The sequence below is a fragment of the Hyperolius riggenbachi genome, chromosome 5 (genome assembly GCF_040937935.1).
Source record: "Hyperolius riggenbachi isolate aHypRig1 chromosome 5, aHypRig1.pri, whole genome shotgun sequence".
Taxonomy (NCBI): domain Eukaryota; kingdom Metazoa; phylum Chordata; class Amphibia; order Anura; family Hyperoliidae; genus Hyperolius; species Hyperolius riggenbachi.
The window spans coordinates 25,557,198-25,629,093 of NC_090650.1; the positions used below are offsets into that span (position 1 = coordinate 25,557,198).

The window sequence follows — 71,896 nt, forward strand, 5'->3', positions numbered from 1 at the left end:
CCAAATAACTATTTTGTAACATAATGCAGATAAAAATTACCTTTCCATTCCAGACTGCAGACAGTTATTTTCTAGACACCATCATACCTCCCAACTTCTTGAGATAAGGAGGGACACTTAAGCCACACCCCTGCCACACCCCTAGTCATGCATACCATAAAGATTTAATAGGAAAAATATGTTGTTTCATAATTCAAACCACACTGGTCTTCTCTATCCTGTTTCCTTTTCCTCCATATTAAGATTTGAAAATAAGAAATACAGTTTAGAGTCAATTAAACACATTTTTCAGTAGAAAAATACATATGTCTACATAGATCTTTACATCAGTCCTGAAGGAGGGACAAATGAGGAAGAAAGAGTGACAGAGGTGTTGGGCTCCCAAAGAAGGACTGTCCCTCCAAAAGAGGGACAGTTGGGAGCTATGGACACTGTGAATGACTCAAGTTATGCAACCAAGACAACAACTCACTGTTTGGTGTACAGAAAGCTACCTTGATCTCATTTCTCTGCTGAAAAACCGTAATAGCTTGAAAGAGTTTCTAACACTTTCCTCCCGGTGTATCTACAAACCATGAGGCTGATAAAACTTTGATGAAAACCCCCAACTTTCTCACCCTTGTCCCTGTCTTCCCCTAGTGACCCCTAGGGATGGTCAATATTGCAGAATTCCAATTCCAAAGGAATTCAGAGTTTCAGGAAGGATTCCCATTGGTCTGTGAAAGGATCAATAGGAAGCCTCAGCCCACATTTAAAGATGCTTTGCCGGCCTAGTTATACTTCAGGATAGCAAGTGGCTGGGTCTTGGAGTGACATGTGTGGGTGTTGTTCGTCAGGGATCTTCAATCAAATTTAGAGAGGATATTGGCATAGGAACAGTAATGTTAGCAGAACAGCATGCAAATAGTTAAACACAGCTTCAGTGGGAAGCTTTGTGCCGCATCCAGAAGAGGTGATAACATTATCTTTTGTTTACATTCCTTTCTACAATTAGGCCTGGTTCACACTGGCAATTAAGTGGCAAACAGATCCGTGAAAACGGCTCTGATTACCGTTCAGTCGGATCAGTTTTTTAATCTGTTGCCATTCAGCTGCTTCCATTCCGTTTCCCCACACATATTTCTCCCAGACCCCCATCATCAAAATGGATTTCGCTGGCTAGAATGGTTTGTTTCTTCACGAGTGTGCAGAAACTTTCAGTTTTCTCATTGCCTCCAATGTAGTGTTACAGCTTCCATTTCCATTCCGCTGGGCTCAATGGTCCGAAAAAATTGCTGCAGAACCAAATTTGCAGTCCGTTCAGTGGATTGTGCGGAACTGACCCATTCTAACAGATCAATGTGAACAGATCCATAGGTTAACACTGGATCCGTTTGCGTTTTATCTGCTGGGGTGAACCGGGCTGCATGCATGCATTCCCTGAAAACTGAGAACTGAGCTGCACACATAGTGGATGCCGAGAGACCTGAGAAGTAATCACTGGATACATCTATATATATAAAATCGGATGTGTGTGTGTGTGTGTGTGTATGTATGTGCCGCGATCACGTGAAAACGGCTTGACCGATTTGAACGAAACTTGGTACACAGATCCCTTACTACCTGGGATGATGTCTCGCGGCCCCCCTGTACACCTGGGCGGAGCTACAAACAGCAAATCAGATTTCACCCATTCAAGTCAATGGAAAAAATGTAAAAGGCTGCCATTCTCACAGTAATCGAGCCACAGTCCCCACACTTTGCACAGTTGGTCACTTGGTGACCGAGGTTACAAATCCAGGAAAAGTGGGCGGAGCATAAAACAGCCAATCAAATTTTAGCTGTTCATTTTAAATGGGAAAATGTAAACTGCAGCCATTCTTAGACTGTTAATCGCAGGGTTCTCAAACTTGCCACAGTTGGTCACTGGGTGTATGCGATTAAGATTCAAGAAAATGGGTGGAGCCTACAACAGCCAATCAAAATTCACCTATTGATTTTCAAGGGGAATATTTAAACTGCTGCCATTCTTACACTGTTAATGGCAGAGGCTTCAAACTTGCTACAGTCGTCATTGGGTGACGGGGTCCAAATTCACTAAAGGGGTGGGGCCACATACAGCCAATCAGATTTCCTTGGTGGATAAACTGCTTCCATTCACACATTTTTGATGCCAGGAACCTGAAAGCTCACAAATGTGGTCATTGAGTGACTGTGTGTCCAGGTCACAAAAAGTGGGCGGAGCCAAAAACAGCTTTTACTGGGAAATATAAACTGCAGCCATTCTTACATCGTTAATGGCAGGGTTCTCAAACTTTGCACAGTTGGTCATTGGGTAACTGAGATTAAGATTTTGGAAGGTGGGTGGAGCCTACAACAGCCAATAAAAATTCACCTTTCGATTTTCAAAGGGAATGTTTAAGCTGCTACCATTCTCTTAGGGCCTGTACACACTGCTGCGCTTGCGCTGCGCTTTTCAAATCGCATGCGCTTTTTAATCGCAAGGTCTTTTGAAAAATAATGAAAATCGTGGAGACCTGTACACACTGGTGCGATGCGCTTTTCCTATTCTCATGAAGGCTTGCGATTTAAAAATCGCATGCGATTTAAAAAGCGCAGCAGTGTGTACAGGCCCTTATACTGTTAAAAGCAGATGCATCAAATCTGGTACAGTAAGTCACTGGGTGACTAGGGCCCAAACTCAGAAAGGGGCGGAGGCACAAACAGCCAATAAGATTTGTTTATTTTTCAATGGGAATATACAAAGTATTGATACCAAGGACCCCAAAGCTGATAAACTTGATAACTGAGTGACTGTATGTCAAGGTTAGAAAAAGTGGCCGGTGCCAACAACTAAATTTTTAACATGGCAGGGTTCCCAAACTTGACACAATTGGCCACTGGGAGACTGGGATGAATATTCAGAAATGTGGGTGGAGCCCACAACAGCCAATCAAAATGTACCTATTGATTTTCAAGGGGACTATTCACATTGCTACCATTCTTACACTGTTGATGGCAGAGGACTCAAACCTGATACAGTCAGTCATTGGGTGACTGGGGTCCAAATTCACTAAAGGGGTGGAGCCACAAACAGCCAATCAGATTTGTTAGATTGATTTCAGCCATTCTGTTATTGGCAGGGTTCTCAAACGTGACACAGTTGGCCACTGGGTGACTGGGACTAATATTCAGGAAAGTGGGTGGAGTCTACAGCAGCCAATCAAAATTCACCTTTTGATTTTCAAGGGGAATATTGCAACTGCAGCCATTCTTACACTGTTAATGACAGAGGCCTCAAACCTGCTACAGTCGGTCGTTAAGTGTCTGGGATTCAAATTCCGTAAAGGGGCAGAGCCAAAAACAGCCAGATTTATTTGCTGGATAAACTGCTTCCATTACCACAATTTTGATGCCAGGAACCCAAAAGCTCACAAACTTGGTCATTGTGTAGTGACAGGTTACAAAAAGTGGGTGGAGTTAAAACCGATTTTTCTGGGAAATTGTAAACTGCAGCCCTTCTTTACTGTTAATGGCAGGGTTCTCAAACTTAGCATAGCTGCTTACTGGGTGACTGGGATTAATGTTCAGAAAAGTGGGTGGAACCTAAAAATGCCAATCAAAAATCACATGTCGCTTTTCAAGGAGAATATTACAATTGCTGCTATTCTTGCACTGTTAATGGCACAAGCCTCAGACCTGGTACAATTGGTCATTGGGTCACTAGGGATCAAATTCAGAAAAGGGGACAGAGCCACAAACAGTGAATCAGATTTGTTTCATTTCATGGGAAAATACAAAATATTGATGCCAAGGACCCCAAAGCTCACAAACTTGGTCATGGAGTGACTGTGTGTCCAGGTTACAAAAAGTGGGCGGAGCCAAAAACAAATTTCACTGGGAAAGTGTAAACTGCAGCCCTTCTTACACTGTTTATGGCAGGGTTCCCAAACTTTGCCCAGATGGTCACTGAGTTACTGAGATTAATATTCAGGGAAGTGGGTGGAGCCTATAATAGCCAATCAAAATTCACCTGTTGATTTTCAAGTGGATAATTTCAATTGCTGCCATTTTCCCACTGTTAATAGCAGATGCCTCAAACCTGCTAGAGTTGGTCATTGGGTGACTGGGGTTCAAATGCTGGAGAGGGGGTGAAGCCACAAACAGCCAATCTGATTTGTTTAATTTCTATTGGAATATACAGATTATTAATGCCAAGGACCCCAAAGCTCACAAACTTGGTCATTAAGTGTTTGTCCGTTAGGGTTAGAAAGTGGGCGGAGCTAACACCAGCCAAATACATACACGGGCAATGCCGGGTCATTAATGGGTGGATACAAATAGAAATTTCACTGGGAAAATGTAAACTGCAGCCATTCTTACACTGTTAATGGCAGGGTTTTTAAACTTTGCACAGTTGGTCACTGAGTGACTGAGATTAATATTCAGAAAAGTGGGTGGAGGCTACAAAAGTGTATCAAACTTCACCTATTGCTTTTCAATGGGAATATTTAATTGCTACCATTCTTGCACTGTTAATGGCACAGGCCTCAAACCTGGTACAGTTGGTTATTGGGTGACTGGGGTTCTAATTCAGAAAAGGGGGTGGAGCCACAAACAGCCAATCAGATTTTTTCATTTCAATGCAAATTATTGATACCAAAGACCGCAAAGCTCACAAACTTGGTCAGTGAGTAATTGTGTGTTAGGGCTTGGAAAATTATGCAGAGTCAACACCAGCCAAATACATACCTGGGCAACGCCGGGCAATCAGCTATTATAATATATAAATACAGCAGCTATGCCATAAAATGCAATGGCAGCTTTCAGAGCAGATAAACTTGTACATTGTGAACTTTTAATTTGTAAATGGACAATAATAATAAAGTAGGAAAACACATTTTATTGAATATTATGTCAGCGTTCAATCCTGCTTTAAGGGTTTGTTCACACTGCAGGCGCTTTTGTTATTTTTTAAGCGCGGGACGATTTTTCAAAATCGCCCTGAAAGCGCTTACACAATGATTCTGTATGAGATAGCTCACATATGAGCTGCTCGTTTGCGTTCCGCTTAGTAAAGCTGTGATTGAGCCATTTTTGAGGCATTTTCGCCTCAGTGGAAGGTATGCAAATTGCTCACAAAACCGATTTGTGGAACGATTGCGTTCGCGTTTTTAAGAATAAATACATTGTATTTATTATTTTCCGGATCAAAGAGTTCACTTCCTGACTTGTCAGGGAGTGAATTACCAAAACGCTCGGGAAAAACGCATCGGAAACCGCTAACCACAAAAACGAATCGCCCACCAAACGCAGGTAAATGGAAAAAAAAAAGCCTCAAAAAAGCCCATGTGAACAAGGCCTAAGAAAACAAAAATACTTTTTTTTGTATTTTTCTTTCACTTTAAGGCTCCCTGCACACTGCAAATCCGTTTTCCGATTCCGATTCCGTTTCCGATTCCGATTCCGATTTTGTTTCCGATTTTCCTTGAATACATTCAACAGAAAAACGGATCAAAAAACGCAGCATGCAGTTAAGATTAAAAATCTGAATCGGAATCGGATGTAAAAACAGATTAAAAATCTGAATCTGAATCTGATTTGCTTGCAGTGTGCAAGAGGCCTTAAAGAGGACCTGTAACTTTAAAAACGTCTCCTGGGGGTTACTTACCTCGGGAGGGGGAAACTTCGATAGGATAGGACTCCTCCTCCATCCCACGGTGGCAGCACTAGTGATACCCGAATGGCAGCCATGTAAATATTTACCTTCCCGGCTCCAGCGCAGGTGCAGTAGCGGCTCTCCGCTCGGGGTCAGGCAGAAATAGTCGATCCTGATCGGATCCGCTCTACTGTGCAGGCACAATTCGCAATTCTGCAATTACATTCCTTGTCAGCTGTGGTTTCGGGGGCCCAGCGAGACCACTGTGGGATGGAGGATGACGAGGGAAGCCTTGATAGGATCCAGAGGCTTTCCCCTCCTGATGTAAGTACACCCTAGGGGACGTTTTCAAAGTTACGGGGCAATATGCAATTCACTTTTTCTCCTGACTTTTCACCTAGGTGATATTTTTAAACTTGTCAATAAAATGCCCTTTAAGCCACCAGAAATCAAGAAAATACTCAAAATAATTTTGATAGTACCTTTTCACTTACTTTTTGGTACTCTTTTTAGCTGAAAAAAGCTGGAAAATTATATTAAATTGAAGATAAAAAATTATCTCCTAGGAGAAAACTTAGGTGAAAAAGTGATTTGCATATGGGCCGCAGTCTCTTTAAAGGGACTCCGCGTACGTACAAAAAGGGCGCCTGGACAAAAAGGGCGCTGGGTGTAAACGCTAATTAACAATTAATTTTTAATAGCGTTTATAAAAATAGTGTGCTATATTTCGTTTACAAATAATGTTTAACAAATTTATAAATCATTAAATAATGTTTATGAAATCGGAAATTGTGAAAACGTTAATCTTCCCTGTTTCAAAAGTTAAACTTATAATTACGTTTATTAAAAAAACAATAATATATGTTTAATTGTTATAATTGTATATTATTGTGAATAACCTTCATTTATGGTTTGTTCTTATAATAAAATCTGAAAATATTCTTTATAACGATGATATAAATATAACTACGTTCATAATAAGTGTTGTAAAACATTAGTAATTATTACTAAAATTTTACTAAAACTATACCTAAGCCTACTCTTACACAGAACCCTCCCTGTACCTACCCCTAACCCCTAGACCCCCCTGTTGGTGCCTAAACCTAAGACTCCCCTGTTGCTGCCTAAACCTAAGACCCCCCTGGTGGTGCCTAAACCTAAGACCCCCCTGTTGGTGCCTAAACCTAAGACCCCCCCTGTTGGTGCCTAAGTAACCCTCCCTGTACCTACCCCTAACCCCTAGACCCCCCTGTTGGTGCCTAAACCTAAGACCCCCCTGTTGGTGCCTAAACCTAAGACCCCCCTGGTGGTGCCTAAACCTAAGACCCCCCTGTTGGTGCCTAAACCTAAGACCCCCCTGTTGGTGCCTAAACCTAAGACCCCCTGTTGGTGCCTAAACCTAAGACCCCCCTGTTGGTGCCTAAACCTAAGACCCCCCTTTATTATGTGGATAATAATGTTTTACTAATTGTGGATGCAAAAAATATTTAGCAATTTACGTTAGGTACTGATCGCTTTATTTTGTGAATAATAATGTTTTCGAAACAGTAAGGGATAAAACTTTAAATAATGTTTTAATTAGTTAAATAAGATAAATATGTTTAGTATTTTTATAAACGTTATTCGGCACGGGTGCATTTTATAAACGTAAATCACCACAAGCACACTTATAAATCATTAAAAATCTCCTGGCGCCGTTTGTAAACGTTATTTATGTCCTGCGCCCTTTTTTCCTGCTCGGCGCCCATTAAACGTTATTTATTATGAGAGTGAATGGCGGCACCCTTTTTGTCCACTAGCGGCCTGCGCCCTTTTTTCCCGCTTCCACTCCAAACACCTCTCATGGGTATGCCTTTAAGACTCCGACTAGTACTGCAAAGTACCTTACTGTAGCTTGTGCTCTCCTCTTTCATTTGATGCCTGAATCCCCGTTCTACACCAAATAGTTTTCATTCGATTTCAATTTAAAAATCACAGCTGCCATCTTGGCTATGTTATAAGTTAACTTTAAACAAGGCCGGTATTCGTACAGGAAAAATGAATCATGCAACACGAGAGTCAAGATCGGACTCAAGGTTCCTAAAAATGTACTCGAGTGGTGTCGTAGTTCACACCATCTTGTCACAGGTCTACTAAAAGACTACTACAGCCTTTATTTGCAATACTCATAGGTTTTAAAATATATGTTGGAGCATAGATTGCAGACCAACGCGAGTGTCTTTGCCTATCCCCCCCACAGTTCACTGTCAGACTGTGCGAACAGTTAGCTGGTCTGAGCGCACAAACTGTGGGGTGTGGCTAGCCCTGAAGACTTTGGTTGCACAGCACTATTTCTTTTATAAAATAAAAACAGTATTGTGTGGGGTGTACAATTGAACCACCCTGCAGCGGCTTATGCAAGTGCAATAGATATGCAATAAAGCTGTCCAGAATCAGGGCCGCCATCAGAAATTTTGGGGCCCCTCACAAATCATCAGTCCGGGCCCCCCCCCTTTAGGGAGCCCCTTTAGGCAGTGAGTGAGTGACAGGGAGCCCCTTTAGGGAGTGAGTGAGTGACAGGGAGCCCCTTTAGGCAGTGAGTGAGTGACAGGGAGCCCCTTTAGGGAGTCAGTGAGTGAGTGACAGGGAGCCCCTTTAGGGAGTCAGTGAGTGACAGGGAGCCCATTTAGGGAGTGAGTGAGTGACAGGGAGCCCATTTAGGGAGTGAGTGAGTGACAGGGAGCCCCTTTAGCTAGTGAGTGAGTGACAGGGAGCCCCTTTAGCTAGTGAGTGAGTGACAGGGAGCCCCTTTAGCTAGTGAGTGAGTGACAGGGAGCCCCTTTAGCTAGTGAGTAAGTGACAGGGAGCCCCTTTAGCTAGTGAGTGAGTGACAGGGAGCCCCTTTAGCTAGTGAGTGAGTGACAGGGAGGCCCTTTAGGGAGTGAGTGAGTGACAGGGAGGCCCTTTAGGGAGTGAGTGAGTGACAGGGAGGCCCTTTAGGGAGTGAGTGAGTGACAGGCAGGCCCTTTAAGTAGTGAGTGAGTGACAGGGAGCCCCTTTAGCTAGTGAGTAAGTGACAGGGAGGCCCTTTAGGGAGTGAGTGAGTGACAGGGAGCCCCTTTAGCTAGTGAGTGAGTGACAGGGAGGCCCTTTAGCTAGTGAGTGAGTGACAGGGAGGCCCTTTAGCTAGTGAGTGAGTGACAGGGAGCCCCTTTAGCTAGTGAGTGAGTGACAGGGAGCCCCTTTGGCTAGTGAGTGAGTGACAGGGAGCCCCTTTAGCTAGTGAGTGAGTGACAGGGAGCCCCTTTAGGCAGTGAGTGAGTGACAGGGAGCCCCTTTAGCTAGTGAGTGAGTGACAGGGAGCCCCTTTAGCTAGTGAGTGAGTGACAGGGAGCCCCTTTAGCGAGTGAGTGAATGACAGGGAGCCCCTTTAGGCAGTGAGTGAGTGCCAGGGAGCCCCTTTAACTAGTGAGTGAGTGACAGGGAGCCCCTTTAGCGAGTGAGTGACAGGGAGCCCCTTTAGCTAGTGAGTGAGTGACAGGGAGCCCCTTTAGCTAGTGAGTGAGTGACAGGGAGGCCCTTTAAGTAGTGAGCGAGTGACAGGGAGCCCCCCCCCCAGCCGCCGCCGCTGCTTTCCCTACCTTGCCAGCAGCGCAGCGTCAGACCTCAAGATCAGCGGCGACCCGACCAGTAAGAGCGGGCGCTGGACGCACCCGCTCTATATGCGGAAGTGACGTCACTTCCGCATATCAGTGCGGGCGCTGGGTCCTAGCGCCCGCACTATTGTCGCCGCCTGATCGGGGTCTGACGCGGCGGAGGAGGCGGCTAGAGGGATGGAGGGAGGGAGCAGCGGCGGCCAGGGGGGGTTGAGCGGCGGCCGGGCGGCACCCGCCAGGGCCACGGCGGGGATGGGGCCCCCCTGCAGGCCCGGGGCCCGTAACGGGAGTCACGGATGTCCCCCCCTGATGGCGGGCCTGTCCAGAATGCTCAAATATGGCAGCTCTTTGCATCTACAGAGTCGCTGCAGGTCTCCCTCACACAATTACTGAAAACAAGCCAGGGGAATAGAACAAGGATTAGGGAGTGCAATACATATATACAGTACTAACAGCGCTAGACATGTTTCATCTTAAACAGATTTCGTCAGGAGCAAGATAAAGTGCAAAAATAATAAATAGAGAACCCCCAACCACATCCAAAGTATCCTCCAGCATCACACGGCTCAAGTCAGAGTTATGTTATAACTTCCAGGTCACCCCCATATTCTCTGTTAGAGAAGTGCATCACTGAATGAAGCAGGAAGAGGAAGTGACACGCATGGCCATTGCAAGAGGCTCCTTCAGAGGGGTCATAGCACGACTTTGTTGGAAGTCGTCTGGTTTAAAGGCATGCCCATGGGAGGTGCTCGGAGTCCCTTTAGCTCTTTGTGAAAATGGGTAAGGGGTAATTCAGTTTGGGGTTGCCCTGGAATCTGATCTAATGTTGATCACACGCCTTTTTTTACTGGAAAAACTAGCTTTTGGAAGGACAACTCACCTACATCAGTCCCAGAAACACTTTATTTATCTTAGAATGTTTCTCAAGAAGTAGGAAATAGAAATAGGAATGAGCTGTAGACGTTTCTGGATCTGATGGAGGGAAGTTGCTGCCTCTGAAAGGTAATCCTTCACAAATTAGAACAAAATGAATAAAGCTATGCAAACAGACAAAATCTTCATCAATCTTTCCTACCGAGTGAAAAATGAATGTCAGTGTCTCCCAGAGTTGTTTGCTTCCTCTTCAGCTTTTTGCCGAGCTGGATGATACAATTCTTCAGAGGATGCTACAAATACTCTCAGGCCGGACCAGAAGTCATGTAAGTCTATGGCAACGCATATATTTAAAAAAATGTGTGCAGTAGCGTAACAGCGCGCATTCGAGAAAGAATATTTTATCAATTCACTTCCACGCAATATGTTTCATCTGTCGCAGGAAGTGAGCGCCAGAGAGCCTGAGCCTGGCCTGCTGCTAATTACTGTTTATCAACGTGGAAATCCCCAAAGGCTGTTTTTGGTAGTGTGGTGCAGTGCGTGTGGTGCGATGGGTGTGGCCAACAAAACAGCAACTTTGCTGTTTTGTTGGCCACACCCTCTTTAGCACCTCCCTTATAACTTAATTTAAATGTCCTAACTTGAAGCGCCTCTCACACTGCATACTGGCGGTACGGTAGCTGCAGGAAACAGGCACTCAGGGAATACCGCGTTACTATGCGGTATTCCCCATCTGGCATCCGGCAAAGCAGGAAGTGATATTCACTTCCTGTTTTACAATCGATGACGTGTGCGGAAGCGTATTTCTAAAATGCGCTTACACTCATGCACTGCGCAGATAATTGCAGCAGGTTTCCTAAAAGTGCGCGTGTTACCATAGACTTGCATGACATCCGGCCTGACGCAGATCTCCATAAAAAGCTTTATGGAGATGAAGATTTCATTTTTCAGCACGACCTGGCACCTGCTCACAGTGCCAAAACCACTGGTAAATGGTTTACTGACCATGGTATGACTGTGCTCAATTGGCCTGCCAACTCTCCTGACCTGAATCCCATAGAGAGTCTGTGGGATATTGTGAAGAGAAAGTTGAGAGACGCAAGACCCAACACTCTGGATGAGCTTAAGGCCACTATCGAAGCATCCTGGGCCTCCACAACACCTGAGCAGTGCCACAGGCTGATTGCATCCATGCCACGCCGCATTGAAGCAGTCATTTCTGCAAAAGGATTCCCGACCAAGTATTGAGTGCATAACTGAACATAATTATTTGAAGGTTGACTTTTTTGTTTTAAAAACACTTTTCTTTTATTGGTCAGATGAAATATGCTAATTTTTTGCCATAGGAATTTTGGGTTTTCATGAGCTGTATGCCAAAATCATCAATATTAAAACAAATAAAAGGCTTGAACTACTTCAGTTGTGTGTAATGAATCTAAAATATATGAAAGTCTAATGTTTATCAGTACATTACAGAAAATAATGAACTTTACCACAATATGCTAATTTTTTTTAGAAGATCCTGTACACATGCTCCTATTCGGAGAAAAGACAAAATCATGTAGAGAATAGACAAAAATCAGGACACTATATTGAGCTGCATAACAACAGAACTGCAAATATTATGTAAATAGCTAAGTAGAAACCCCAGATCAGATATCTATGTCTATTGTTTTCTTAAAGGATACCCGAACTGAAATGTGACATAATGAGATAGACATGTGTATGTACAGTGCCAAGCACACAAATAACTATGCTGTGTTCCTTTTTTTCTTTCTCTGCCTGAAAGAGTTAAATATCATATATGCAAGTGGCTGACTCAGTCCTGACTCAGACAGGAAGTGACTATAGTGTGACCCTCACTGATAAGAAATTCCCCTTTTTTATCTCTTTCTTGCTCTCAGAAGCCATTTTCTGCTAGGAAAGTGTTTTATAGTTGGAATTTCTTATCAGTGAGGGTCACACTGCAGTCACTTCCTGTCTGAGTCAGGACTGAGTCAGCCACTTACATACCTGATATTTAACTCTTTCAGACAGAGAAAGAAAAAAAGGAACACAGCACAGTTATTTGTGTGCTAGGCACTGTACATACACATGTCTATCTCATTATGTCACATTTTAGTTCTGGTATCCTTTAAAGGCTCGATCCACACTTGATTATCAGTTTTCTGCGTCAGTTTTTCTGCATGAGAGACCAGGGTCACACTTAGCAGAATCGCATGAGTTCTCCTGTATGTTCTATGGGGAAAACTCATGCGATTCTGATAAGTGTGACCCTGGTCTCAGTTGCTGCATCGCTGTAAATTGTTTTTCTGCATGTGAAAAAAACGCCTTCAGGTGCGAAATAGCCTATCATTGGTTCTCAGTTTTCCTGTGCAGAAAATGCACAGAAAAACTGATGGGTGTGGACAGGCCCTGACTCACTTTGCCCATTCAATGCCACTTCATCGTGCGTCTCAGCATCAGCCCACCTGCCCTCTCCATAACAACCGAATACTTCGCTAGCCCATAGGCTAACGAGGCATCTGTACAGAACTTAACCCTGATAACTTGGGTAACAGTAATTGTGTGTTTGTATGTCCTTAACATAAGTACATCAGATTACCAATGTTGGTGGAATGATGAAAGTTATAACTTGTACTTTTGCCCTGTTATCTTCTAATTGGTAGGTGTGTGCACAGAAGTGACATATCACCCTTGATTACAATGTTCTGCTTAATCCTTTTATATCACGGTTGACTCAGATTAATGCTGAACTGCTGTGTTATCTGGTAACAGGCGTGCAGCTTGACCAAAACGTTGGGCATTGCCAGACGATGATGTCACACTAAATAGAGGAATTATGTCACATTGCCATCAATCATCTGGCCGTAATGTACAGTTTCGATAAACAGCTTGAATTTTCAATTCACAAAACCTGGGAAGATAGTTAAACAAAGCGCCTATTTACTGTATCCCCAAAGAGAAAAGAGAGAGTGGGCATTAAAAAAAAAAGGTACAAAGCACGTTTCCCTGTCCAAGACAGGTCTCACCTGGATTCAGATGGCTGTCGGTGAGATACAGCCTGTGTACGCTTCTGTCCCTTTGAAAAGCCAGGGACCAGGCTCTCAGGATGGCAGCGCGGTGGACTCCTCCAGCGGACGCAGTCAGTCTTAGGATCCACCATGTGTCACCAGCACTCTAGCGGTTATGTCCTTCTGCCTGCGACCCACTCCTACTTGTCAGTATGCTGGTCGCCCTGCCCGCACTGCCCAAGAAACGGCCCTGGCTCAGACCATACCCAACACAATGCATCATATTGGTCTGCATGGCTGTCATCCCAGAAAGATGCTTCCTCTAAAGATTAGATTATACACAATAAAGCTCTCAGTTTCCTGAAGACAAGCAGGGCTGGTTCTAGAGTTTTTGCTGTCTGAGGCAAACTTGTGAGAATGCAGCCCCCAACACTCCTCACCCTCCCCCCACTCCCACACACATACGCCTGAATTGGAATGATTGCACAGAACCTGACAATTTAATGTTCTCACATGACATGCTGCAGCTCAACACAATAGCACACTGACTGGCTGTGAGTCTGTGACAAACAAACTGCTCACCCTCAAGCACTCCATTCCTCCTCAGTCAGGACAGCAGTGCCACCTCCTCCCTTCTGTTGTGCAAGTCAAATGAAACACTGCTTCTCTCCTTCCTCCCCCCTCCTCACTCACTGTCAGACTCCTCACACAGCACAACAAGCTGCTTTTCCCCAATGCTGCTCTCCTGCCTCCCCCCTCCTCACTCACTGTCAGACTCCTCACACAGCACAACAAGCTACTTTTCCCCAATGCTGCTCTCCTGCCTCCCCCTCCTCACTCACTGTCAGACTCCTCACACAGCACAACAAGCTGCTTTTCCCCAATGCTGCTCTCCTACCTCTCCCCTCCTCACTCACTGTCAGACTCCTCACACAGCACAACAAGCTGCTTTTCCCCACTGCTGCTCTCCTGCCTCCCCCCTCCTCACTCACTGTCAGACTCCTCACACAGTACAACAAGCTGCTTTTCCCCAATGCTGCTTTCCTGCCTCCCCCTCCTCACTCACTGTCAGACTCCTCACACAGCACAACAAGCTACTTTTCCCCAATGCTGCTCTCCTGCCTCCCCCCTCCTCACTCACTGTCAGACTCCTCACACAGCACAACAAGCTGCTTTTCCCCAATGCTGCTCTCCTGCTTCCCCTCCTCACTCACTGTCAGACTCCTCACACAGCACAACAAGCTGCTTTTCCCCAATGCTGCTCTCCTGCTTCCCCTCCTCACTCACTGTCAGACTCCTCACACAGCACAACAAGCTGCTTTTCCCCAATGCTGCTCTCCTGCCTCCCCCCTCCTCACTCACTGTCAGACTCCTCACACAGCACAACAAGCTGCTTTTCCCCAATGCTGCTCTCCTACCTCTCCCCTCCTCACTCACTGTCAGACTCCTCACACGGCACAACAAGCTGCATTTCCCCAATGCTGCTCTCCTGCTTCCCCTCCTCACTCACTGTCAGACTCCTCACACAGCACAACAAGCTGCTTTACCCCAATGCTGCTCTCCTCTCTCCCCCCTCCTCACTCACTGTCAGACTCCTCGTACAGCACAACAAGCTGCTTTTCCCCAATGCTGCTCTCCTGCCTCTCCTCTCCTCACTCACTGTCAGACTCCTCACACAGCACAACAAGCTACTTTTCCCCAATGCTGCTCTCCTGCCTCCCCCCTCCTCACTCACTGTCAGACTCCTCACACAGCACAACAAGCTGCTTTTCCCCAATGCTGCTCTCCTGCCTCCCCCCTCCTCACTCACTGTCAGACTCCTCACACAGCACAACAAGCTGCTTTTCCCCAATGCTGCTCTCCTGCCTCCCCCCTCCTCACTCACTGTCAGACTCCTCACACAGCACAACAAGTTGCTTTTCCCCAATGCTGCTCTCCTGCCTCCCCCCTCCTCACTCATTGTCAGACTCCTCACACAGCACAACAAGCTGCTTGTCCCCAATGCTGCTCTCCTTCCTCCCCCCTCCTTACTCACTGTCAGACTCCTCACACAGCACAACAAGCTGCTTTTCCCCAATGCTGCTCTCCTGCCTCCCCCATCCTCACTCACTGTCAGACTCCTCACACAGCACAACAAGCTGCTTTCCCCCAATGATGACCTCTAAACATTGATCTCCTCTGCTTTTCCTCATACTCTGAGTGTATGCTATTAGTAGTAGTACAAAGTTCTTCAGAGCATAAATATAAAAGATCATTCTATTTTGACAGATAGTAGACACACAATGTGCTTTGTTTGATGAAACAGTATATTTCAGGCGATGACACTAGTCTGTTTCAGGTTGGTAACCGTTCATCAGGCCTTTACAAAGCAAAAAGTATAAACTTTATATATATATAACTTTTTACTGACAAATTCAAAAGTCTTTACCTTTTGAAAAAATTTTGATACAATAAAGTGTAACCTTGAATTTTGGACTAAAAAAAAATTTCCTTGTGGTTTCATCACTCTCGAACAGATCCTCCTATATATACAGTGCTGCCCATAATTACTCATATCCCTGCTAAATTTTGACTTAAAGTTACTTTTATTCAACCAGCAAGTACCGTATTTTTCGGAATATGAAACGCTCCGACATATAAGGCACACCCAGGTTTAGAGGGCAAAAATCAGGGGAAAAAATATACTAAACCTGGTGCGTCCATGTTCTAGGAGTGTCTTGTACATGTCCTCCCCCATTGTCCTCCTATGTTCACTATGTGTCCACTCCTGCCCCCCTGTGTGGTCCTCCACTCCCCCTGTGTCCACTCCTGCCCCCCTGTGTGGTCCTCCACTCCCCCTGTGTCCACTCCTGCCCCCCCTGTGTGGTCCTCCACTCCCCCTGTGTCCACTCCTGCCCCCCTGTGTGGTCCTCCACTCCCCCTGTGTCCACTCCTGCCCCCCTGTGTGGTCCTCCACTCCCCCTGTGTCCACGCCTGCCCCCCTGTGTGGTCCTCCAGTCCCCCTGTGTCCACTCCTGCCCCCCTGTGTGGTCCTCCTGGCTCTATGTGTCCCCTCCTGTCCCATGTGTGTGTCCTCCAGTCCCCCTGAGTGGCTCCCTGCATGGTCCTCCAGTCCCCTGTGTCCACTCCTGTCCTACTGTTTGTGTGTCTGTGTCCCCTCCTGACCCCCAAATCCCCCCCTTCCCCCGTGTGTGTGCCTGTGCCCCCTTCAGCCCGTCTATATGGTCCTCCAGTCCCGGTATCCTCTCCTGTGTGTGTCTGTGTCCCCTCCTGACCCCCAAATCCCCCCCTTCCCCCGTGTGTGTGTCTGTCCCCCCTTCAGCCCATCTGTGTGGTCCTCCAGTCCCGGTATCCCCTCCTGTGTGTGTCTGTGTCTCCTCCTGCTCCCTGTGTATGTATCTGTGTCCCCTTCAGCCCTCAGTGTGGTTCTCCAGTCCCCTGTCCATTTCTGTCCCCCACTCTGTGTCCCCTCCAGTCCCCTGCCCACCACTTTTGTCTTATAATCCGAAAAATACGGTAATTTTTTGATGGGAAATGACATAGGTGTCTCCCAAAAGATAATAAGACGATGTACAAGAGGAATTACTGTGGAAAAAAAACATTTCATACCCTTCTCAATAATCAATAGAAAAGCCTATATTGGCTCTGTCTGGGCTCACTCCAAAATGTTAATGTTGTTGTCTACTAGCCATTTCCTCACCACTTTTGCTGTGTGTTTTGGGTCATAGTCATGCTGAAATGTCCACTGGTGCCCAAGGCCAAGTTTCTCTGCAGACTACTTGATGTTGTCACTGAGAATCCTCATGTATTGCTCTTTTTTCATGGTGCCGTTTACTGTGATTAGGTTCCCTGGTCCATTGGCTGAAAAAAAAACCTAAAGCATTTGGTGCCCACCACCATGTTTCACGGTGGGGATGGTGTTCTCCTTTTTTACGCCAAATGCAGGAAACATCATTGTGACCAAAAATTGCATTTTTTTTTTCACAGATTTTCAATTGGATTCACTTAGGGCCCTTTCACACCAGAGGACTTTTTCGGCGTTTTAACGCCACAGCCGAAGTTGGCGTTTTCTAAGGTAAAATGAAAGTCCATAGACTTTCATTTTACCTTTCACATCTAACTCTGCGTTTTGGAGCGTTGCGTTTCAACGCTCCCAGGAGCTTTTTCAGGGCTGTTTACAGCCGAAGTTGGCTGTTGGCGTTTCAATGATAGTCAATGGAAAACGCCAACTTCAGCGTTTTCAAAGCGTTTTCAAAGCGTTTTACAGCTGACTTGTTCACTTATTTTTATAGAAAAAAAAAAAAGGACGTTTTCATATGAGCTGTAAAACGCTTTGAAAACGCTATGTATTGGCGTTAAGCAAAAGGCTGACTTTCAGCCTTTTCTACCGCAGCCTCTAGTGTGAAAGAGCCCTTAGGGGTGTACTCAGTTTTGTTGTCAGAAGTTTAGACAAAAATGGCTGTGTGTTGAGTTATTTTCATGGGATTACAAATTTACACTGCTATCCAAGCTGTACGCAGACTGCTTTACATTGTATCGAAGTGTGATATCTTCAGTGCTGTTCCATGAAAAGATATAATAAAAATGTGAGTGATAGCTGTATATAACTGTTACATATTTATTTCTACAGCACAGGTGTCAAACTCAAGGCCCACGAGCCGAAGGTGGCCCTCCCTTCCGTTTTTTGTGGCTTTTGAGAGCAGGGCCGCCATCAGAAGTTTTTGGGCCCCATTGTGGGAAAACCTACTGGGCCCCCCTCACTCCTCTCTGCCCCCCCACATGCCAAATAATTTTTGAAGGCCTGAACACACTAACCTCCATGTGACTGCTTTTCACGCACTCCCGTGGCTGGGAGTGTTCTGTGTATGCTCAGTTTTAATTAAGACTGTAGCTGTGCCCGCACAGAACGCTCCCAGCTATGATGCCTTGTTCACATTGCGTTCGGCTTGCGTGTCCATCCGTGGTTGACTTTTTCTTCCGCGTCTTTTAAAGCGTTTTCCGGCGATTTTCTGCGCATTCGCTCGTTTTTGTGCGCGTTTTTGCAAACGCTTTTGCAGAGCACTTCCGTCTTTTGATCGGGAAAAAAAATCCGTAAAAATAATTTCAATATATATATATATATTTTTTTTTAAAAAACGCTCACGCAATCACTTGCCAAACCGATTTTGTGAACGTTTAGCTTTTTCACTATACCTTCCATTGAGGCAAATCGCCTCAAAAATGGCCCAAGCAGAGCTTTTCAAAGCAGATCGCACACAAACCGCTCTAATATAAACTATCTCATAGAGAATCATTGCACAAGCGCTTTCAGGGCGATTTTGAAAATCTCCCGTGCTTAAAATTTTACAAAAATGCCTATAATGTGAACAAGGCCTGAAAGCACAATGGAGGAGGCATGCAGCCTGGAACAGTGCATGTGTGGACTTCCCAGGAGCACAACGGATTGGACCGGAAGGGTGGGTTGAGGGCGCGGCTGGACTACAGGGGGCTGGAAGGAGCCCCAGATAAGTAAAAATCCTTTTCTCCCATTCATCTCACGTTTACTTTAATCACTACTAACTAGCTACTAACTGACTAAGGTAACTCTTGGATGAGCCTCCCTCTTCCTCTCATCACATTAATGGGCAGCCAGAAAGACAGTGCTGCTCGGAAACCCCTTTTCAAAATCCGAATTGAATTCGGATCCGGATACCCAGATATCCGGATCCAAATCGGATATCCGAATCCGAACCTTTTGGTATCCGAGTAGATTCGAATATCCGAACCCAATATCCTGTATATCCGGTTGGATTCGGATATCTGGGTAGAAAAACAGAAGTGGCCTGAAAACGGCTTTAATTGCTTCCAAAACTCTCTTTCTCTCCCTCTCTTCCTCTCTCTCCCTCCCTCCCTCCCTCCCCCCTCTCTCTCTCCCTTCCCCCCTCTCTCTCTCCCCCCCCCCCCCCTTATCTCTCTCTCTCTCCCTCTCTCTCCCCCTCTCTCTCTCCCATTCTCCCTCTCTCTCTCCCATTCCCTCCCTCTCTCTCTCTCTCTCTCTCTCTCTCTCTCCCTTTCTCCCCCTCTCTCTCTCTCTCTCTCTCTCCCTCTCTCTCTCTCTGGGATTTTGGCCATTTCAAGGGATTTTTGCTTCTGCTCGGATATCTGAACTAACTATCCGCCCGGATTTCGGATTTCAGATGGGAAATCCGAATTTGCTCAGATAGTGCTACTCGGATTTTAAAAGTTTGGAAAGTGGAAAAAGTTCGGATTATGGGTAGTTCGGATACCCGAATATTGGATGAGCAGCACTAGGACAGACACAGACTGTAGCTAGGCAGATTCACTCGGGCCCCATACAGCAGTCCCCCCTGTGATGCCCTGAAGGCGGCCTTGTTCGAGATCTTCAAATGTGCATCATTGTAAGAAGTTACAGAACAACACTACACTGCCTTTCCACCCAGTGTTTCTGGTTGAAACAGGGCCGGGCCGAGGCATAGGCTGGAGAGGCTCCAGCCTCATGGCGCAGTGTAGGAGGGGGCACAGAATTCATTCAGCTGTCATTCCTAATTGTGTTTTGAAGCAGATAGAAATAAGAAAAGGGGATACATGGCAGTGACTGCAACCAGATAACTAGATATTAAGGTGTTGGGGAGGTTGTGGGCCCTGTGGCGCCTTTTAGTCTAATAGCAATGGCTCGGGTGGCAGGGATGGAGGGGCGCACTTTGGTGTCTCAGCCTTGGGTGTTGGAGGACCTTGTCCCGGCTCTGGGTTGAAATATTGTAAGTTTGAGCCGGGATACAGCAACAACCCACAGAACCCCCACCAAAATTAGCACGCGTCCCCCTCTTGACATCAAAACCCCCTTGTGTGGCTCACATACACGCATGCACGCACGCACGCACGCACGCAAGCAAGCACACACACACACACACACATATATATACACACACACACATATATATACACACACACACATATATATACACACACACACACATATATATATATATACACACACACACACACACACACACACACACACACACACACACATATATACACTAGAGTGACCAGATTTTTGTGGGTCCAACCTGGGACGGGGAGGGGGGCGGCCCGAAAAGTGGGGAGGACTGAGGAGCGCGCAGCGACGAAGACTGAGGGGGGGGCTGCGCCGCTGCGAAAAATGGGCGTGGCCATGACATTGTATGGGCGGAGCTAAGGTAATGATGTAACAGCGAGGCATAAGAAAGCAGTGTTTACGCCATGATGTGGACAAACGAGACTTTGCATCATGGGTGTGCAGAAACTGTGTGATGCTAATAGTATACCGTAACCACAAAGCAGCAAACATAGCCATCTATGACCATTAAATAATAAATGCAGTAACGGTTACCCCGGACACCAGAAAATAAACGCAATAGGCAACATGTCAGCACAAAATAAACACAATGCGGGCAACATGTCAGTATAAAATAAACGCAATGCGGGCAAACATGTCAGTACAAAGTAAACGCAATGCGGGCAAACATGTCAGTACAAAATAAACGCAATGCGGGCAAACATGTCAGTACAAAATAAACGCAATGCGGGCAAACATGTCAGTACAAAATAAACGCAATGCGGGCAAACATGTCAGTACAAAATAAACGCAATGCGGGCAACATGTCAGTACAAAAGAAACGCAATGCGGGCAAACATTTCACCAGAAAAGAAACGCAATGCGGGCAAACATTTCACCAGAAAAGAAACGCAATGCGGGCAAACATTTCACCAGAAAAGAAACGCACTGCGGGCAAACATTTCACCAGAAAAGAAACGCACTGCGGGCAAACATTTCACCGGAAAAGAAACAATGCGGGCAAACATTTCACCGGAAAAGAAACAATGCGGGCAAACAATTCACCGGAAAAGAAACAATGCGGGCAAACATTTCACCGGAAAAGAAACAATGCGGGCAAACATTTCACCTGTAAAAGAAACAATGCGGGCAAACATTTCACCTGTAAAAGAAACAATGCGGGCAAACATTTCACCTGTAAAAGAAACAATGCGGGCAAACATTTCACCTGGAAAAGAAAGCATTGATTTACTCACCTGGCAGAAGTCTCCGGCCTCTGGCGCGCTGCTCCTGGGACCGTCTTACTTCTCCTGCAGTCTCCCGCGCTGACAGCCTGGCAGAGCAGGGCTACGGCAAGATGGCGCCCGAAGCCCTGTACTAGAGACACAAATAGGTCTCCAGTACAGGGCTTCGGCAGCCATCTTGCTGTAGCCCTGCTCGCCTGCCAGTGTCGGAAACAGACACCGCAAGAGAAGGCTGGAGCGGGGCTGCAGGCAATGAACTGGCACGGCGTCTATAGACGCCGCTGCCAGTTCATTGAGGAGAGAGTGGCCAGAGTCCCGAGGACCTCATTAAGCCTGGGACAGCGGACCCCGAATCCGGGACGCGTCCCGGGCAATCCGGGACATCTGGTCACTCTATATACACACACACACACACACACACACACACACATATACACACACACACACACACACACACACACACACACTATACATACACACACACACACGCACTATACACGGTACACACACACACACACACACACACACACATATACACACACACATACACACACACACACACACACACACACACACACACACCTACACATGTCCTTTCAAAGCCTCACCCTAACCATATATAGTTTCCCGAGCACTGGATGATCTAAGTATTAGATGTCATGTGCTCGGCACAGCGTTGCACCGAGCGCCACTTCAGGTCATAATGTTAATTACAGCTAAAGCAGCCTGAATTAAATTTGTTTTTTAATTCAGGTATTGTGAATAGCCAAACCCCAAAAAACATGGCCAAAGGAGAAAATTAGTTAATCAGTAGGGTAAAAATACACCCCCCCCCCCCGCTACCGAGTCCATAAACCCCCCCCCCACACACACACACACACACATACACACTACCTACCTAATGCTTAAACCCAGGGGTGTAACCAGAGCAGGATCATCCACCAGGCAACCTAGGCAGGTGCTTGGGGCTCAGCGGGCATCAAGGGGCCCACCTGCCACCTTCTCTGACCTCCCTCCACTGCAGCTTACCAAAAGAACCACAAGGGGGCCCCAAATCTTCTACCTTGCCTAGGGCCCCATTACATCTTAATCCATCTCTGGGAAGTCACTGAGCCCCCCTGCGAAACTTTGGATGGGGCTCCCTCCCCTCCTTGCTTTCTGCACAGGTAAACTGAACACAGCACTTGGGGAAGGGTAGAGAGGCTGGGAGTAGAGCAGCGCTGTACACAAGACCCTGCTGAACACTGGATAGGGACTGTCTACAAATCTTTGTGTGCAAAGTGTGAGAAGATGCAGTCAATAGAGTAATTGTGCAGAGAGCAGAAAGCTTTTTCTCTCCTTGCCCTTAATTATCAGTCTCTCAGGACAGGGAAAATAAACTTCTCCCCCAAGGGCCCCCTGTGGCTTCTGGACCCCCCTGCTACTGCATTTCTTGCGGGGGCTATAGTTACACCCCTACCTAAACCTATACTTCGTACCCCCCCGCACACACTACCTATCAGTGAAACCCGCTTTCCCCCCACTAGCCATGGTGCAATGCGATGATTGGTATCATATCCGTGACAACAAAGCATACATTTAAAGTGATATTCTCCTTTTTAGTAGAATCGGTGTCCCCTTGCCCTCTCGCTTCACTTGGACAACTTTTTATTTTAACTTTATGTCCACTTCAATAGGCTTTGATAGGCTATGTCCACTTAGATTGGATTGGCGCTCAATTCCCGATATTTTGTATTAACGCCTATGGTGCTGCCCCATCAGTCCACTAGCCGCATGCGCCCTATTTTTACTAATCGGCAACACTATACTTTCATCCCTGTTACTCTCTTCCAAAAAGAGGCTGCCAAAATGACAATGTGGTTGACCCACATTTTCATTTCGGCAGTCTCTTTTTGGAAGAGAGTAACAGGGATAAAAGTATAGTGTTGAGAGAAAGACAGAAAATTCATACAGCAAATACATAAAAGAGGAACTAAGAATATAATACCGTAAATGTCTATCTATTATATCTGTTGGGTTTGGCCAGATGGGAAGCAATACTGCAAATTTATAAAAGGTCACCCTTGTCCTTTGTTTTTGGCACATGTTGCTCACCTTATTTATCTGCATCCATAAAGCTGTCAGCGAGTAGTCAGACACGTGGATATTAATGAGGCTCTGTAAATATTTGCTTCCTGTGGACATAGGAAGATGAGGGATACCAATGTCGGGTACACAGCGCACTTCCTGCACTGGTATTATTGTAAGTCTTTGTACATCAGGAAACGTCTCAAAGGGATCCAAGACAGACCTGCATGAACCAATCACAGCCTGAGTCTAGGGAAGTGTGGGCCAATTGTTGTGACGGCCTAAGTGACAAACTGAAATATGGGTGTCATTTAAGGCGAGCCAATTTTTTGTGTTTATTTTTTTTATGCTTAACGCTTTATCCAAAAGACAACAAGAGGATATTTGCAAAAGAAAGGGCAGAGGAAGTAGGTGGGAGAAAAAAGGAACAATATTTAAAGGGGGGAGCACAACTTGCCCAGTGCAGAAACGTTTCTACCAGTTGCGCATTGTCAAATGACTAGTGATAATTGTAATTAGCTTATTACGATTACGCAAAGCTTCACGTACATTTTTGCACTTAGGCCTGTACGTAATTATGATTTGTAAATTAAATTGATTTTGTATAATCATTTGTAATTTAGTGGAAAAGTTTGTGTAATTTTCGCAAAATTTTTGCTATTGTCACCAAAATTGCTACATATGTTAAAGGATACCCCAACTGAAATGTGACATAATGAGATAGACATGTGTATGTACAGTGCCTAGCACACAGATAACTATGCTGTGTTCCTTTTTTTATTTTTCTGCCTGAAAGAGTTAAATATCAGGTATGTAAGTGGCTGACTCAGTCCTGACTCAGACAGGAAGTGACTACAGTGTGACCCTCACTAATAAGAAATTTCCCTTTTTTACCTCTTTCTTGCTCTCAGAAGCCATTTTCTGCTAGGAAAGTGTTTTATAGTTGGAATTTCTTATCAGTGAGGGTCACACTGTAGTCACTTCCTGTCTGAGTCAGGACTGAGTCAGCCAATTACATACCTGATATTTACCTCTTTCAGGCAGAAAAATAAAAAAAGGAACACAGCATAGTTATTTGTGTGCTAGGCACTATACATACACATGTCTATCTCATCATGTCACATTTCAGTTGGGGTATCCTTTAAGGAAAAAGTTGTGGGTAAGTAAAAAAAATGTTTTTTTAAAAAGTTCTTGTAGATCATTGATTTCGAAAATGCAAAGAAACATGTATTTTAAACTCATAAAAATTACAGTTTGAAGGAAACCAGAGCTGATAAAATATAAAAGTTTTATACATACATGCATTCAGGGGTGTAACAATAGACCCTGCAAGGGATGCCTCCGCAGGGGGGCCCAGAAGCCACAGGGGGGCCCGTGGGGGGAAAAGTTTGAGAGACTGACAGCTAAGGGCTGGAGAGAAAAAACGTATTTTGCTCTTGCACCATTCTTATATTGACTGCATGTGTCCACAACACAGATAAGGACTCATACACAATTTGGAATTTGTACGCTGTCCCTGCTCCCTAGGCTTCATAAAAAACATCTGTGTCTCACTGCTGCAACGTTCTGATGACTTCTTGTATAACCTTACAAACAAAGGAGTCACATTTTGAAACAAAGTTGTAGACTTTCCCTTTTCAGCAATCACTCCGAAAGGATTCCTAGATTCTTATCACACACAGGCTAATGACCTTATGGCTCTGATTACTTTTACAACACAGTGGAGTGGAGATTGATGTCTTATGGCTCATACACACAAGTCACCGCTGTGGCAAAAGCCATACATTTTTAAAAAAAAAGCAGCGACAGCTCGTCGCCAGGTCCCTCTGTGCAACAGCCGTGCACACGGCGCACAGAGGGACACAGATTCGGCAGAAGCTGTTGCAGAAGGCTCCTCCCCCCCGCCGTTCCCCCGCTGGAAGCTCCATACATTGTGTATGGAGTTGCTGTCGCTAGCCCGCATGTACACGGCGGACTAGCGACAGTTGCGGCGACAGCTGTCGCCAGGCAATTGACCCAGTCAATCGCCTGGCGACAGCTCTGACAAGCGACGGTTCATTGCACGCGCCTCATACACACGGGCGACCTGTCACCGCAACACGCGCGTGCCACGTGGTTGCGGCGACAGTTGTAGCCCGTGTGTATGAGGCTTTACTGTTGCTACTTCATTGAGAGCTTTTTGTCTCATACTGATTCCAAGTTCTTGTAATAACAGTATCAATCACTAACATTCTGAATGTTTTGCCAAAGTTACAGTAAATACTATATCGTATGTTCAGCATGTCATTGTTGTTCCTCCATATAGCATGTGTTCTCATGTAGTAAAATAATAAGGCTTTGTGTGTATGTATGTACCCCATCCAAAGTTTCGCAGGGGGGCCCAGTGATGTCTAGTTATGCCCCTGCATGCATTTTATACATACATACATACATCCAGCTCCATGCACAAGGATCACTCCCACGCTGCTGTCCTCAGTTCTCTCCCTCTTCGGTACCAGCCAGGTCCCGTCACTTCAGCCAGTCGCGGTTAGCTTGTGCAAGGGAAGTGTGCCCTCTACGTATCTCTCTAGCGGCACTAAGTAATGGCTTTTTTCTGGCCACTCTTTCATAAGGCTCATCTCTATGGAGTGCACAGCTTATTGGGGTCCCATAGACAAATACTCCAGTCTGTCTGGTGTGGAACTCTGCAACTCCTGCAGGGCTACCTTTGGTCTTTTTGCTGCCTCTCTAGTTAATGCTCTCCTTACCTGGTCTGTGAGTTTTGGTGGATTGGCAGGTTTGGTGGACAACCCTCTCTTGACAGGTTTGGTGGGCGGTTCTTGGCAGGTTTGGTGGACGGCCTTCTCTTGACAGGTTTAGTGGGCGGCTCTTGGCAGGTTTGGTGGACGGCCTTTTCTTGGCAGGTTTGGTGGGCGGCTCTTGACAGGTTTGGTGGACGGCCTTCTCTTGGCAGGTTTGGTGGATGGCCCTCTCTTGGCAGGTTTGGTGGGCGGCTCTTGGCAGGTTTGGCGGGCGCCTTCTCTTTGCAGGTTTGGTGGATGGCCCTTTCTTGGTCTGTGAGTTTTTGGGGTTTATGAGTTTTTGTGGTTTGGCAGGTTTGGTGGACAGCCCTCTCTTGGCAGGTTTGATGGATGGTCCTCTCTTGGCAGGTTTGGTGGGTGGCTCTTGGAAAGTTTGGTGGGCGGATGGCTCTTGGCAGGTTTGGTGGGCGGATGTCTCTTGGAAATTTTGGTGGGCGGCTCTTGGAAATTTTGGTGGGCGGCCCTCTCTTGGCAGGTTTGGTGGACGGCCCTCTCTTGGCAGGTTTGATGGGCTGCTCTTGTCAGGTTTGATGGACGGCCCTCTCTTGGCAGATTTGGTGGGCTGCTCTTGGCAGGTTTGGTGGACGGCCCTCTCTTGGCAGGTTTGGTGGGCGGCCCTCTCTTGGCAGGTTTGGTGGGCAGCCCTCTCTTGGCAGGTTTGGTGGGCGGCCCTCTCTTGGCAGGTTTGGTGGGCGGCCCTCTCTTGGCAGTTTTGGTGAGCGGCCCTCTCTTGGCAGATTTGGTGGGCGGCCCTCTCTTGGCAGGTTTGGTGGGCGGCCCTCTCTTGGCAGGTTTGGTGGGCGGCCCTCTCTTGGCAGATTTGGTGGATGGCCCTCTCTTGGCAGGTTTGGTGGGCGGCCCTCTTTGGCAGGTTTGGTGGGCGGCCCTCTCTTGGCAGGTTTGGTGGGCGGCCCTCTCTTGGCAGGTTTGGTGAGCGGCCCTCTCTTGGCAGATTTGGTGGGCGGCCCTCTCTTGGCAGGTTTGGTGGGCGGCCCTCTCTTGGCAGATTTGGTGGATGGCCCTCTCTTGGCAGGTTTGGTGGGCGGCCCTCTCTTGGCAGGTTTGGTGGGCGGCTCTTGGAAAGTTTGGTGGACGGCCCTCTCCTGGCAGGTTTGGTGGGCGGCCCTCTCTGGTCAGGTTTGGTGGGCGGCCCTCTCTTGGCAGGATTGGTGGGCGGCTCTTAGGAGAACATGGGAAGCTTTTATCAGTCAAATAACAAGTTTGACTTTTTTTGTACAACCGATCAATCAAATTGAATTGTTGTAAAATTGAACAGAAAAATTGTAATGTGTGTGGCCATCTATAGACCCTGAACAAGCATGCAGATCAGATGTTTGTTCCAGGTGTGTGACTCAGACACTACTGCAGCCAAAGATATCAGTAGGACAGCCAGGCAACTGGTATTGCTTAAAAGGAAATAAAAATGGCAGCCTCCATATCCATCTCACCTCTGGTCCCCTTTAAAAAAATAAACATTTACAAAAGTTATCCCTATTGGTTGCCTGATCTAATGACCGTTGCCGAGGTGGTTAATCATTCAGACTCAGGGGCATAACTATAGACCCTGCAAAGTACGCAGCCGCAGGGGGGCCAGAAGCCACAGGGGGCCCTGTCCTGAGAGACAACTAAGGGCACAGAGAAAAAATGTTCTGCTCTCTGCACAATTTTTCTAATGACTGCATCTGCTCAGGCACTGATAAGGAATCAATCAAAGTTTTGCAGACAAATATTTGTAGACAGTCTCTATACACTGTGCAGCAGGCTCTATTATACAGCGTCCAGCCCCCAACCTCTCTACCCCTCCCCAAGTGCTCTGTACTGTAGTGATACTGGAGGAGTCTGCAGAGCCCCGCCCCCAGCCTCTCTACCCCTCCCCAAGTGCTCTGTACTGTAGTGATGCTGGAGTACTCTGCAGAGCCCCACCCCCAGCCTCTCCACTCCTCCCCAAGTGCTGTGTACTGTAGTGATGCTGGAGGAGTCTGCAGAGCCCTGCCCCCAGCCTCTCTACCCCTCCCCAAGTGCTCTGTACTGTAGTGATGCTGGAGTACTCTGCAGAGCCCCACCCCCAGCCTCTCCACTCCTCCCCAAGTGCTCTGTACTGTAGTGATACTGGAGGAGTCTGCAGAGCCCCGCCCCCAGCCTCTCTACCCCTCCCCAAGTGCTCTGTACAGTAGTGATGCTGGAGGAGTCTGCAGAGCCAGTTCTGCTCCATCAGAAATGGACAGAGTGAGTGTAATAAGCTGAGGCTGGGAGCACACTTGTCTGTCAGTTTTCTGTATGCGGTTTCTGCACACCATGGGCTTGATTCACTAAACCGTGATAACTCATATCACAGCCGCGCTGGCGTTTTTGCATGTGCAAAATTTGCGATTGCGCACAAGAATTTGTGATTGCGTGCAAAAACGCTAGCGCAGCTGTGATATGACTTATCACAGTTTAGTGAGACCCATGTGTGTCTGTATGTGTAAACGTTTTATCACAGAAGCTAATGTAATTAATAGAGAAAATGTGCACGGTTGCTTCACTGCTGTCTGTTTTTATCTGTATCATGGGAGCGGGGGGGGGGGAGGGGGGAGAGTTGGCGGGAGGCGGCCCCATCCAAAGGTTCGCAGGAGGGCCCAGCGATTTCTAGTTACGCCCCTGTTCAGACTATGGGGGTTTGAAGATAAGCCAGCATCACCTAGTGTTAAACCTTGTTCCATCTCCGTTTCTTAATAATCCCTGACACCCCCCCCCCCCCCCAGTCCCCTCCCTTCCCCGTATTCTGCCTTTTTCTAGCCCAAATGTTTATTAAACTGTTCAGATTTTTTGTAAAGAATTCTTGCAAAAACCTATTGCCGTCACCAAGGGATAGCATTTTCTGTTATTTTTTTTTCTTTGGGGGCCGGGGGTAGGGATGCATTGACGTTAATGTGGCGTTAGAAGGATTCCATTGCAATTAAACTTAATGACTTTGCAAAAAATATCTACTTGGTTAAAATGTTTCCTCTAGTGAAAAGGGGGGGGGGGGGGGGTATTTGCAAACAGTGTGCAACTACAAATCATGGGGCCCCCCAGCAAGGCTTTCTTAGCCCCCCCCCCCCCAATGTTCTTGCCTCCCCTTGGTGACCTTAGGACCCTAGGGGCCCATCTTACAAGGGAGATAAGGCATTTGTGGCCATCATCATCTTTACACCCATAACATGTGTTGCCCCCAAAAATCCTGATCTGGAGAATGGTCCCCTGTATCGGAGGAAAGGGAGGTTAGGGGCCCCCTGCGACTCTGGGCCTCACTTCGGTCACTGGGGCTGCTCCCCTAGACTTACGCCCCTGTTTGCAAAGGTAACAATTTTGCAAATAGCGCAAACTCACCCTTAGTCTCCACAACTTTAGAAATATTCTCCATCATGTGTCAGTGAGGTCAGTGCATAGGTGGGAGAAAACCTGAGAGATATTAATAGCCCTGGGGAGGGTGATTAGAGCAACAATGTCACACAATGTCACACTCCCACAGAGACAAAACACACAACATCACATGGTGACATCAGACAGACTTTCACAACACTGGCTGCTTCTTCATTTGTAAGTCATGGAAAGCAATCATCGTCATGCCACTTCTATCACACTCAAATTACAACAATTAGGCTAGGTTCACAGTGCCCATCTCTGTGAAAACCATGCGGGATATTGGGTGCCACCATAGACCATAATAGGTATTACAGCTATTGAGGCGCTCAGTGAGTAATTTGGATGCCGTCAAAAAACGGAGCACAAATTACTCCAAAAAAGTAGTAATAGCTGGAAGCTGAATTACAACTTCCCCATCTATTCACAGTGATCTGGAGGGGGAATAGTAATTAACGCCACCGGTACTTGCACAGGAGCAGGGAGAGCCGTATATCGGCTTTATTCTGTGCCCAAATTTCCCAGTGGCTATTTCGCAGGTATGCCACAGTGCTGCGTAACAGCCGCATTGTAACACAGCTTGTGGCACTGCAATGCACTACCTATACCTATGCAACATTCACAGTGTAGCAAATGTGGTTTAAAGGTTGTCTGGCATTGCAAACATAGCGTTCCCCTAACCAATCGCCATGCCTGGAATGAATAGACATGACCCCAGGGGGGCATGTCCATTCTTAACAAAGGAAGTAGTAAGAGGATAGTAAAATGCAAAAAAGTGAGCACTTCCTGGTAAACACACACACACACACACACACACACACACACACACACACACCTACCTTTATAATTAAACATTAATAAAATGAATCCCTTCCATTTCGAAGTCCCCCCCCCCCCCAAAAAAAAAAGTTTAAAAAAATCTCTTTTTAATAAGTATTTTATGAGGGTATATTACTGTTATTTTACTACATAAGGGCTTGTAATTATGGACCGGACACAAGAAAACAAAAACAGAAAAATTACACATTTATTTCCAAATAATATATTTTTGCATACATTGTAGTAAGGACATAATTAGAATGGTGTAATAACTGGGACAAATGAGCAAATAAAATACATGGGTTTTAATTATGGTAGTATGTTTTATTTTACAACTATAATGGCTGAAACTAAGAAATAATGATTTTTTTTCAATTTTTCATATTATTCTCATTAAAATGCATTTAGAATAAAAGAATTCTTAGCAAAATATGCTACCCCAAAAAAGCCTTATTGGTAGCAAAAAAAACAAGGTATAGATCATTTAGTTGTGATAAGTAGTAATAAAGTTATTGGCGAATAAAAGGGAGGAGCACTGACAGGTTAAAATTGCTTTGGTCCGTTAGGGTATAAACCCCTTGGGGGTGCAGTGGTTGAAAAAAAAATCAGCACTCTGCAGTCAAAAACAGAAATAGTGGGTGAAAAAGTACTGTCAAAATTAACTCAGATTTTTTTTTTGCTTGCTGAGTCACTGGTGGCTTAACCACTCCAGGTTCTGGGGTTTGTACCCCTTAATTTTCCTGCCAATTTTGGCATTTCAGCTGTGTCACTATTGATACAGCAATAACTTTTAAAATACTTATGCCAACAAAGATAAAGGTAGTAATACAATGCCAGATCATACACTGGATTAGTAGTTCCAATAATACAAGTTCACATATTTTGGGTAGGATGTACAATCAAGTATGTACAATCAAGAAAAATGCTGCTAGTGGGCTCCAGGTCTCAATGATGAACTGCACAAACCCCGCCTCCAGCCCTAACAGTAATGGTGCAACTGCAGGAATACCGGACAGAATACCATGGAACCATACAAGTAATTACACTTTATGAAGTGTCAAACATTGCTGCATTTACTGTTTAATTTTTTTGTGTTCTTTGAGCCGTTGCCAACTCGAATTCCTGGTAAGTGTCACATCTCAATAAAAAAACACGTTCTGATTCCAATTCCGATATGCTGGAACAAATTAGCGTCCTTACACGAAACTGCCGGGCTTCCCACCAACAGTACTTGGCCAGATGAAAACCTTAGATAATCGCTGTTATTATTTGCCCACATTTACATATATTTAACTAATGGCCAGTCCGTGCGAGAACAATAGCGAGTGACAAATAATTACAACAGAGTCAACATTTCCGGTATGGTTTCCTAGTTAACCATTTCCTGCAGTTTCTTGAAGTGAGAGCAGAGGACCAGCTCTGCCGGTGGCACGTGGGTGAAGTCATTGTGCAATATAAAAGCCAGAGGTTTGCACCGCACACCAGTCACCGAAGAGGCAACGCGACAAGCACTTCTGTCTGGCTGCTGAATCGTCCACGGCGTCCCTCCGTCTCACACAGCACAGCTGGACAATGAAGACCTGTTTCCAGATATGTATTTTGTTACAGGCAATTACAGCATTATATTCAGCCTCCATCTCTCACTTAACAAGGAGACTCCTAAGCATCCATTTACTGGAAAGGTCCATAGACGTCATTAACGAAAAGCAGAGCGATTCTGATCATTTCTTCAGAATGCTGTGGGTGGAATCGCAGGTATGTACCTAGCGGAGATGCTGTCTGTTGGTCTATGGCCCTTATTCAATTCATTTTTTTCTCCTGTTTTCTCCTAGGAGATAATTGTTCCTCTTTTGTGATGAGCGAAAATGGCAATATTCTTTTTGCATTCATTATTGCAAAAATAATGTTAACCACTTCAGCCTGCAGGTGTTTTCACCTACAGGACAGAAGCAATTGTTTCCGTCAGCGCTCCTTCCATTCATTTGCCAATAACTTTATCACTACTCATCACGCATAAGTGATATATACAATAGCTTGGGTTTTTTTCGCCACCAATTAAGGCTTTCTTTAGGTTTTGCTAAGAATTATTTTATTCTAACTGCATTTTAATGAAAATATTAAGAACGAAAAGGAAAAAAATGCATTATTTCTCAGTTTTTGGCCATTATAGTTCTAAAATAAAACGTTCTGCTGTGCATAAATCCCACACATTTTATTTGCCCGTTTGTCCCTGGTTATTGCAACGTTTAAAATATTTCCCTAGTGTAATGTATGGTGGCAATATTTTTTTTTTTTTTTAAATAAAGGTGCATTTTTTCAATTATGGGCCCATCACTAAAATTGCAAGCCCATATAGTGAAAAGATAATAGTAATATACCTTCACAACATACATATTAAAAAAAGTTTAGTCCCTAAGGTAAGTATTATATTTATGTATTTTTGTGTAATTTTTTTTTTTTTAAAAACATGTTTTTTTTTTAGTTACTTGGGAATGTCAGGGGTCAATCAGTTTTTATTCAGCGTGTATTGTGGGCTTTTTTATTTCTACTTTAATTTTACTTTTTAGCCACTAGGTGGCATTAAGCACTCTCCTGGAAGATACCAGGAAGTGCTCGATCTTTTTTTTTTTTCATTTTGTGACATCTCTTTTCATGAATCAAGATGCATCCTGATTGGAGGTATCCATTCTTGATTCATTCACAGGGAATCGTTTGCCTCAGGGAACACTTGTTCCCTTTCCACAATTGATTCCCTGTAATAGCGTCGGGGAACGAGCCGCATGCACGTGTATATGCGCGGGCAACCACGGCAACACCGCTGGACAAATAAATTCTTCCACATTGCCTTTGAGTGGCGATTTTTGGATGAATATATTTGTCCAGATTGCCTTAAGCGGTTAAATAAAATTTTTGAGCGAAAATTCCATTGAAAATACAAATGAAAATAAGTTTAATTTTTGCAGTAAAAATATAGATTTTTTTGTCATCCTGTGCCCACGCCAGTACCCTGCAATCCTCCGGTATCCAGCCATGGCTCAGTTTCGGTGACTGAACCTGTTGCCGGCCACTGCATCTGCCCTGGCAGCACGCGTCCCAATTCATGACAAGAAAATCTCTACTGCACCTGCGCAAGACGCTCCTGATGACTGGAGAGTGGATGAAGATGCGCAGGCGCAGTGACGAAACTGAGCCGTGGCGGGGGACCGGACGATCGCAGGGTACCGGAGTGGGCACTGGTCAACTGCAGGGGGCCATTAGAAGCCCCAGGTAAGTAAAACTGGCTTTTTTTCAGTAGACTTAAAGGGATACTGTAGGGGGGTCGGGGGAAAATGAGTTGAACTTACCCGGGGCTTCTAATAGTCCCCCACAGACCTCCTGTGCCCGCGCAGCCACTCACCAATGCTCTGGCCTCGCCTCTGGTAAACTTCTGGAATTTCAGACTTTAAAGTCTGAAAACCACTGCGCCTGCATTGCCGTGTCCTCACTCCCGCTGATGGCACCAGGAGCGTACTGCGCAGGCCTAGTATGGTCTGTGCCTGCGCCGTACGCTCCTGGTGACATCAGGGGAAGCGAGGACACGGCAACGCAAGCACAGTGGTTTTCAGACTTTAAAGTCTGAAATTCCAGAAGTGATCCGGGGGCGGGCCGGAGCATCGATGAGTGGTTGCGCGAGCACAGGATGCCTGCGGGGGACCATTAGAAGCCCCAAGTAAGTTCAACTCATTTTCCCCCGACCCCCCTACAGTATCCCTTTAAGTTTCCTTTTAAAGGACATCCGAGGTGAAAATAAACTGATGGGAAAAACAATTGCATCTATCCTCCTCCTCCTAAAAATTACTTAATTATATATCCCATAGTTTTATTTTATATTTGAGGCTAAGTTCACAGCGGGACGTTAAAGTCGCGCGTTAAAACAGCATTTAACGCAGAATAACTCACTGCAATGAAAAATCAATGCCCTGTTCACAGTGCACACGTTGCGTTGGTGACTAACGCTGCACGTTAAGTAAAAGTACTGCATGCAGTGCGTTATACACGTTATTAGCTGCGTTGGACTGTTTGCACATGCTCAGTAATGACTTGGAAGCATACTTTTCATTGCCTGTATTTTTTACTGTATCTGCTGTATGCGACGGTAACGCTGCGTTGCCACTTTTTGGGCGCGTTGCGTTGTAAGCTTGCGGTGCGACTTTAACGTGGCATCAAAACGCAACGTCCCACTGTGAATCTAGCCTGAATCTAGTTTTTACATTTTTACTGGTTCATTGCTTCTGCTCAATGACACCTTCGTTGAATTATGCCAGAGCTCAAATATATGAATTATTGACCCTTTTTATCTTGTTCCTGCTTTTAGAAGCCATTTACTGAAAGGAAATTATTTTATGGCTGTAATCACTTATCAGTGGGGGTTATGCTATAGTCTGACCCAGTCCCACCTGGACAGAAACTGTCACTTGCATACCTGATGTTAATTGTTAAACTCTTTCAGGCAGAGAAGGAAAAAAAGGAACACAGCCTAGTTATTTGTGTGCCAGGCACTGTACATACACATGTCTATCTCCATGTCACATGTCACCTTGGTTGTCCTTTAAGTTCTTTTACGTTATTTGACATTTAGGGGAAGAAGTTTGCAAAACTCATCTAGGTCATACCAGATCACAGCCAGGCAAGCTAAACATGTTTTCTAAATAACAGTCATGGCATTGTGGTCACTGGCAGTGCAAATTGTCTGTAATCAATCTAAGCGCTCCTGGCTGGTGACGTGCTCAGGGGGAGGGGAATAGAGGTGCTGAGTGATGATCTTGGAAGCTGTCCATTGAATTCCTGTCGTGCATCCTACTGGCAGCTTCAGGTGATCTCAGCGTCCCGTCATTCCTGTGCACTGACTCACCTCCGAGAGCTGCAGCTGGGAGAGGTCACACAGGTGGCATTAGAGGGATGTTACACTCGGTGGAAATATCTCCAAATATAAACTTCATTTGTTGTGATTATCATTTATTTATTTATGTGGTGCCAACATCTTTTGTAGTGCCACAGGGCCGGTTCTAGCTACAATAGGGCCTCTGGGGCAAAAGTAACTTTGGGGAGGCCCCCGACATGCCCTCCTTCTAACCAAATAACCCCAGGGCCCCTGAGCCGGCTACCGGGCCTGATCCAATAACCCCCCTTCCCCCCCATCAAAACATATCACCTAACATATCCGTTCTAAGGGCCTGATTCACAAAGCGGTGCTAACAGTTAGCACGCTGGTGAAAAGCCCTTTATCATGCCTAAACTCAGTTTAGGCATGATAAGTTTAGGTGTGATAAGTTTAGGCATGATAAGTTTAGGTGTGATAAGTTTAGGCATGATAAGTTTAAGCACCAACTGCGTTAACACCGCAGTGCACAGCTGATCAAAAGTTTTGCGCTAGCAAAGTCTGGTGCACTTTGCATAGAATTTAATGGCGCTGCTTCGCGTGCGGGACTTTGCACGCTATCTACACTTATCTAAACTTAGCATGCCTAAACTTATCACACCTAAACTTATCACGCCTAAACTGGCTTTTCACCAGCATGGTGCAATGGTTATCATGCCTAAAGTCTCTAACTGGGTTAGCACCACTTTGTGAATCGAGCCCTATGTCTTCTGAAAAACATTTTTTGGGGTTCCCATAATTCTCCTCCTCAGGGGCGTAACAATAGACCCTGCAAGAGATGCAGCTGCAGGGGGGCCCAGAAGCCGCAGGGGGACCCGTGGGGGAAGAAGCTTTTCTTCCCTTTCCTGAGAGACTGACAACTAACTGCATGGAGAGAAAAAACTTTCTGCTCTCTGCACAATTGTTCTAATGACTGATAAAACCATATGAGCAATGATCATAAAAAGTTTGCAAACAAAGATTTGTAGACAGTCCCTATTCAGTGTGCAGCAGGGCCTTGTGTACAGCGCTGCTCTACCCCCATCCTCTCTCCCCTTTTCTACACCATGGGCTCGATTCACAAAGCGGTGCTAACCCAGTTAGAGACTTTAGGCATGATAACCATTGCACCACTCTGGTGAAAAGCCAGTTTAGGTGTGATAAGTTTAGGCATGATAAGTTTAGGTGTGATAAGTTTAGGCATGCTAAGTTTAGATACGTTTAGATCGCTTGCAAAGTCCCGCACGCAAAGCAGCACCATTAAACTTTATACAAAGTGCACCAGACTTTGCTAGTGTAAAACTTTTGATCAGCTGTGCACTGCGGTGCTAACGCAGTTGGCGCTTAAACTTAGCATGCCTAAACTTATCACACCTAAACTTATCATGCCTAAACTTATCACACCTAAACTTATCACACCTAAACTTATCATGCCTAAACTGAGTTTAGGCATGATAAAGGGCTTTTCACCAGGGTGCTAACTGTTAGCACCGCTTTGTGAATCAGGCTCCATGTGTGTCTGTATGTGTGATAACATGCACGTTTTATCACAGAAGCTAATGTAATTGATAGAGAAAATGCTCCCAGTGCTTCACTGCTGTCTGTCTTTTATCTTCATGGGGTCGGGGAAAACACATTCAAGTGTGCACTAGCCAATTCAATAACATTGGTTCTCAGTTTACCTGTGCAGAAAGTGAGGGGGGCATCCAAAGTTTTGCAAGGAGGGGGGCAGTGATTTCTAGTTACGCCTCTGCTCCTCCTCCTTGTCCTATGCAGAGTGTACACACAGTATTCCCGCTCTCAGGCTCCCTGCACATTACATGCGATTCCGATGTTGATTTTTAATTGGTACTGCATGCTGTGTTTTTTTCTGCATTTTTCTTTTGATAACATCCAGGGAAAATCAGAATCAGAAATTGGATTTGCAATGTGCAGGGAGCCCCATGAGTCACCATAGCTGGAGGCAAGGAGGGACACCTTGGGGACCATACAGGCTCTGGGACCCTGGGGCAAATGCCCCCTTTGCTTCTATGGTAGCGCCGGCCCTGGCTGTACAAACCACCAAAAAGACAATACTGGAGAGCCCAGGTCAGGGCGGGATTTATCACAGGGCATTGTAGGCATGTGCCTACAGGTTCCTGATAATGGAAAGGCGGCTCACTCCCCTCCCCCAGTGCCTCCCTATATAGAGTCCCTAGCAGAGCATTAATGATAGGTTACTCACCTAGCTCTGCATTCCACTGACCAGATTTACCTTCAGCCAGAGCATGGTTCTAGCTACCTAATACTTAGGGGCACCTCAAGATACTTGATATTGAGGGTACATCCTGTTACCTAATACTAAGGGGCACCTGTGGCTACCTACGCTGAGCAGAGGAAGTAGGGTGGAGGGGAAAGCTGTAGGATTGTAGGTTTGTGGAGGGTGAAGTCTAGGGTGCCAGGACAGCTGGGCCTAGAGGCTCCTGTGATGTAAATCCGGGCCTGGCCCAGGTACTCTGTCCAGTTCTATTGAATATGTTGGAGTTTTATAAATCAACTGGTAGACCCAAGCCCGTTTAAAAACGGCTCTAGGTCTGTGTTTAAACCCCCTCCCCTCTCCTCTCACCCTCCCGGGGCCGCCGCCACTGACGCACAGTCACCGCGCACGCCGCACACCCGCCATGCGCGCCCGTTGCATGCCCGGCCGTGCGGCCCCCTACCTGTCCTGCTCTCGTCCAACGAATGTCCCTGCAGCACATGCACAGTAGCATGCAGGGACACACACACGGACATGGGACGCAGGGACAAAGGGGTTTTATTATAGAGGATAAATCTGTGTTCCCACTTGAGCTGAGATCGGTAATTTTTTGTCCGTTCTCCGCTCATTGCAAAACTGACAGTGATTGGCTCCTATTTATATATGAAGGCGCCGTTCACACTTGTCAGCCTGCAACGCATCTATTGCGTGCATGAAGTAGAGGTGCAAGGATAAATGAGCACAGGGTAGAGCCGATATACTGTAAGGCTAGGTCCACACTAGACACAGTTGCAGGACGGACACTGCAGTCCGGATCAGGGGAAGATTAGGGGAAGTACCCCCGTACTGCAAACTGATGAAAGTGCATCAGTTTTGCATCAGTTTCCGTTCAGTTTTTCCCTGACAGAAAACGTCTCCATCATTAGGAAGGAGTGGGAGGATTTTTTTGGGCCAATCATAAAGCTCAGGCTATCCGTTTTCACATCCGTTTTTTGCCTGTGGAGCTGGAGATGCGTTTTCTCATTGCTTTTCACTACCCCTGCGTGTATCCGTGGTCCTGATCCGTTGCGTGAAAATGCAGCAGATCCGGACCTTCCGTTCAGGTTTTGAAAACGGGTCCCCGCAAACGCAGACGGATCCGTTTTTTACTTGGGTGAGGCTGGCTGCTATTTTGAACATTAGTATCCGGGACTCCGTTTTTCATCAGGTTTGAAAAATGCAGCCACGGATACGTTTCCGGACCTAGTGTGGACCAGGCCTTAACAATAAATAGCTTTGTGAATTGGCCACCAAATGAAAAAATATCTAGTGATAACGACAATAGCAAAACACTGGTAAATGTTACCGATATTTTAGCACAACTAAACCTAACCCTACTCTCACACAGAACCCTCCCATGCCTAATCCTAACCCACCTCTGTTGTTTATATTATTTTTTATTTTTTATCTTTAGGAAGATTCACAAACGGAAGATTCAGCCAAGAATAACTCAACAATATTTGTTATAAAAGAGACTGATTGCCAAAAGTCAGGGAAGAACTCAGATAACTGTCCCTTTAAAGAAAATGGCGTAAGTAACGAAATCTATATTCAAGCTTTTCATTTCCTATTCATCACGGCTCGAATTTAAAGGGAAGGTTCAAGCAAAAAAAAAAAGTGAGTTTTACTTACCTGGGGCTTCTACCAGCCTCATGTAGCCATCCTGTGCCCTTGTAGTCACTCTCTGCTGCTCCAGTCCCCCGCTGGCAGCTTGCCGACCTCGGAGGTCAGGGCCACATTGCATACATTTTTACGCATTCCAGCTAGTGCAGGAACAAAAATTTACGTGTTGCACCACTAACACGTAAAAATGTATGCGTTAATGTTCCTGCACTAGCGGGAATGTGTAAAAATGTATGCAATTCGGCCCTGACCTCCGAGGTCAGAAAGCTCCCAGCGGGGGACTGGAGCAGCAGTGAGTGACTACGAGGGCACAGGATGGCTGCATGGGGCTGGTAGAAGCCCCAGGTAAGTGAAACTCATTTTTTTTTTTTGCTTGGACCTTCCCTTTAAAGAGGAACTATAGTGAAAACGAAATAATGAATAAAATTGCTTATTTTTTACAATATTCATTTATAGATTATTTAGTCAGTGCTTTCCCATTGTAAAATCTGTCCTCTCTCTGATTTGCATTCTGAAATGTATCACTGGTGGTGACATTTTTAGTCCTGTCAGGTGATCTGTACGGAATGTTCGTTACTGAGAGTTCTATACACAGAGGGAGATGCTGCTTGCTTGGCAGTTGGAAAAAGCAGTTGTTTCCCACAATGCAACGATGTTCACAGACAGCAAACTGTCAGGACCGTGGTCAGGACATCACATTGTGGGAGGGGTTTTCACTACAATATTAGCCATATAGATGTCCCTAAAGGTGGCCACACACTAAACAATTTTTTAAATATCTGTTCAGTTTAGGAATTGCAATCAATTTTTCTGACTGATTGTAACATTTCAAAAATCTGACCAATGTACCACGCACCTATGTACAATTTTTCCCCATTTATGATCAAACTGATTGGAAACTGAGAAAATTGCTAGGGTGTGCATATTAATAAATTGACAATCTAAGGCCACATACAGACATCAGACCATAGTCTTTGGAAAATGAAAGATCACAGACCAATCTTACCACCCTTCCTGTAGTATAAGAGCCATACTCTACACAGTCTTTTCTATGGAGCTGAACTCCACATCAGAAAAAAATCATTGCAAGATGCTGCACACACAGATGCTGTACAGACACAAAAGATCAGTATCTGCAAAAGATCTGTTCCTGCCAAAAATCCATTCCTACAAATTGCAATGATAGTCTATGAGATCTGCAGATCATCATACACACATGATTTAACTGACATTCATCTGCAGATCTGCAGATCTGAAAATCCATCCTGGTGGATCTGATCTGCAGATGAATGTCAGTTAAATCATGTGTGTATGATGATCTGCAGATCTCATAGACTATCATTGCAATTTGTAGGAATGGATTTTTGGCAGGAACAGATCTTTTGCAGATACTGATCTTTTGTGTCTGTACAGCATCTGTGTGTGCAGCATCTTGCAATGATTTTTTTCTGATGTGGAGTTCAGCTCCATAGAAAAGACTGTGTAGAGTATGGCTCTTATACTACAGGAAGGGTGGTAAGATTGGTCTGTGATCTTTCATTTTCCAAAGACTATGGTCTGATGTCTGTATGTGGCCTAACACACACCATACAATCTTTAAAAAAAAATTGGAGAAATATCTGGCATTCCGGATCGATATAAATCGAAAAAACGGAAAATCCGATTGGATTTTTCAGTCGAATGAAAAAAAAAAAAACTTTCGATTTTCTTGGTAGATCCGATCGTTTTTATCGAATTGCTGTAAAATTGGATTATTTTATTGTATCGTGTGTGGCCACCTTAATGATCTATTTGAGAAAAGGTAAAGATTGGGATAAAGTTCAATTCTGAGTTAAGGTGGCCACACACGATACAATAAAATGATCAGATTTTACCATAAATTCGATAAAACCGATCGTATCTCTCGAAATAATTGAAAGCTTTTTTTTCCATTCGGAGGAGGCGGGGGAGCAGCGCTGACAGACAGCGCACAGGTAAACATTGTGCTGGCGACACGCTGCGTGTCGCCAGCACTGCGGGGGTATAGCGGTGCGCAGGGGGGGTCCTGGAGGCACACCATGGGGCAACAGAGGCTGGTCTTAGTGTGCACAACCAGCCTCTGTGCCCCACTAACATAATTAAATCCCACCCCGGGTTCTCTTTAAATCAGCTGTCTTACACCACTTGCTTTGTTAAAAAAAAAGATTTCATTTTCTCCTGGACAGAACCAAGTAATTAATTTGTTATTGTCTTTCATATTATATTGTCATTTTCCCTGGAACTGTTCCCACCACTAGCCTAAAAACGACTGTTTCCTCATAGAAGAAATGGACATGTTCCCGATTTTCTATGTTATTTATAGCCTAGGTTCTCAACGTGTAGGGATGCTCATTCGGATTCCGCGGAAATGTAATTTCCGAAATTCCGATCGGAAATTCAATTTCCGCATCGGAATGCGGAAATCGGTAATGCAATTGCCGTAGGCGGATTTCCGCGGAAATTACACCCGACTTTAACATCGATTTTCTCAAAAACTATAAGGTCTTTTTGAAAACTTTTTTTTGCATCTTGTTCACAAGATTCGGTTTAATAAAGGGGGCTTTGCTATTAACCGCTAAAGTCGGCAGATTTTTACTGTAATGTAAAGTGCAGAAAATCTGCATCTGCCTATTTTCTGCATTTTACATTACAGTAAAAATCCGCCGACTTTAGCGGTTAATAGCAAAGCCCCCGTAAGTCCTAGAAACACCAAGGTTTATTAAACAGAATCTTCTGAACAAGATGCAAAAAAAAGTTTTCAAAAAGACCTTATAGTTTATGAGAAAATCGATGTTAAAGTCGGGCGGAATTTCCGCGATTTCCGGCGGAAATTCCGCATTGGAATGCGGAAATTGGTAGCGGAATCGGTAATCGGTACATGACGGAATGCGGATTTACCGCGGAATCGGAAATTGGCATTCCGACCATCCCTATCAACGTGTGGTACGCGTACCCCAGGGGGTACTTCTGATGGTTCCAGGGGGTACTCCGGCTTGATATACTTAACCAAGAGTAACAAATTTAGAGTTTTAGAAAATGATAAATCTTATTTAAGCAACACCAAATTTAGTGTTTTAGCTAATTAAAAGCAATAGTAAATGCTTGGAAATTGTTTAGAACCAATTATCATGTACTACGATTTAATATATATTTGTCAAGGGGTACTTGTGATAATGTTTAGCATGCTAGGGGGGCTACTTGGTGAGTACAGGGTTTTAAAAGGGGCACAATGTTGAGAAACACTGATCTATAGTATATGTGCACACCTGTCAGTCGGCAGTGGTTCCGTTTGAACGTTGACGAAGCGGAGGCTGACGGAATCAATCCTTAAGCGGCCACAGACTGGTGGTACGCAAGTGGTTACATCACAATATTTGAAAACAGGGAAAAGGAAACAAAACTGGGAGCCCAATATGGTGTCGTGTGTTTGAAAATCACAAGCGAGCGCTGTTAGTAACTTGAAGCAGTTATACTCACAAGAGTGGGTTGCCATACATTCAATCGAAAGAATTGCACATTTATGGTAGAGCAGTGCTGGAACCCGTAGCTGCGATAATCCAACAGTCAAAAGAGGGATCTGCACACAGTCTTCAAGGAACAACGTGCTTTCATTGTTCCAGTGCACACAAATAATACACACCAAATAATCTCAGCCTGAGACGACTTGGTGTGTATTATTTGTGTGCACTGGAACAATAAAACCACACAGGGGGAGATTTATCAATGCATTACTGACAGTTTTTTCTTCTTAATCTGTTCTATTCAGCAGGGAGAACAGTTCTGCATGATAATAAGAACCTTCTTAAATCCTATGTAATAGTGGCAATTTAGCATTAATTTCTAGAGCTGCACTACAGTTAAGAGAAGTGCAGATCCATCCCTAAACTTGCGCAGATTAAGAAGTGCTTGATAGCAGTTCTACAGATGTAGAACTGCAGGCTAGACATGATTGCAAAGTGCAGGCTAGACATGATTTGTGATGTGCTCCTCCCCCCTGCTGAATTCCTCCTCAGAGCCTGCTGCTATCAATACAGCAGGTGTGGTTACCTCAGCAACAGCAATTCCCCTCACACACTGCACTGTCTGAGAGTCCTTCCTAGCTCCTCCTATTAGAAGGAATCTGCACTATCTAATGATTTCTTAAGATGCCTGAGACAGTTCTGCATGGATTTCTAAAAACCTACTAATATTTTGTCTCAGACACTCTTGATAAATCTGGCCCGTTGTTCCTTGAACACTGTGTGCAGATCTCTCTTTTGACTGTTGGGTTACGATACAGGCAACCACTGTGTAGGCAGGTGGAGAGATTATGACCTGACCCCACTCAGGTTTAGGAAATCACTCTCTGTAGAAAGGAAAAAGGGGGTTCACTGCTTCACCGGGAGTGGACTAAAAAATAATGTAGAAGCTTGAATGCCAAATTAGGATAAAATCTTCTAAAAATCACTTAAAAGTAAAAGAGGGGGTAGTGGTGAACTTACCAGCAGACAGACACAATGTTGGTATTTTAGATCAAAAATAACCTCCTTAATAGGAAGTCCAAATTGCAACGCATTTCACAGGTACCCTCCTGCTTCATCACCAAACGAGCTTGGCTCCTTACCAGATCCTTACTAGTTTGGTCTCCTCGATTTGCCTGATGAAGCAGGAGTGTACCAGCGAAACGCGTTGCAATTTGGACTTCCTATTAAATGTTATTTTTGATATAAAATAATAGGATTGTGGCTGTTTGTCTGCTGGGGAGGTAAGTCCACCACTACCTCCTCTTTTAAACGTTTTTAGACGGTTTTATCCTACTTTGGCGCCTCTGTTCAAGCTTCTTCATTACATTACAATAACGTTCCATGAAACGCACAGTGGAAAGGAGGATGTGAATGGATAAAGAAAGACGTGGCTGGCTCCGTGTATCTGACTGTATAAGCAGGCAATGTGTTCTGACGAGTGATGTCTCTACAGGTGATGAAGTTGTGCACAGCGGGATATTCCAAGTCTGTAGAGGCGGAGCCCATCGTCAGCTGCCAGACATTCGATGCCGCGGTAAGTGGTTCCTGCCCCTCTCAATAGGTTGTTAGTTACCCCTCCGTTCTCTGATTTTTTCTGTACAGGAAATTAGGTCAATTTCTACTGCTTTGTTTTCCATGCTTCACCTCAGTATGTCCCCCACACAGGGGCGTAGCCATAGGGGGTGCAGAGGTAGCGACCGCTTCGGGGCCCTTGGGCAAGAGGGGACCCGAAGGGCCCTCCCTCAACTGCATTATTAGCTCTCAATTGGTCCTGTGCTCATAATAATCACTTCTATAGATACTTTGATTAGTGGTAATCATTAACAAACTGTTCCCCATCCCCTTCTTGCACCTCTGACATTGTAGTTGCCATTGGCAGGTTTTGGTGCGCCGTATCAATTGTTATGTATAGAGTGTTTGGGGGCCCCCAATGTAATACTTGCACCGGGGCCCACAGCTCCTTAGCTGCGCCACTGCGGCCCCACCAGTTGCGGCCGAGTCTTCCATGAAGCAATATGAATCATGTGCTTCAGGGCAGTAACAATTCGAGGGCGGCAAGAGGCGTCTCCCCTCCTCAAATGTCCCCCACTTCGCATTTAGTGTTCCTCTGATACAATCCATGATCACGGCACAGCCGAGATTCACAAGCATTTCTTCACTATCCAACATCGTGATCTGAATCCGTGATGCGGCCGTTAATTTGCGTATTTGGCCCGTGATCACAGAAAAAATAGCCGTGATTATAAGCTGAAAAGCCACCGACTTTAGTGGTTAATAGCAAATCCCCCTTACATGATATAAATACCAAATTTGCAGGATATATTAAAGAGACTCTGAAGCCTCTTTAAAAATACATTTTTAGCTCTTATTTATGTAAAGGATCTATGCCCGACCTAAAACGCCGCTATCCCGCAGCTGAACGAGGGTTTTATCACCCTCAAAACCTAGGACAAAAATCCACAACTTTCTTGGTCGTGGATATTGCTGCCCAGGAAGGCAGAGCTTAGCGCTGTAGCTCTGCCCCCATTCGCGTCAATCCACTGAGAATCTCCGCCTCCTCCCCGCCCCTCTTAGTTAAAGAAGACTGAGAGGGGCGGGCGGAGGCGGCGATCAGCGGGGATTGATGCGAGGAGAGGCAGAGCTACTGCAGCAAGCTCTGCGTCCTCCAGGAAATGCTCCCCCGTTTCTGCCCTGCCAATTTTGCCACGGGATAGCAGCATTTTAGGGCATAAATCCTTAACATAAATAAGAACTAAAAACTGATTTTTAAAGAGGCTTCAAAGTAAAACAGTGGGAACAAGGTGAATTTAAAAAAAAAAAGACCTTATAGTTTTTGCAGGACCGCCATCAGAAATATTTGGGCCACCTAATGGGCAAACCTACGGGGCCCCCTCAATCCCCTCACATGGCAAATCACAATCTTTGAAGGTCTAAAAACACTGACCTCTGTGTGTCTACTTTTCATGCACTCCTATTATGTTCTGCATATGCTCAGTTCATTCATACAATCCGGACTGTAAGTGGACTTGTACAGAATGCTCGCAGCTATGGAAGCACGATAGAGGAGGCCTCAGACTGTGAGAGCACAGTGCCCTGCCACCCAGCTGGATTGTGTGATCTTCACAGGAGCACAATGGAGTGCAACAGAAGAGTATTGAGGGAGCGGCTGGACTACAGGGGGCTGGAAGGAGCCCCGATTAAGTAAAAATTCTTTTCTCCCATTCATTTCAGGTTTCCTTTAATCACTGACTATAGGTAATGCCTAAATGGGCCTCCCAGCACCTCTCATCACATGAGTGGCACTGCTTGCTGGGCCCCAGATTCACCCGGGCCCCATACAGCAGTCCCCCCTGTGATGCCCTGAAGGCGGCCCTGAGTTTTTGAGATAATCGATTTTAAAGGTTGAAAGGAAAATAGCATACATTTAAATGCGGTATGACAGTTACTGTATTTACCGCCTTTACATGTGTACTTTTTCCTTTTAAATTTCTTTTAAACCTTTAAAATCGATTATCTCAAAAACTATTAGGTCTTTTTGGGAAAAAAACTTCCCTTGTTCCCACTGTTCTACTTAACATATCCTGCGCATTTGATGTTTATAGCATGTAAGGGGGCTTTGCTATTAACTGCTAAAACCGTTTTGGCGGGATTTAAAGAGAATCAGTATTGTTAAAATCGCACAAAAGTAAACATACCAGTGCGTTAGGGGACATCTCCTATTACCCTCTGTCACAATTTCACCGCTCCCCGCCGCATTAAAAGTGGTTAAAAACAGTTTTTAAAAGTTTGTTTATAAACAAACAAAATGGCCACCAAAACAGGAAGTAGGTTGATGTACAGTATGTCCACACATAGAAAATACATTCATACACACGCAGGCTGTATACAACCTTCCTTTTGAATCTCAAGAGATCATTTGTGTGTTTCTTTCTCCCTGCATCTCTTATGCACTGAAGTTTCAGGCTGCTCATTTCTTCCTGCAAACAGCTTTGCCCTTGTCTGAATTTCCTCAGTATGTGAAAGCCCAGCCAGCTCAGAGGAGGATTTATCCAGCTTGTAAAAGATAAGAGAGAAGAGAGAAGCAGCTCTAATCCTAAATAATACACAGGCAGTGTGCATAGAGGGGCCTGGAAGGGGGAGTTCATAGCAGAACCACAACACTGAAGAACTTGGCAGCCTTCCAGACACAGGCTGACAAGTCTGACAGGGGAAAGATACATTGATTTATTACAGAGACTGTGATAGCAGAAAGTGCTGCAGTAAGCCAGAACACATTAGAATAGCTTTTGGAACTTGTAGGATGATAAAAAACAGGATGCAATTTTTGTTACGGAGTCTCTTTAAAATTAAAATCGCCAGGGGGCAGCACAGCACTATTTTTTTATTTATATTTTTTTTAATCATGTGGCTAGGCTAGTACTAGCTACATGACAGCCGCTGAGCTGCGGCATCCCCCCACCCCCTCCGATCGCCTCCGGCGATCAGGACCGTCAGGAAATCCTGTTCTGAACGGGATTTCCATTAGCGCTTCCCCCGTCGCTGTGGCGACGGGTGGGATGACGTCGTGACGTCAAAGGGAGTCCCGATTCACCCCTCAGCGCTGCCTGGCACTGATTGGTCAGGCTGCGCATGGGGTCTGGGGGGGGAGGGGGGCGGCGGTTAGCGGCGAATCGGCGTGGAGTGGCGGCGATCGGGCAGTACACGCAGCTAGCAAAGTGCTAGCTGCGTGTAATAAAAAAAAATTTGCAAATCAGCCCAGCAGGGCCTGAGAAATCCTCACTTTTTCATTGGAATCTTTAAATTAGATTTTCTCAAAAACTATAAGGTGTTTTTGAAAAAAAAAATTTAAGTTGTGGCCACTGATCAACTTTATAATCCTTGCAATTCTGGGGATTGGGCCACATATGGGGGCTTTGCTATTAACGTTTAAAGTCAAACCCGGTTCACAAACCGTGATCACGGATTTTACAGGCAATCACGGATAAAATTCGAATCATCAGTCAGTTTCAAATCTGAATCACAATCACGGCTTATCCGGATTTTGGGACTGCCGCGGCTGTATTTATTCGAATTCGTGGTCGGCGGTATCCGAGCAACACTTCTCACATTCCCCATCCATAGATGCGTGGCGTCGCTTCACTCACCTGTTCTCAACATTCCAGCGATGGTATCTCCATCCGCCCATCCTGCCTCCTGTATCCATGGCTACAGCGGTGCCTCATGTGACCTGTTACTTGCTGCTGGGTCACATGAGGCACCACTGTAGTCAGAGAGGAAGCAGGACTTCATGTGGGGCTGGTGAGCCCATTACTAATCTGCTATAAGCAGGTGAGCAATGCGCCACCGGTGAAGTGACACCGGCTCAAGTGTGACCCTTCCCTCAAAGTTTTTTCCACTTTATCCAAAGTTTTTTTGTGGGAGTAGCTTTCTTCCCTTCTCTGCCCATTAGGAACCCTTTCCATATATGATCTCTACATGAAAACTCTTCTTTAATTCACTCTTCATACCTTCTCTACACAGACGTCCAACACCTCAACTGCCACACCCGCAAAAGAAAAGCAGAGACGGAGGGATGTGAAGCTAATCAGAGCTGATAAAAACACGATCGGGACAAATCTTCTGGATGTCAGTAACAAGGGTGTTCTCCAGACGCAGGCCATTGCCTCCTGTCTAACCTGCATATTCGATTATCTCCCAGAATTCCCTGGAAAATGATGGCTCAGTACTGAAGAAGATTGCTTCTGTGTGTGCAGGCCACATCCCCTGATAGCGGTAGAAATGCATTGAACTTACTGCGGTCTATTTAATGTACATTGCTGCTGATTCTGAAATATTTATCTACTGTATTATTATTATTATTATTATTTAATGTGTGGGTGGGGTTGTATGGGTCTTGTGAAAATGTGTGTTTTAAGTAGAAAATAAATAAATAAATTATTAGGACAATTGCTATCATTTTTATTTCTTAATTTTTGTACCTGATGGGCGGAGACTAGTTGATACTGGCACGGTAGTCATGAGTAATGAGGGTAAGGGCAGTGGTGTAACTAGCATGGGTGTAACCATACCTCCCAACTTTTTGAGATGAGAAAGAGGGGTGCTTTAAGACACGCCCCTGCCACACTTCTAATTATGCCCACCACACCCCTAGCCCCCACAAAAAATTCATAAGCAAAATATGTAACTTTAGAATTCCAACCACATTACTTCTTTCCAACAACGCTAGTTTTTCTTCTGTACATCTGTCCTGAAAGAGGAACAAATCAGGGACAGAGGGACATGGCTCCCAAAGGGTTACTGTCCCTCCAAAAAGACTAGAACAGAAGTAGGAGGCGCTCAATTGAAAAAGAGCCAAATTGAAATCTTATATGAAAAAAACTCACAAAGAGTAGTGATATAAAAAGATTTTTATAAACTTTATTTTATGAGCACTGTGACAGCGCGTTTCTCGGCAACAGCCGCTTCCTCAGGTCAAGTTTGTGCCAATTGGCAGGTGTCCGGCTTGCACGCTCTCTGGACCCTGGCACCTGCCAATTGGGCAGGGAGGGAGGGAACTGCAGTGAAAGAGCAACTGGGGGCCCTATGAGGAAGTGTACTATTACTGAGGCGACTATATCAGGGGACAATATAAATAATTACACTACAATGGATGTGGACACAATAAAGGACATATTATAATTGAGGTCTATAATAAAGAGGATCTTAATAGGGAGCTCTATAATGGAAGACACTATAACTGGAGGCCAGGGATGGTACGATGGGGCCCCAGGAAAAATTAACCTGAGGGCCCCTCTGACAGAACCCCCCTAGCGGCATTTTGGGCTGCTAAATTCATCCCCCCTGGGCTCCCCCCAGGTCCCCCCTAAATTTATTTTTGTCCCTGGTGTGCCTGCAGTGTAGTGACTCCAGAGCCGGGACAAGTTCCTCCAGCACCCAAGGCTGAGACAGCAAAGTGCGCCCCTCCATCCCTCCCACCCCAGCCGTCACACACTGATTGCTATTAGACTAAGAGGGCCACAGGGCCCACAACCTCCCCAACACCTTAATATCTAGTTATCTGGCTTGCAGTCACTGCCATGTATCCCCTTTTCTTATTTCTTTCTGCTTCAAACACAATTAGGAATGACAGCTGAATGAATTCTGCGCCCCCTCCTACACTGCGCCCTGAGGCTGGAGCCTCTCCAGCCTATGCCTCGGCCCGGCCCTGAGTGACTCACCTGTTTGGCCACACTCCTCTGTATGCCTGTGGCTCCGTACCCTCCAGTCTTTATCCACACAGAGATGCCTCTCCTCCGTTACCCTTCGCATGTTATTACGTAATAACATGGTACGGACATATAGAGGAGTAGAGATGGCCCGAATGGTTCGCCAGGCCGGTAGTTTGCGCTAATTTCAGCTGTTCACGTCCGCGGCAGGAAACAAACACATATTGCGTTTGACCTGCCCCCTATACCTCATTATGGCTAAACTTTGACCCTCTACATCACAGTCAGCAAACAATCAGGCCCCATGGACCTTCGCCCCATAAAAACGCAGCAGCGTCGGCCGTGTTCTCAGTTTCTGGCTGCTGCTGTAGTGAGAGGAAGGGAGAGACATTGTTAGAGATAGGGAAAGCGTTAGTTAGGCTCTTGTTAGCTTGCTCTTCGCTGAAATTTGTTGCTGAAAGCACCCCAAAAAAGCTCTTTTGAGGGCTAATATTCTTCTGGTGAGTTTTTTTTGTGTGTGTGACACTGACACTGCATAGATACAGCAATGTCGCGGCTGGCCCTTGCTGTACTGTGCCAGCACACCGTATTACCAGTGCATATCTTTCCACAGTATTTGTAATTGAACTTACTATACCATTGGTCTCTGTGTGGGTGACACACTGCATAGATACAGCCCACAGTCCCAGCTGGCATTTGTAGTCCGCCAGCATACTGTATTGTACCAGTGCATATCTTTCAACTGTATTTGTGATTGAACTTACTATAGCATAGCTCTCTTTGTGGGTGACACTGCATTGATACAGCCCACAGTCCCAGCTGGCATTTGTAGTCCGCCAGCATACTGTATTGTACCAGTGCATATCTTTCCACTGTATTTGTGATTGAACTGAACTGTCATTGTGAACAGACCAAATTCGATCAACTGGACAGTCACTGTTGTTCTGTCATTGAGCTACCTCAGCCCAACCATATAGGCTGGAAAACCATCATTGCTTGCACTCTCGCCAATGTGCGCACCAGCACGGCCATCACTACACAAACAGCTTTTTGCGGTGTGTTAAACAGTGAGTTTGGTCTGTCAGTGTGAAGCAGTACACTACTTACACTACCAGATCCATGCATACACACGCAAGATGTTTTCAAGCATTGCATGCCTCCAATTTAAGAATGCAATGTGATTTCTGCCCTTTAGGGATTATAACACTACTCTGCGTCACATACGTAATTTTCTGAAGGACTTTTGGTGTGTATCTCACTCCGGCATGCCCCCCTCCAGGTGTTAGGCCCCTTGAAACAACTTTTCCATCACTTTTGTGGCCAGAAACAGTCTTTGTAGGTTTTAACATTCGCCTGCCCATTGAAGTCTATGGCAGTTTGCGCAAACTTTAACTTTTTAGGAAGTTCACGTTCGCAGTTCGCGAATCCCAAATCTGATGTTTGGGCAATCTCTATAGAGGAGCACATGTCGGCCGCAACAGGTGAGCCGCTACACTGCAGGGGCCTCCAGATCAAAACAGAATTGGGGGGGACCTGGGGACAAAGCAGGTGGTTTCAGATCCAGACCTCCGAGCGCTATAGCTCTAATGCTATACTGAGCAAGGGTAATTTGGGGTTCCGGCAATTGCTGGACCCCGAATTACATCTTCCTCAGAGTTGCTACAACTCCGAGGGGGAATAGTATTTTTTACACCGCCGGGGATTTGAGCGGCAGGCCCTGCGCCCAACTCACTGGCGGTGTACCACTACGTACAGGAAGGCTAGCAGCCAGGCCCGGATTTACATCACTGGAGCCTATAGGCATAGATGAACAGTATTCACTTAGTGTAGCGCCCACACCTCTCAGCTGCTAGTCTGTCAAAGGCTCCCCAACCCCTTGAAAAAATTGTACATAATGATAAAAAACAGGCTGCGCTAAAAACAATGGATGACTTTAATAGATAAAATCAAAGTTGATTATTGATATAGATTCAATTGCCCTCAAATTAATGTATATGCATATACAGTGGGCTAGGTTATGTAGTTGTAAAAACTCAACAAATAAAAAGCTGGGCTGCTGCAGACCCGCTAAGGAATTAAAGTGCAGGATGCAAGTAGATTTGCAATAGGCAGTGAAGCAAGTAGATTTGCACTAAGCAGTGAATTACACACTGATATCCGGAAATGATTTCAATTGCACATGTGCCCGTTGGAGCTCATTGGTATAATGTCAATAAATTCACAGTGGGGATGCCCCCATGATGTTTATGGGTTAATTGTTTGGTACATCCTCATATTGAACTTCTCCAGTATGGGTTAATATCCTAAAGTATGCAGTGCTTAAGTTGTATACAGCTCACCCTTCCGGATTCGTGAGTAGTATTGTTGTGCTGTACGGGGAGCCGCTCAATCTCACCAGCCCCTATAGGCATAGATGTTCTGGCACCCTACACTTCGCCCTCCACAAACTTACAAAGCCCCGCCGCGCCGAGCCGCACCGCAAGTGTGCTGGCTGTCCCAGCTGTCACTTCTCTTTTACTTCCTCTGCCCCTTATAGGTAGCTACAGGTGCCCCTTAATACTGAGCGTACCTCTGGATACCTAAAACCAAGTAGCTAGAGCAGATGTGTCCATACTTTTTCGGCTTGTGAGCTACTTTAAAAATTAGTCAAAATGATCTACCCCTGTACAATTTAGGAGCACAATGGTATATACAGAATGGAAAATGTAGTGTGGTCGGGATCTACCATGAAGTCCTTGTGATCTACCGGTAGATCGTGATCTACCAAATGGGCACCCCTGAGCTAGAGGTACTTTCAGGTTTTAGGTAGCTAGAATTATCCCTGACTGAAGGGAGATCTCGTCTGTGGCATGCCGAGAGCTAGGTGAATAATCTCTCAATTTTGCTCCACTTGGGACTCTGCATGGGGAAGGAGGGAGGAGCTCAGGGAGGGGAGTGAGCTGCCTTTCCATCATCCGGCGCCTGTAGGCACGCGCCTACAGTGCCTTATGGTAATTCCGGCCCTGCTGGCAGCACCCATGGGCCTAGGGACAATTGCCCCATTTGCCTCTATGGAAGTGTCGGCCCTGATTGAGAGGACTGTAGAGCAGGGGTCTCAAACTCAATTTACCTGGGGGCCGCAGGAGGCAAAGTCAGGATGAGGCTGGGCCGCATAAGGGATTTCACAAAAAAGTCAATCAGCAGCTCCCCCCCGCATTGATTTTTATTTCAAAACCAAATTCACACGGAAGCGAACTATTTTGCCTATTTTACCTTATAGTTTGCTTCACTGCTCCCATTACAAGTAATCCGCCGTGTCCCCGCCACAAAACGAGGGCTGCAGAGCCCCCAAATCACCCGGGGGGCAATCCGCCGGCATTTCCTGGAAGGGGAATGCGGCGGATTACTTGGGAGCACTGAAGCGAACTATAAGGAAGCTTTTGCCGGCGCGGGCCACAAAATATTGTATCAAGGGCCGCAAATGGCCCGAGGGCCGCGAGTTTGAGACCCCTGGGGACATAAGGAATACATCCCTGCTTTACCTCGGCAGACATAAAGATGGCAGCCTCCATATTTGTGTCTAACGAAGAGAAGACGATCTATGAAATGGTGCTTCAGGTACTTTGCTATTTTATTTATTTTTTTATTTATTTTTTTTTTAATTAATGCATAATTCATTAAATGCAACAAAAATTATATACCGTATATAGTTTTTTTTTTACAAAACATTTTTCATGGATAATTTGTTTCAAAAAGAAACATTGTTCTATTAAATTTATATTCACTAGAGGTGCGCTGGATATGTGCAGATATAAGTTATCCCCATTCGGTGTGGGTTATTTAAATACAATTATTGCACACTGGAATTTCCAATAAAAATGAGAGATTCTGATGAAGACGGCCGCTAGCCGTTGAAACATGTTAATCTGAAGCTAACCTGTAGTTATAGAGGGGCGCCCCATTTAACATACACAGGAGCTGGCTATTTCCACCCCATCGGACACATTGCTACTGCCATACAATACTACGGACGGCAGAGGGAAGATAGCGGTGGAGCGCAAGGAAATAATAGCCATATGTATGGTGAGACGCACTAAGGGAAGTGACGTCACCACCTAGAGCTGGAAGGCCGGAAGCTTGAGTCACGGCTGGAGAGGACTGGTGAGGTCGTAGTCTCGGGAATCACGGCTGATGCGACCGCGAGGAAGGTAATTGAGAGCTGAACAACACACCTAGCCGCTATTAAGAAGAAACCCTGGGAGAAATAGTGCTTGGAAGTGGTAAGAGCGATCACTCTGATCTCACTGGGATATCAATATAGTGACTCCATATATCCGTGGAACTCTCTTTCTCTATTAAGATCTATGCTGTGAAGAGTAAGTGTATAGGTGAAATTTCTAATATTACTTTTATCATCTGTAGAGGAACAACATCAACAACTTTCCTTTTTTTTTTTTTTTTTTTTTTTTTTTAAGGAGATTTTTACAACAATATTTTTTAAAGGGGAACCAGCATGCCTCAGTACGAGTGTGTGAGCGTATGAGGAGATTTCATCAAGTGTATGTAGTGGTTTTACAATTGAAATAGCAATATTAAATGGGACCGCAGCGACCGCGAGTCGACTCTACACCCATGCCTCCCATGCCCCCTCAACTCACACGCACCACCTACACCAGATCACAGCTCCTAAAATGGGAGCCTAGCGCAGCCCTGCACCCAGAGGACAGACTCCTGTTTGACTCTGTCTGGAGCCACGTCCAAAAAATCACTGCCCCTGGGTCAGGGCCCCGCTGGGGTCAGCGACGGAGAGGCTGTCGTGCCGGAGCCCATGCGAGACTGAGAAGGAAAGGACTGCGATCAGCCATCCCCGCTGTCCTCCTGGCAAATGTCTGCTCTCTCCCAAACAAGTTGTACGAGCTGCGACTCCTCAGCAACAAGAGGGAACTACGCAGCAACACCCCAGTCCTCTGCTTCACAGAATCATGGCTGCACGACAACATCCCCGACAGTGCCCTCCATCTCCATGGCTTCAGCATCATCCGGGCAGACCGCGACAGCGCGCTCTCAGGGAAAAGAAAAGGGGGTGGCATCTGCTTCTACATCAGCTCTGCCTGGTGCCCCAACACCTCTGTTCTGGCCAAGAGATGCTCCCCTGATCTGGAACTCCTTCTGGTCAACAGCAGACCCGTATACTCACCCAGGGAATTTTCCTCCTATGTCTTTGTTGGGGTGTACATTCCTCCTGACGCTGATGTCAAAACGGCCCTGAGCGTGCTCAGCGACACCATCACGCAGTGGGAGTCGACCCTTCCGGACTCGCTATTCATTATCTTAGGGGACTTCAACAAGGCCAACCTACGCCATGAACTTCCGCGCTACCACCAGCACGTCACCTGCCCCACCAGGAACGCCAATACTCTGGACCACTGCTATACGTAGTGTTGGGCGAACATCTAGATGTTCGGGTTCGGGCCGAACAGGCCGAACATGTCCGCGATGTTCGGGTGTTCGACCCGAACTCCGAACATAATGGAAGTCAATGGGGACCCGAACTTTTGTGCTTTGTAAAGCCTCCTTACATGCTACATACCCCAAATTTACAGGGTATGTGCACCTTGGGAGTGGGTACAAGAGGAAAAAAATTTTTAGCAAAAAGAGCTTATAGTTTTTGAGAAAATCGATTTTAAAGTTTCAAAGGGAAAACTGTCTTTTAAATGCGGGAAATGTCTGTTTTCTTTGCACAGGTAACATGCTTTTTGTCGGCATGCAGTCATAAATGTAATACATATAAGAGGTTCCAGGAAAAGGGACCGGTAATGCTAACCCAGCAGCAGCACACGTGATGGAACAGGAGGAGGGTGGCGCAGGAGGAGAAGGCCACGCTTTGAGACACAACAACCCAGGCCTTGCATGAGGACAAGAAGCGTGCGGATAGCATGCTTTGTACCACCATGCAGTCATAAATGTAATAAAGATAAGTGGTTCAATAAACAGGGACCACGCGGCAACGCTAACCCAGCAGCAGCACACGTGATGGAACAGGAGGAGGCGCAGGAGGAGAAGGCCACGCTTTGTGAGACACAACAACCCAGGCCTTGCATGAGGACAAAAAGCGTGCGGAGAGCATGCTTTGTACCGCCATGTAGTCATAAATGTAATAAAGATAAGAGGTTCAATAAACAGGGACCACGCGGCAACGCTAACCCAGCAGCAGCAGCAGCAGCAGCACACGTGATGGAACAGGAGGAGGCGCAGGAGGAGAAGGCCACGCTTTGTGAGACACAACAACCCAGGCCTTGCATGAGGACAAAAAGCGTGCGGATAGCATGCTTTGTACCGCCATGTAGTCATAAATGTAATAAAGATAAGAGGTTCCATAAACAGGGACCGGCAACGCTAACCCAGCAGCAGCAGCAGCAGCAGCACACGTGATGGAACAGGAGGAGGCGCAGGAGGAGAAGGCCACGCTTTGTGAGACACAACAACCCAGGCCTTGCATGAGGACAAAAAGCGTGCGGATAGCATGCTTTGTACCGCCATGTAGTCATAAATGTAATAAAGATAAGAGGTTCCATAAACAGGGACCACGCGGCAACGGTAACCCAGCAGCAGCAGCAGCAGCAGCAGCACACGTGATGGAACAGGAGGAGGCGCAGGAGGAGAAGGCCACGCTTTGTGAGACACAACAACCCAGGCCTTGCATGAGGACAAAAAGCGTGCGGATATAGCAGCAATGCTTTTTGCCGCCATGCAGTCATAAATGTAATACAGATGAGAGGTTCAATAAACAGGGACCGGAAACGCTAAACCATCCCAGATGTTCATCGGTCATGTTACTTGGTTGGGGTCCAGGAGTGTTGCGTAGTCGTTTCCAATCCAGGATTGATTCATTTTAATTTGAGTCAGACGGTCTGCATTTTCTGTGGAGAGGCGGATACGCCGATCTGTGATGATGCCTCCGGCAGCACTGAAACAGCGTTCCGACATAACGCTGGCTGCCGGGCAAGCCAGCACCTCTATTGCGTACATTGCCAGTTCGTGCCAGGTGTCTAGCTTCATGCCCGGTTTCAGGTCCAGCGGTGCCAGCCACAAATCCGTCTGTTCCTTTATTCCCCTCCAAATTTCCTCCCCTGTGTGCTGCTTATCCCCAAGGCAGATCAGCTTCAGCAACGCTTGCTGACGCATGCCAACAGCTGTGCTGCACTGCTTCCACGATCCTACTGCTGCTGGTGCTGGGTTAGCATTTCCGGATGAGGTACAGCTTTGAGATGCGTTGGAGGAGAAGGAGTCAGAGAGGTAGGTGCTGCTGTTGTTATCCAGCTGTTTGCGGCGTGGGCAACACCCGCGCCGTAGCAGGTGAGGAATCGCTGCCAGGCTCCACAAGGTTCACCCAGTGCGCGGTAAGGGAGATGTATCGACCCTGGCCGAACGCACTCGTCCAGGTGTCAGTGGTGAGGTGAACCTTGCAGGCAACGGCATTCTTCAAGCTTCGGGTTATTTAGCTGACCACGTGCTCATGCAACTCAGGCACTGCAGAGCGCGCAAAGTGGTAGCGGCTGGGAACAACGTAACGTGGGATGGCCACTGACATCATGCCCTTGAAGCTGTTTGTCTCCACCACTCGATATGGCAGCATTTCGCAGGCCAGAAGCTTGGCTATGCTGGCTGGCTGTTACTGCCACGGCCCGGGGGTCATTTGCTGGCAATTTCCTCTTGTGCTCAAACATCTCAGAGACAGACAACTCAACCGTAGCGCTGCACACCGAAGGGCTGTTGGTTGTTGTGTTTGATGAACACTGGGAGACCTCAAGAGCACTAGTCCGGAAAGTGACAGTGTCAGCATCGTCTGATGTTTGTGAATGTTGTGAACCACGCAATGGCTGGGCTACTGCTGCTGCTGAGGCGGGTCTGGTGGTGAGTCTGGTGAACCCAAGGGAGGCAGTGTTGCTGGTGGTACCCTGTCCTGCCGCGTTTGCCCACAGAGTGGGATGTTTGGATAGAATGTGGCGGCTCATGCTGGTGGTGGAGAGGTTGTTAATACTTTTCCCCCTGCTCAGGCGGGTCTTGCACACCTTGCAAATCGCCATGGTAACATCCTCAGTGCAGTCTTCAAAGAAAGCCCAGACTTTAACTGGCTGAGGACTCGGACCTCGTGCGTGATGTGCTGGTGCTGCTTAACCCACTGCTGGACGCTTGAGAGGTCATCCAAGTAATTATCTGGTCCTGTTCTTTTGGATCTGTGAGGGTTGTTGTCCTGGACAACATGGGCAGTATTGAGTGGGTTTTCTTGGGTGCTCCCCTGTGGCCTGTACGTGAACCGTCAGGGGAAACACCTCTTCCCTTGCCCCTCCCTCTTTCACCGGATTTCTTCCTCATTTCACTTATCCTTAAAGTACACGCTGACTGGCAGCAGTACAGTGGCAGTACAGAAATGCTATACAGTGGTGGGTGAGCGGTGTACCACTATTGTCAGCAGTGACACAGAGCACAATGCTATACAGTGGCGGGTGAGCGGTGTACTACTGTTCCCAGCAGACACAGAGTGGAAGTAAACACAATGCTATATAGTGTGGCTGAGCCGTGTACACAGAGTGGCATTAAACACAATGCTATATAGTCTGCTATATAGTCACCCCGAACAGGGTGATGTTCTGCAGAACCCGAACAGTGGCAAACACTGTTCGCCCAACACTACTGGGAGGGAACGCAGATTTTAGTACCTAAACACACGATACAACATGTTTTCCGGGGTCGGACTCTGAGGCACATACAGATGGTCCCGATCATCATCCTCATCATACAACTCTTCTCCTGAGTCTGACCCACCCACCACCTCTGCCACCCCAACATCCCCAGACACAGACCCCTCATCGTCCTCAACATTAACTTGGGATGCTGGCCTGAGCCAGACCTCCTCCTCCACATCAGGCCCCATCATCTCCTCAATGGCAGCCCTCATTAATCGCTCTGGCGACGGACTGATGGACACAACGTTCTCCTCCGGGGAGGGCTGCTGCTGACCACTGGCTGCTGGGGTGGATGTTATAGCTTGCGTGGGGCGTTGGCTGTTGCTGTTGTTGGGAGTGCTGCTCACAGCGGAGGTCTCTGGGGAACTCATGTTGAGCTCATATAGTGGTTGACGGTGAGTGGAGTATTACTGATCCCAGCAATATACACACTGACTGGCAGAGTACGCAATGCTATATAGTGTGGCTGAGCGGTGTACACAGAGTGGCAGTAAACACAATGCTATATAGTCTGGCTGAGCGAGCGGTGTACTACTGTTCCCAGCAGAATCAGAGTGGCAGTAAACAATGGTATATAGTCTGGCTGAGCGGTAGTAAACAATGGTATATAGTCTGGCTGAGCGAGCGGTGTACTACTGTTCCCAGCAGAATCAGAGTGGCAGTAAACAATGGTATATAGTCTGGCTGAGCGGTGTACATAGAGTGTCAGTAAACAATGGTATATAGTCTGGCTGAGCGAGCGGTGTACTACTGTTCCCAGCAGAATCAGAGTGGCAGTAAACAATGGTATATAGTCTGGCTGAGCGGTGTACACAGAGTGTCAGTAAACAATGGTATATAGTCTGGCTGAGCGGTGTACACACAATGCTATATAGTCTGCTATATAGTGTCAGTAAACAATGGTATATAGTCTGGCTGAGCGGTGTACACAGAGTGTCAGTAAACAATGGTATATAGTCTGGCTGAGCGAGCGGTGTACTACTGTTCCCAGCAGAATCAGAGTGGCAGTAAACAATGGTATATAGTCTGGCTGAGCGGTGTACACAGAGTGTCAGTAAACAATGGTATATAGTCTGGCTGAGCGGTGTACACACAATGCTATATAGTCTGCTATATAGTGTCAGTAAACAATGGTATATAGTCTGGCTGAGCGAGCGGTGTACTACTGTTCCCAGCAGAATCAGAGTGGCAGTAAACAATGGTATATAGTCTGGCTGAGCGGTGTACACAGAGTGTCAGTAAACAATGGTATATAGTGTGGCTGAGTGGTGTACACAGAGTGTCAGTAAACAATGGTATATAGTCTGGCTGAGCGGTGTACACAGAGTGTCAGTAAACAATGGTATATAGTCTGGCTGAGCGAGCGGTGTACTACTGTTCCCAGCAGAATCAGAGTGGCAGTAAACAATGGTATATAGTCTGGCTGAGCGGTGTACACAGAGTGTCAGTAAACAATGGTATATAGTGTGGCTGAGTGGTGTACACAGAGTGTCAGTAAACAATGGTATATAGTCTGGCTGAGCGGTGTACACAGAGTGGCAGTAAACACAATGCTATATACTCTGGCTGAGCGAGCGGTGTACTACTGTTCCCAGCAGACACAGAACAGTAAACAGAATGCTATATAGTGTGGCTGAGCGAGCGGTGTACCACTATTCCCAGCAGACACAGAACAGTGAACAGAATGCTATATAGTGTGGCTGAGCGAGCGGTGTACCACTATTCCCAGCAGACACAGAACAGTAAACAGAATGCTATATAGTGTGGCTGAGCGAGCGGTGTACCACTATTCCAAGCAGACACAGAACAGTGAACAGAATGCTATATAGTGTGGCTGAGCGAGCGGTGTACCACTATTCCCAGCAGACACAGAGTGGCAGTAAACAGAATGCTATATAGTGTGGCTGAGCGAGGTACACAGAGTGGCAGTAAACAGAATGCTATATAGTGTGGCTGAGCGAGCGGTGTACCACTATTCCCAGCAGACACAGAACAGTGAACAGAATGCTATATAGTGTGGCTGAGCGAGCGGTGTACCACTATTCCCAGCAGACACAGAACAGTGAACAGAATGCTATATAGTGTGGATGAGCGAGCGGTGTACCACTATTCCCAGCAGACACAGAACAGTAAACAGAATGCTATATAGTGTGGCTGAGCGAGCGGTGTACCACTATTCCCAGCAGACACAGAACAGTGAACAGAATGCTATATAGTGTGGCTGAGCGAGCGGTGTACCACTATTCCCAGCAGACACAGAACAGTGAACAGAATGCTATATAGTGTGGCTGAGCGAGCGGTGTACTACTGTTCCCAGCAGACACAGAACAGTACACAGAATGCTATATAGTGTGGCTGAACGAGCGGTGTACTACTGTTCCCAGCAGACACAGAACAGTACACAGAATGCTATATAGTGTGGCTGAACGAGCGGTGTACCACTATTCCAAGCAGACACAGAACAGTGAACAGAATGCTATATAGTGTGGCTGAGCGAGCGGTGTACCACTATTCCCAGCAGACACAGAGTGGCAGTAAACAGAATGCTATATAGTGTGGCTGAGCGAGGTACACAGAGTGGCAGTAAACAGAATGCTATATAGTGTGGCTGTGCAAGCGGTGTACTACTATTCCCAGCAGACACAGAGTGGCAGTAAACAGAATGCTATATAGTGTGGCTGAGCGAGGTACACAGAGTGGCAGTAAACAGAATGCTGAGCGAGCGGTGTACTACTATTCCCAGCAGCGACACACAATGACTGGGGGGGACCCTGGCTAGCGTGGCTGGAGCGCGAACTACCCTGCCTGCCTACCCAAAGCTAAACCCACAGACAAATGGCGGAGATATGACGTGGTTCGGGTATTTATTTACCCGAACCACGTGACAGTTCGGCCAATCAGAGCGCGTTCGGGTCCGAACCACGTGACCCGTTCGGCCAATCACAGCGCTAGCCGAACGTTCGGGGAACGTTCGGCCATGCGCTCTTAGTTCGGCCATATGGCCGAACGGTTTGGCCGAGCACCGTCAGGTGTTCGGCCGAACTCGAACATCACCCGAACAGGGTGATGTTCTGCAGAACCCGAACAGTGGCGAACACTGTTCGCCCAACACTATACGGTCCTGAAAGATGCCTACAAGGCAACCCCGCGAGCTGCACTTGGCTCATCGGACCACTGCATCATTCACCTGATACCCACCTACAGGAGACGCCTGGAAACTGCAAAACCAGTCCTAAGATCCAGCAAAGTCTGGTCGGAGGAGGCTAAACAACACTGCACGAACTGGAAGGCTCTGGAAACACCGAACTTGGATGAGTGGGCAGACGTTGTATCCTCGTACATCAGCTTTTGTGAGGAGCAGTGTGTACCAACAAAAATCCACAAACACTACCCAAATGACAAACCCTGGTTCTCTAATAAACTTAGGCATCTGCGCAGAAGCAAGGAACTGGCGTTCAAGTCTGGCAACCAGGAGGAGTATAGGAGGGCAAAAAACACCCTAAACAAGGAACTGAGGGCCGCCAAAAAGAACTACGCGGTAAAACTGGAACAGAACCTCTCCTCAAGAGACACACGAACTGTCTGGAAGGGGCTCAAGGCTGCCACGAACTACAAGCCCCCTCCGCAGCATGCAACTCCCAGCACCGAGCTCGCTGAGAACCTCAGTGAGTTCTATTGCAGATTTGAGAATCCAGCAAGGTCCCCCGAGCCTCCGGCCACCTCCTCTGACTTAGAACCCCCACATCCAAGCCCACCCCCCCTTGAGGTGTATGAGGATGACGTCAGGAAACACCTGTCAAGGATTAATGCAAGGAAAGCCTCAGGCCCAGATGGAGTGTCACCAGCCTGTCTGAAAACCTGCGCACAGCAGCTTGCTCCCATTCTCTCATCCATCTTCACCAAGTCCATCCAGGAAGGCAGGGTCCCTGCTTGCTTCAAGAGGTCCACAATCATCCCGGTCCCCAAAAAACAGGGCGTCTCAGACCTCAACAATTTCAGGCCGGTGGCTCTCACCTCAGTCATCATGAAAGCCTTTGAAAGCTTGGTTTTGTCTTTCCTCAAGAAATCGACCGAATCCCTGCTGGACCCGTTTCAGTTTGCATATAGAGCAAACAGGTCTACTGACGACGCCATAAATATCTGCCTGGAGCTTGTAAATGAACACCTGGACAGACCTGACTCATACGCCAGGATCCTTCTACTCGACTTTAGCTCGGCGTTTAACACCATCAGCCCCCTAATACTTCAAGAAAATCTTGCTGCCCTCGGAGTCCACCCCACCCTCTGCCTCTGGATCACGGACTTCCTAAGTAATAGATCCCAAGCCGTCAAGCTGAACACTATCATCTCCCAACCAAGGATCACCAATACAGGGGCCCCCCAAGGTTGCATACTGTCGCCGTTCCTATTCTCCCTATACACTAACAATTGCAGGTCCACCGCAGACTCCGTCAAAGTCCTCAAGTTCGCTGACGACACCACCATCGTTGGCCTCATCTCTGGAAATGATGAGCAGGAGTATCGCCACCAGATTGACAGAATTTGCCATTGGTGTAGGGAGAACGGGCTGGTCCTGAACACTACAAAAACGGTTGAGATGATTGTCGATTTTAGGAAACGCGCCACCACCCCACCCCCGATCAGCATTGACGGCACGGCAGTTGAGAACGTCCCCTGTGCACGCCTCCTTGGCACGACAATCTCTAAGGACCTGACGTGGAAAACCAACACTACCTCAACCCAGAAAAAAGCCCAGCAGAGGCTATTTTTCCTACGCCAACTAAAGAAGTTCGGTATGGCCCACGAGCTTCTGTCGAGCTTCTACACTGCCACAATTGAATCTGTCCTTTGCTCCTCCATCCTGGTCTGGTATGCTGGATCCTCCGCCAGCGACAGACACAAACTGCAGAGGGTCATCAGATCAGTGGAGAGAATCATCGGGAAACCACTCCCCTCTCTCGCCCAGATCTTCAACTCTAGACTGCGCTCCAGAGCTCAAAAAATCGCTAATGACCCGTCCCACCCAGGTTTCCGCTTCTTTAATAAGCTCCCCCTAGGCCGGAGATTCCGATCCATCTACACCAGGACCACAAGACACAGGAACAGTTTCTTCCCCTCAGCCGTGAACTATCTGAACTCTTAGATCCCTCCTCATCCTACCACGACAAGTGGTGCCTAGTAGCACCCAGCCTGACCGTATGGCTGCACACTTCATATATACGTGTTCAAATGTGTTCAAATGCTGTAACTGTACCCTTTATATTGTCTGTCTGCTTACATATATGTATCGTTATGTCTGCTTGTTCTCACCTAGCCCTGTACTTGCCAAACCCAATTCCGGGCACAGCCCAGTCGTGCTTGGCGAAATAAAAGATTCTGATTCTGATTCTGAAAAATAAAGTCACCCTTTTTATTGGAAATTCCAGCGTGCAATAATTGTATTTAAATAACCCACACCGAATGGGGATAACTTACATCTGCACATATCCAGCGCACCTCTAGTGAATATAAACGTATAGATTGCCTTGTGTAAGGGTGGGGAAGGGGGAGAACCCCACCTTGGAGGGTAGCAGCAGGAAGCAATAGGTTACTATTCAGCAGCACATGGTACTGCTAGTTCTTTAGAATATACCGTATATACTCGCATATAAGCCGACCCGCATATAAGCCGACCCCCCAACTTTTCCCTGAAAAACCAGGGGAAAATGATTGACCCCCATATAAGCCGGGGGTAGGAAATGCTGGCCGCCTTATTCCCCGAGTGTGTCTTAGTATAGCTAGTAAAGTGTCCAGTATGGGTAGGTAGTGCCCCAGTATAGCTAGTATAGTGCCCAGTATAGCTAGTATAGTGCTCAGTATAGCTAGTATAGTGCTCAGTATAGCTAGTAAAGTGCCCCAGTTTAGCTAGTATACTGCCCAGTACAGCTAGTATAGTGCTCAGTATAGCTAGTAAAGTGCCCCAGTTTAGCTAGTATAGTGCTCAGTATAGTGCTCAGTATAGCTAGTATAGTGCTCAGTATAGCTAGTAAAATGCCCCAGTTTAGCTAGTATAGTGCTCAGTATAGTGCTCAGTATAGCTAGTATAGTGCTCAGTATAGCTAGTATAGTGCCCCAGTTTAGCTAGTATAGTGCTCAGTATAGCTAGTATAGTGCTCAGTATAGCTAGTATAGTGCTCAGTATAGCTAGTAAAGTGCCCCGTATAGCTAGTATAGTGCTCAGTATAGCTAGTATAGTGCCCCAGTATAGCTAGTATAGTGCTCAGTATAGCTAGTATAGTGCTCAGTATAGCTAGTATAGTGCTCAGTATAGCTAGTATAGTGCCCCAGTTTAGCTAGTATAGTGCTCAGTATAGCTAGTATAGTGCCCCAGTTTAGCTAGTATAGTGCTCAGTATAGCTAGTATAGTGCCCCAGTTTAGCTAGTATAGTGCCCCAGTTTAGCGCTCAGTATAGCTAGTATAGCGCCCCAGTTTAGCTAGTATAGCGCTCAGTAAAGCTAGTTACGTGCCCCAGTTTAGCCAGTACAGTCCCCGCTCCCCATGGCCGCCGCCGCTATTACCTGGCTGCATCTTCTATTTCAATCTCCGTTCTTGTAAACATTCAGAGCAGTGCGCCCGGCGCTGCTACTGTGACGAGCGGCGAGCCAGGAAAGAGCGGTTCCCATAGTAACAGGACGCTCTTTCCTGCCTCGTCACAGTAGCAGCGCCGGGCGCGCTGCTCTGAATGTTTACAAGAACGGAGATTGAAATAGAAGATGCAGCCAGGTAATAGCGGCGGCGGCGGCCATGGGGGGAGCGGGGGACCCGCGGACAAGCGGAGGGGGGGACCCGCGGACCACCATGACTCGCATACAAGCCGAACCCCCAACTTTTGGCCCCCTTTTTGGGGGTCAAAAATTCGGCTTGTATGCGAGTATATACGGTATAAAAAAACATAACATCATATATCTTAAGCAGCGCCCCTCATAAAGTATATTGTTCTATTAAATACAAGCGCTCCCCTACTTCAACACAGGTTCTGTTCCCGGAAGAATGTTTGTAAGTTGAATTTGTTTGTAAGTTGAGTGCTGTGTTACACACGGAGAAAGGGGGAGAAATGATTTGCGTGTTTAACTTTTGATTAACTATGTTTTCTGGCTGTGTTAAATGTGCTTTTATATTTTTTAAATGTGCTTTAAAACTGCAATATTCCTATACAAAAATATGCAATAAAAAAATCATTATTGTATCATTTGTACCAGCAAACAACTTTGTTTGTATCTCTGAAATGTTGTAACTCCAGGCGTTTGTAAGTAGGGGACTCCCTGTATATAAACTAATACTGCTTTTGTACTGATCTCTGTTTATAGCGAGTTTTTAAGGGACATTGTAGCGTGGCAGGGCAACATCGCTGACATTGCGCGGACGCATTCCGCTGGCTGCTAATGTCGCGCTCGGGTGCCTTGGATCGTGTCTTCCTCTCAGCGTCCTTGAAATATTTTCTTCCTTCCAGCTCATCATTCTTCCTCTATTTACTTACGGACACTCGATTGTAATTCCTTGTACCCGTGCCAGCCAACCACCAGTCTGATCTGATGCAGCGGCAGCTCCTATAAGAGGTGGATGGACTCTTCCTGATCGAGACTAACCCTCGGCATTCACACCTGTCAGGAGAGCGGCAGGATGGACATGATAGTGGGGCTGCTGCTTCTTCTCGGACATCTTTTCATGGCCTCGCCGGCTCCGACAGCCTCGTCCACACTTGGCGTGAGTGGCGCCATTTCCAAGTTCCTCCGCGAATACAACAGCGTCAAGGCTAAAGACCGTCTCTATAGACAGTACCAGTCTGAGGAACAGAAGGTTAGTGGCTTTCTGGCCATTGCTCTTTTGAACTTTTAAAGTGAACCTTAAAGTGAACCTCCAGACTAAAAATCTACTCAGCAGCACTGAAAAGGCTTGGTATTTCTTTAACAGTTTCACAGCATCAGAACTTTGTTTTTTTTACCTAAGCATCATTTTTAGCTGCATTTTTAGCTAAGCTCCACCCATCAAAGAAAACTGCCCGGGCATTTTTCCCCTGATGCTGTGCAAAGCATGATGGGATTTCTGATGTTGTTGTTCTTGTTGCCTAGCAACTGGGAAGGGTCATCAGGACACAGGACAGTTGGAACTGTGTCTCATGCTCCCTGTCACCTCCTTTCAACCAAAAAGATGGCTGTCCTCATGAAATCACACACATTTGCCTGTTCTTTTAAAACAGACATTATATTACCTATCTATTTTAATTAACGTAACTAATATAACTTAATGACAGTATGTTTGTTTAGGCTGAAGTTCCTCTTTAAGCGAACCTTAACTGTAATAAAAAAAAAAAAGAATTTAACTTACCTGGGGCTTCTACCAGCCCCCTGCAGCTGCATTGAGCCCGCACAAGGACAAACTGATTCCGCAGTCCCCCGCAGTGCCTTACTTTCGTTCCTATGCGTGGCCCTGGTCCACGCACCTCATACTCGCGCTCCCGTGGATAGGAGCACTCTGCGCATGCGCAATACAGAAATCTTTACTGGCCATGCGCAGAGGACACGAGCAGCCACATCTGCGCATGTGCAGTGGCCCGTTGAGTCGCCAAAAAACTTGCCACTCAGCTGAAGGAGGATCGCTGTGGGGGACTGGAGGGACACTTAATGACAGCGCAGGCACATTGGGCTGGTAGAAGCCCCATTTTTTGGTATGGTATGATAAACCCATTTTTTTATCACAGTTAAAGTTTTCTTTAAGTCATAGGCCAGATATAAAGGGGGTAAAATGTAAATGATTATTTCTTCATTTATGTGTATACTAGTACAGCCGAACCTTTGTTCGCGAGCATAATTCCCCCTGGAAACGTGCCTGTAATCCACAGCACTCATATCAAAGCAAATGTCCCCATAAGAATTAATGGAAACTCAGAGGATTCCAAAATATTTAATACAAACGTACTGTACTGTATAAAGTGAAAATGTTAAAAAGACTCTCTCTAACTAATACAATCATTACTATGCGCTGTGCGGATCGCTCAGAAACAGCCTTATCAGTCTGCAGACAGACTGTACACACGCCGGACTGTCGCTGTCTGCAGCGGGAGGGTCTGACGGATCCGTCGTTCCTACACATCAAGCGTGTGTACGGACCTCCTCCTCCAATATTACTGAGCATGTGCAAACAGTCTAACGCTGCTTAGCCCTGTATACAGTACAGCATGCAGCACTTTGTTTAAACGTGTTGCGTTACTATGTAACGCAACGTGGGCACTGTGAACAGCACATTAATTTTACAGTGCTGTGAGTTAGGCTGCGTTACTGGCTGCTGTAACCTGGGACTTTAACGTCCCACTGTGAAACCAGCCTTAAACAATACCAGTTGCCTGGCAGTACTCCTTATCCTGTGTCTCTAATCATCTAAGCAATCAGCAGATCAGGTACTCTGACTCAGCTGACTCAGGTTTTACTGGATTAGCTAGTATATGCTTGTTCCAGGGTTTTGAGTCAGACCCTTTAGACCCTTAGGTAAATATTTTATTTGGATATTTTTGGGAGGGTGGGATGTAAATAGTAATTTTTGTAATGTAAATATATATATTTTTTTTTAATGTAGATGTAGTTTTACTTTTTGGCCACAAGATGGCAACCTTAGGTTTGTTTACATGACGTCACTCTAAGTGTAATGTACGCTTAGAGGGACGTAGGGAACCTATGCTTAGAGGGGCGTAGGGGGGACGTAGGAGGCAGAAAAAGCTAGGCTTCCGAGAGAAGCCTTTTTCTGCAGGAGAGAGGAATCAGTGATCAGGCACCATAGCCCGATTTACTGATTCCCTGGCTAATGAACCATGGGCCGGGAGTGCGCGTGCACGTGCGCGATTGGCTGCGGGAGCGCACATGACCTCCTGGACGTAGCTTCTACGTCCAGGAGGTGAAAGTAGTTAAATGAAGCAGAGTAAATTGTAGGGTGCTGTGCGATCATTCCAAACGGGGGGTGGGGGTGCATCCTCACAAGTTTTCCGCACGCAGCAAAAAGTCTGGAACCGGCCCTGGTTATTACTTATGAAAGAGGAGGGTGAAAATGGGAAGCAACACATGAAAAAGGGAATTGATACTGAAGGGAGCTTTTCATGAAAGAAAGGGGCTGATGTACATGGATGATACACATGGAAGAGGGGGCTGCACATGGAATGGGAGGGGGGCTGCTGTACATGGATTATACACATGAAGGAGGGGGCTGCACATGGAATGGGAGGGGCTGCTGTACATGGATGATACACATGGAAGAGGGGGCTGCACAAGGAATGGGAGAGGCTGCTGTACATGGAAGAGGGGGCTGCACATGAAATGGGAGGGGCTACAGTACATGGATGAAACACATGGAAGAGGGGGCTGCACATGGAATGGGAGTGGCTGCTGTACATGGATGATACTCATGGAAGAGGAGGCTGCACAAGGAATGGGAGAGGTTGCTGTACAGGGAAGAGGGGGCTGCACATGGAATGGGAGGGGTGCTGCGGCACAAGAAAGGGGAGTCACAGCATACTTGGCCTAGGGGAACAAAAAGTATACATCCAGCCTTGGGGAGCATTTAGATGACTAGGGGGGGAATCAGGCTGAGAAAAACAAACAAAGTGACAGCTCAGATGAAACTCTAATGAACGTCACAGGTTTGGAACGTCTAAATAACATTGTATAAAGTTCATCATGACGTCACTTTCGATGCTTTGTGCAGCACTCTCGGCATTCAGAGCTAATTACAGTCAGACGCTGTGATTGGGAAACGGCTACAAATATGCGTGGGATCGGGACAGTTTCTGTAAAGCTTTCTCCCTATTGTGTGGCTTCCCAGAAGCAAACCGATCATTACCCTTTCCAGAGTTCCCATCAGACACACCTATGAAGGATGCAGAATGAAGAGAGATGATTACTGTGCTGTGACCATCACAATACCTGATTCACTACACCGAGCTGCTTATGTCACAGGCATACAGGCCCATGCAGGGGGGGCTCTGCAATGGCTGCCATAGGTAGTCTGTATGGAGAGCTCTGCATCTTCTCTGATGTCAGAGGGGAGTTTCTGAAATGGTGTTTTCAAAAACTTGCCATTTATCTTGGCTTACTTTAAAAAATGAAGAAAATTAACTAAAGCTGTGTGTCTTTTAAACAACAGTTCCATGTTGAGTTAAAGGGAACCTGAAGTGAGAGGGATATGGAGGCTGCCATATTTATTTCCTTTTCAACAATACCAGTTGTCTGGTGGCCATGCTGATCCAGTGTCAGAAATATCTAAATCACACATCTGAAACAAGCATGCAGCTAATCTTGACAGATTATTGTCAAAAGCACTTGTTATGTGCATTCATTTATTTCACTGTTTAACTAAAGGCTGATGCCTCGCTCTCGCGGCTGAACGCGTGTGCCCGCGTGCTCCCGTGCCGCCGCCCGTTAGCCCGGAGATCAATGAATAGGAACACGGTTCCCATTCATTGATCTAAGTCCCCGTTAGAAAGACCAACAGCTTCTATTAGAACCTGCGATCTTTCTAAAGAAAAAAAAAAGTTTCACGTCCTCCCTATACATCCTGGAAGCAAGAGCGCTTGCTAACAGGAAAAAAAATTTGACTGAGACCATCTTGTGGCCAACTAGTAAAACTACATCTACATACATTTTTTTAAAATAAATTCACACACAATTACATTTAAAATTAACTGTTTACCTCCCACACTGCAAAAAATAACCAAATAAAATTTTTAACTAAAAAAAATAAATAACAATTTAAAAAAAACAATAAAACATAAATAGTTACCTAAGTGTCTGAATTTTTTTTTTAATATGCATGTCAACAGGGTATATTACTAATATTTTTAAAATGATAAGCTTGTAAATAGTGATGGACGGAAAACTGAAAAAATGCACCTTTATTTCCAAATAAAATATTGGCGCCATACATTGTGATGGGGATATAATTTAAATGGTGTAATAACCAGGACAAATAGGCAAATAAAATACGTGGGTTTTAATTATGGTAGCATGTATTATTTTAAAGCTATATTGGCTGAAAACTGAGAAATAATGCATTTTTTCCATTTTTTTCTTAATATTCCTGTTAAAATGCATAAAAAAAATAATTCTTAGCAAAATGTACCACCCAAAGAAAGCCTAATTGGTAGCGGAAAGAAAAGATATAAATCAATTCATTGTGATAAGTAGTGATAAAATTATTGGCGAATGAATGGGAGGTGAAAATTGCACGGATGCATAAGGGGAAAAATGACTGAAGGCTGAAGTGGTTAAGACACTGACGTGTTGTGTAGCATTGCACCAGCACTGATTGCACCAGATAAAAAAAAGTACATTTATTTAATTCATTGTTTAGGACACTGATACATTGTAAAGCGTTACACTAGCAGTGATCCCACTAGGCAGGTGTTTTTTTAAAAAAAAAATTGGGATGTTTGTATACTCAGACAGGTGCAGCTCTGTTTAATGTTTGTCTACTGAGAGTTCCAAAGCAAGTACAAAATACACCTGGTTCTATCAGAATGCTCTGGGAGAAGAATTACTTATAGCTACATAGCCTAGGTTAAACATTACTAAAAGGGTGGGGTTACATAACAATATACAGCAATGTAAAGCTAGAGTGCTTCTGAGACTGAAACCAGGAAAATTACCATAAAAGTGTGTATCCCGAAAAATGTACTGCATTCCACTATATGTCAATACAGGGCCTCTTTAACCCTTTTCTCTGTCTCTTTCTGTTCTAGGTGGAGTCAGATGGACGTGTTAGAGTGGATTTTTCAATAAAAGAGACAATATGTTCCCAGTCAAGACAAGCATCCTATGAGATCTGTCCATTTCAAGCAGATGGAGTGAGTAACAGGAGGAATCATGTTTAGGTGGACCGTCCCAGTTTCAGTCCCTAGCAAGGACACTATCTGACTTGGTGGTCCTCATCAGTGCATGGCATGGATTGATATGGCTCTATCTATGGGATAGAGCTCGGACCAGTATTAAAGAGAACCTGCGGTGGGTTCTACAAATCCTATTAGCACACAGAGGCTGGATCTGCATATAATACCCAACCTCTGTTGCTATACAGTGCCCCCCCAGGCACCCTCTGCGCTCCGCTGTGCCCACATAAATGAAACGCCGTGCTAGCGACATTGCAGCGTGTTGTCAGCCGGCTGTTTACATGCAGACTGTCACTTTCCGCCCCTCCCCCGGCGTTTATTGTTACGCCGCTGTATGCGTAATTACACATCGTAATCGTAATGCAAAATTTCCGGGAAAATCATAATTAATTTTGTATGTAATTGTAATCATTCTCATAATTTTTCACGTAATTTTAGCATAATTTTGT

General features: G+C 46.0%; 3 protein-coding genes across 4 annotated transcripts in view; 2 read left to right on the plus strand and 1 right to left on the minus strand.

Annotated features, from left to right (window-relative positions):
* Positions 1–11,658: 11,658 nt before the first annotated feature.
* LOC137519296 (serine/arginine repetitive matrix protein 1-like) lies at positions 11,659–29,474 on the minus strand. Its single transcript, XM_068238241.1, has 4 exons — positions 29,441–29,474; positions 26,036–27,268; positions 23,316–23,395; positions 11,659–11,682 (listed from the first exon to the last, which is right to left on the minus strand). The coding sequence occupies exons 1-4, from the start codon at positions 29,472–29,474 to the stop codon at positions 11,659–11,661; spliced, it is 1,371 nt and encodes a 456-aa protein (XP_068094342.1).
* A 2,314-nt stretch (positions 29,475–31,788) lies between these two features.
* Positions 31,789–48,554, plus strand: LOC137519568 (cathelicidin-6-like). The gene is made up of 4 exons (XM_068238541.1): positions 31,789–32,047; positions 38,879–38,995; positions 44,062–44,142; positions 48,129–48,554. Exons 1-4 carry the CDS (start codon positions 31,865–31,867, stop codon positions 48,321–48,323), a joined length of 576 nt encoding a protein of 191 aa, XP_068094642.1. The 5' UTR covers positions 31,789–31,864; the 3' UTR covers positions 48,324–48,554.
* A 17,622-nt stretch (positions 48,555–66,176) lies between these two features.
* Positions 66,177–71,896, plus strand: part of LOC137519569 (cathelicidin-related peptide Oh-Cath-like) — a 13,711-nt gene continuing 7,991 nt past the window's right edge. For both annotated transcript variants that reach the window (XM_068238542.1, XM_068238544.1), the window contains exons 1-2: positions 66,177–66,376; positions 71,301–71,405. In XM_068238542.1, coding sequence (XP_068094643.1) covers positions 66,200–66,376; positions 71,301–71,405 — 282 coding nt within the window. In that variant the 5' untranslated portion in view covers positions 66,177–66,199. The remainder of the gene's footprint in view (positions 66,377–71,300; positions 71,406–71,896) is intronic.

Bases quoted from the DNA above. Each gene is read 5' to 3' on its own strand.
- LOC137519296 (XM_068238241.1), bottom strand. From the start codon at position 29,474: ATGGAGAATATTTCTAAAGTTGTGGAGACTAAGG. The intron at 27,269-29,440 runs GTGAGTTTGCGC...TGTTCTCCTAAG, and splicing joins TAAAGTTGTGGAGACTAAGG to AGCCGCCCACCAATCCTGCC. The intron at 11,683-23,315 runs GTGAGCAACATG...TTCTCCGAATAG, and splicing joins TATGGATGCAGATAAATAAG to GAGCATGTGTACAGGATCTT.
- LOC137519568 (XM_068238541.1), top strand. From the start codon at position 31,865: ATGAAGACCTGTTTCCAGATATGTATTTTGTTACAGGCAATTACAGCA. The intron at 32,048-38,878 runs GTATGTACCTAG...TTTTATCTTTAG, and splicing joins TGCTGTGGGTGGAATCGCAG to GAAGATTCACAAACGGAAGA. The intron at 44,143-48,128 runs GTAAGTGGTTCC...TTCTCTACACAG, and splicing joins GCCAGACATTCGATGCCGCG to ACGTCCAACACCTCAACTGC.